The sequence below is a fragment of the Macrotis lagotis genome, chromosome 2 (assembly GCF_037893015.1).
Source record: "Macrotis lagotis isolate mMagLag1 chromosome 2, bilby.v1.9.chrom.fasta, whole genome shotgun sequence".
NCBI classification, from domain to species: Eukaryota; Metazoa; Chordata; class Mammalia; order Peramelemorphia; family Peramelidae; genus Macrotis; species Macrotis lagotis.
In genome coordinates, this window is record NC_133659.1 from 90168508 (window position 1) to 90240596 (window position 72089).

Consider the following 72089-nt stretch of genomic DNA (forward strand, 5'->3'; position numbering starts at 1 on the left):
TCAGATTTGAACCCAGGTACACCTGACCCCAAGGCCGGTGCTCTATCCACTGCGCCACCTAGCCGCCCCTAAATTTGTGAGCTTTTAATACACTTTTAAAATTGTCTTGCTTCCCTTTATCCTACCAACTCAAATGTACAAATACACAGTCACACACACACACACACACACACACACACACACACACGCATACAGGCATGCAAGCAAATACATAGCCACATATGAGTTCCACTTTACTTGCCTTTTACCTTCCAGAAAGTTGACTTAAATGCAACACTTCCATTCTCAATCTTTCTATAGAGCTAAATTCTGGGAATTCTAGTCACTTACCAGTCATTCTCATCATTACTAAATCATTTGCTTTCCAGTTTTTTTAGGTTTTTTTAAGTTCTCAAGTGTGAATAAGAAAGTTCAAATATGATTTGGTCACATAAGAATTAGGAATTTTTCATTTCAGAGCATTCACTACTAAATGAACTAATAGAAATTAAATGGGAGAGGGATATTTGTGCATAAAATTTAGCATCTTAGAGAAAAAATAAGGAAATGATTAATAAACTAATAACTTTAATAAATGTTTTATTGTTTTGATAGATTATAATCTATTTAGATTAAAAACAAACAAAAACCCAGAAAATATGACAGTTTTTCTAAGCTGTTATACAGTAAAGTTATAGTTTAGAAACTTAAACTGGAGAAAATACTTTTTAAGATATCACAGAAAAAAAGTGTTAATCTATTCCAATTTTCTCTTTTTAGTCAGTTAGCCATGGAATGACATGACTTTTACAAAGATAAAGGAGGGAAATCCTGTTTAGTTTCAGGGGAAGACAAATTCTCCCTCTCTATATGAATAGGGGAATTCACTTAAATTATTTTCACCTAGAGGCTTTTGTAAAGAAAACCATATTGTATTTTAAAATGCATGTTTTATTATTTATAAGCTTAATTTAAGTATGTATACAAGAGATTAGAGCTGTCCTCAATCAAGGGAAAGGAGTTCAGTCATGTGGAGGCCTAAAAACTGTAATATTCAAAGAGTTAAGGAGTATTTTTGTGAAGAGTGATGGGATTAAAGGTGTACCTTGGTTTATTGAAGGACAAGAGTCACTAACCAGGTCTTTTTTAAAGGATGTGTCTACATTGCCATTACTCCTTTTATGTTAAGCATTACACAAATAAAATTTTTACTAGTTTTCACTATTGAAGGAATAGATGAAAATTAAATACTTTGACCTTTTCATTGATTAGATTTTCACATTTTTTCTCTTGTTAAAATAAATGTTATTTGATAATTGCTTCAGGCAAACTCCCTTGGCTTCTGAGGAAACATAGTCAATGGTTTTTCCTATCGATGCAGGGAATTATGAGCACAGAGAAATATTATAATTCAAAATAAACTTTTGTAATCTTTTTCTTCATTAAGTATTTAAATCCTGTAAACATACATACATATATATATATATATATATATATATATATATCTTTATATCTTAAAATATTTCCTTGTGACCTCTTCTTTCATCCTGGTCACCCTTTCACCTGTTGGCTAAACTAAATTATACAGTTGTCTGTCACCTTAAACCAGGTAGGAGACCCTCCTACAGTTACTCCTACAGCAACTTCTCCATTACAAGACAGCGACCACTCCCACCAAACCCCACAAAGCTTCCCCTTCCACTCACCCTGGAGGGGTATTTAAGGAGAATCTTGACTTTCTCTCACTTCACCCTCTTACCTTATACTCCTTACTTTTTCTGTGTGAGTTAATCAGTAACTGACAACTGTTTAAACAGCATTGCCTATGTGATCTTTAAAGCATTCTTAACTTCCCCTCTTTTTCCTCTATTTTGGGTTGTAACAACATTTTAATAAATTTGTGTTTTCCTTTTTACAGCTACACTCTGAGGTCAGATGGTTTGTGAGTTTTTCACATAAGAACTAAACCAATCACCCCTCAACACTGTGTTTGCTTGAAATATCAATTTACATGACACTGAAAGAATTTACCTTAAAACATAGTGAAGCTGGTTCCTTTGTGTCAATAAGGAAATCTATGGACTTGAATAAAACCTAAAAGTTGCCGGCTGGAGGCAGGAAATTAAAACAATAATAATCCAAACTTCCCTGTTGAAGCTTGAGATAGTTACCTTACTAAAACTAAAGAAAAGCAGCTGTTAGGGTGATTGAGGTAAACAATACCTTTTCCCAGCCTTCTATTCCCATAATAAAAACTGGGACTGTGGTTAGCAAAAGAAATATTAATATTATGCCTAGGGTATTTTGAATTAATTTTTCTGCTAGATGGATTGATCTAGGGTCCATTGAGGGGCCCTTTTGAGTAAGGAAGGTAAAAAATTTGCTCTAAAGTCTTAGGGAATTATCTCTCTCTCTCTCTCTCTCTCTCTCTATATATATATATATATATATATTATATGGCAGGGAATTATTGAAACCCTAGAGAACGTCTTTTAAAGTTCTTGCTGATGACTTTTAATTTTATTTATATTTTAAATCTTTCTTCTGAACTGCTTTTAACTAGTTTGGAAACTGCTTTTACCTGGGGATCTATGAAGATTTTATAAGAATACTTTGTCAAATTGATTTTTTTTTGAATCCACAGACTCTGAGTTATCCATTGCACCAGAAGAGGAACTATGACCAGGTCAAGCATGTTATTGATAGATTGGAAAGAAATTGCCACAAGGGAAAATACTTTAATGCAAGGAGACATTGGGTTTTTCCTCATATATCTTTCTTGTTAGAAATGAGAATTGGGCCTGCTTTTTCTTTCTTATTGATATTTTATTTTTCCAGATATATGTTATGACAGTTTTCCAACATACATCCATATGCATGTGTATATTTTTAAGTTACATAATTTCCTTTCAACCTCTGTTCCCTCACCCCTCCCCTCAGTAGTGAATAGTCCAATGAATATTGGACATTTGTGTTAAACAAGGTTATGAATTAGGCATTTTCAGTGTGAGGAATTAGGATTAAAAGAAAAGAACAAAAATCATGGGATGGGAAAGAAAAACGTAAGAGAATTTTTTTAAAATAGTGAATGTAGTATTCATTAGATTTTGAAGGGTTCTTTTTTTTTTGTTTTGTTTTATTTTGTTTTTCTTCCTCTGGATGGAGAGAGTATTCTCCATAGCCAGTTTAATAGTATTGTCCTGGCTCTCTGAATTATTGAGAAGAGCTGCATCCATCAAGGTTGATCAACTCACAGTGTTGCACATTGTTCTCTTGGTTCTGCTCCCTTCACTCAGCCTCAGATCCCATAAGTCATTTCATGCATTTCTAGAGTCAAACTATTTATGGTTTCTTATAGAAAAATAATATTCCATAGTATTCATGTACCATGACTTGCTCAGTCATTCCCCAGTTTATGGACATCCCTTCAATTTCCAATTCATTACACTACAAAAACAGAAGCTATAGATCTTTTGGAACATATGGGACTTTTCCCATTTTTTGTGATTTCTTATGAATATAGGCCTAGAATTGGAATTCCTGGGTCAAAGGGAATGAACACTTTTAATTGCTTTTTGGGCATAGTTCCATATTGCTCTACTGAATGGTTATTTAGTTCACAGCTCCACCAGCAATGTATCAGTGCTCCAGTCCTCCCACAACCTCTCCAACATTCATCACTTTCCCTTTATCTAATCTTAGCCAATCTGATGGGTGTGAGGTGATATCTCAGAGTTGTTTTAATTTGCATTTCTCTAATAAATAATGATTTGGAGCATTTTTTTTCATATGATTATATATAGCTTTAATTTCTTTCATTGAAATCTGTCTGCTCATGTCCTTTAACCATTTATCAATTAAGAAATGGCTTGTAACCTCTTAAACTTGATGCAATTCTCTATATATTTTATAAAGGAGACCTTTATTATAAACACTAACTGTAAAAATTGTTTCCCAGCTTTCTGTTTTCCTTATAATTTTGGCAGCAATGATTTTATTAGTGCAAAAACTTTTTAATTTAATATAATCAAAAACATTCATTTTGCATTTTATAGTGTATTCTATTTCTTGTTTGGTTATAAATTAGTCCCCTTTCCCCAGATCTGATAGGTAAAATATTTCTTGGTCTATTAATTTATCTATAGTGTCTCCCTTTATGTCTAAATCCTGTACACATTTAAATCTTATTTTGGTATAGGTTGTGAGATATGGGTCTATGCCTAGTTTTTGTCATACTCTTTTCCAGTTTTCCCAACAATTTTTGTCAAATAGTGTGTTCTTATCCCCTCTGTCTTTGGGATTGTCAAACAGTAGAATATTGTAGTTATTTACTACTGTTTCTTCTTAATCTATCCTAATCCACTGATCTATTACCTTATTTTTTAACCAGAAGAAGGCAGTTGTGATGACTGCTGTTTTACAGTATAGCTTTAGATCTGGTAGAGCTAGATCACCTTGCTTTAGATTTTTTTCATTGATTCTCTTGATATTAGTGGTTTTTTTTGTTGCTCCAGATGAATTTTGCTCATTAAAATAGTGATTTGGTAGTTTGATTGGTATGGCACCAAATAAGTAATTTAATTTGAGGTAGAATTTTCATTTTATTAGCTTGAACTAACCATGATCAATTGCATTTTTCCATTTTTTTTTTAGATCTGACTTTATTTGTGTGAGAAGTGATTTGTAATTGTGTTCATATAGTTTCTGGAATTACTTTGGGAGGTAGATTCCCAAGTATTTAATGTTGTCTGATGTTTCTTTAAATGGAATTTCTCTTGATCTTGGACTTTATTATTTATGTGTAGAAATACTGATGATTTATGTGCATGGACCTTCTTTTTAATTGATGTTGAGAGCTATCTGAAGATGGAACTCCTTATACTGAGTCAGCAAGAATAAATTAAGTGACTATCATATGCCAGGCACCCTACTAAGTGTAGAGATACAAAGGACAAGAGTCCCTACTCTAAAGATATTCAAAGTTGCAGGATAAAACTGATGAAGTTTAAAATTGTTTGGAGTGTAGTCTAGTTTCAGGGTTGAATGTGTGACTGGGCTCTGACCTAGAAGTATTTAGGGATAAAAATGTTTTCCTATTACTGGAATTAGCAGAAACTAAGAAAGAGCAGTTGCAGCATTAACAGCAGCAGCTGCAGCTGCAGTTGCCATCAAGAAATAAATAATAAAGAAGGATATAGGGGCATGAGAGTTTATGTGGGGGATCATATTCCTCAAGAGTAGGTTGACTCCTTAAAAGGAGTAAAGATGGTGGATAGGGGCATAGGAGGTTATTTGGAGAGCACTTTCCCCAAGAGTAGGCTGATCTTCCAAAGAAAGACCCCCCTCAACTGAATAGAGGGTGAGCTTTGAAAGGAGCAGGACATGTAGATAAGGGACAGTGGCTCAAAGACTTAATCCTTTCAGACTAGGGCAAGGATTCATTGTTTTGGTGATAAGGACTTGTCTTGTGCTTGGGGGCATGGTACTTTTTAGAGAAGCTCATTGACTCAGCTCTATAACTTGGATAATGGATTGGAATTCAGTGTCAATGTAAAGTCAGAGGCTGTTTGACTTGTTCAGTGCAGAGGGAACAGATTAATTATAGAACACACTTCTTCATCTAACATTTCCTCTACTACAAGATAATATGTAAATAAATATACCCAGACCAGATATTCACAGGAGAAATTGGAGATAATTCCAGAGGGAAGGTACTAGAATTAAGGTGGGTCAGGAAAGGTTTCTTTCTGAAATCTGGGATTTGAAATCAATTAGGAAATAGAGATAAGGAAGGAAGGAATTTTAGACATAACTAGCATTGGAATTGCAAGTCAACCAGGATCAGTGGATTGTTAAATATATGAAGAGGAGTAAGGTATCAGAAAACTGGCAAGGTAGGAAAAAAAAGACAAGTTTTTCAAAGGGTTTTTCAAATCTAGAGAAATGTAATAAAGAGTCAAAGAAAGATAAACTAAATATTTATTGGCAACTAGATAATCTAATTTTAAGGAATGAGTGGATCAAACAACAAATCATAGAAACAATCATAATTTCATCGAAGACAGTAATAAGACACATTATTTCATTGTTGTTTGTTTATTCGCTAGCCTTTCTTTGTTTTCCCAGCACAGTATTGGCACATAATGAGTGTTTAATATATGCTTGTTTTGTTATTATAAACAAAATGGATAGAGACTATCATATATATGCCATAAGTAAAAGTATGCTCCTGGATTTTCACATAGGCACCTAATTAAATATTTGATCATTGACTACATATATGCTTGGTCTATGTGAATAAAGTAAAATTGAATAGAGAATACCATAGATATGCCACAAATAAAAATATATTCCTGGATTTTTACATAGGCATCTAATTAAATATTTGATGATAGAAAGGGAGCAAGATAGGAGAGGATTACTAGGGTTTTTCAAGTAATAAAGAAGACTGCTTTTTGTAGGTAAGTTCTGTATTAAAAAATTATGGAATGTTGGAGGGTGTGGAGAAAAGGAAAAAGTCAGATTTTCTCATCTTTATCATATGGGTATTGCAGAATGATGTGGAGATAAGAATGAAGGAGAGTTGTAGTCATGTGGAGGTTGTTATTTTTCCTCTAGGTATTTGTGTCCTAGATTAAGTCAGGACTTTTAGGCTGTGAAAGGCAGTTGAATTTGGAAATAATCTATTATTTGATTGTAAAAAAGTAAATGTAGCTGGGGTATCTTTTTATTTGGTATAGAGAGAATGTTTGAGAATTCAAATAATATCTGTAAGGAAAGAGAATGCTAAAATCTGGAAGAAAAGGTTTTGTGGTACCAGTTGTCATAAGTTATCAATCCCAGGGTACCTTATTTTTTGTCAGTATTGTGCTATAAAGAAATGTTTGCATATGTTTATCCAGGTTGTGTCACAAAATAAAAATATATACAAATGGTAAATTAAAATATTTTATTTGGAAAAACTAAATATGCAAATAATAAAGTTTCTTTGATTTCAAGTAAAAAGTTTAAATTATTTAGCATGATGGTTCATTATCTATGAATCATTTATAACCTATAACCTATTATAACCTAGAGAAGGAGGATCTTAGTCTAAGAATTCTAAACCGGAAGTGGCTCAAGCAAATTAGAGGGTTATCATGTTTATTGATGAAAAAGCCTTGACATAAAACATAAACATATGTAGCCATTGGGTAAACTACAGGACTTGCCTGAATTCATTTTACATCATCATTAAAGTGAATCTTTCAACAGACTTTTTTTTTAGTTTTTTTTTTTTTTTTTGCAAGGCAAATGGGATTAAGTGGTTTTCCCAAGGCCACACAGCTAGGTAATTATTTGAACCCAGGTACTCCTGACTCCAAGGGTGGTGCTTTATCCACTACGCCACCTAGCCACCCCTCAACAGTCTTTCAACAAATATTTTATTAAATAATTTATAGAAGCTAAGTGTTGGGCATACAAAGAAAGGCCAAAAAAAAAAAATGATCTTTTCCCTCAAAGAACTCTTAGTCTGATGGGAAAAAATATCCAAACAGGCATATATATGAATTTTATTATAAGTAGATAGATGCATTGATAGATAGACAGACAGACAGACAGATAGATGGATAAATGGAAAGAGAGAAAGACAGACATACAGCTGGACAGACAGACAGACAGAGAAACAGATAGATGGATTAATGGAGAGAAAGACAGACAGATAGTAGGCAGCAAGGTAGGAAAGGCTTCTTAAAGAAGAATTAGAGTTTGATCTTGAAGGAAGTCAAAAAAAAGCTAAAAAATGAGAAAGGGAGAACATTTTAGATATGCAGATAGCTAGAGAAAATTCAGTGAGCAGGGAAATGGAATTTCAAATAAGAGGAATTTCAGGTAGGTAATATTACTTTAATTTACAGTATGTGGAAGGGAGTGAAGTATAGGATGGAGCTAAGTGTTGGCTTTAAAAACAAAACAGAACACTTCTAGGTCATTTGAAGATTAGATCTTTTCACCAATTATCACTACCTCTCAAACTTCTTCAATATAGGATTATAAATCAGAGATGAATCAGTTTCCATTGTCTCCATAGCCTAGGAGATTAAGAAAACAAAGTAGAAATCCATAGAAATATCATCAGAGAAGTCATCCCTTAATCCCAACCATCCTTCAAGGTGCCCAAAACAAGGCCAAATATACCTAGCCATACTGCTTTAAAATATCATTCAGTTCTACATTGTGACCCATTGTTCCCTCTTCCCAGTGCTACAGAGATAAAAAGACAGAAATTTACTCAGGTTGCCATAGTAATGTGTTAGTGGTTTGTACCCCAGGGGTACCAAGCTAGAGAATGCAGGTAGAGAAGGAAAAGAGAGGTAGGACATCTGTGTGGCATGGCAATGAGCCTGAGAGAAACTGGTTAACATGCAGCTGGGGAAAACTCTGTTCTTCCAGAAATCACTTGGGGAAGCAGAATAGGTGAAGTGTGAATTCATCTGCATGAAAGGTAGCTTAGATGCTTTGAAATCTAGACAACCAGGAAACTACCATTGGAGGGGTGGGAGTCAGAAATAGAGCAACAGGAGAAAATAAAGAACAAAATAAAGAAATTATTGAAAATTTCACAAGGAAGAAAACACAAAGAACATACACATAAGCAAAAAAAAAAAAAGCAAAAATCTATCAGGAAAGGTACTAATGACAATGGTGAATATGGTTTCCAGATCAGGGAAAAGGGTTAAGACATAAAAGACAAAAGAAACTGAATCAATAAATGATGAAGCAGAGAACTCTGTGAATTCCTAAAAGACTTTGGTACAAGGGCAAGATGTTCTTGAATGATTTGAGCGAGAAATATAGTTTGTTGAAGCAGAATGTATAGCCTGTAAATTCTAAGAAATTTGAAAAATAGAAAAAAAATTTAAAGTAGCGATTTTCACCAAAGAAATAAAAGAGAGGATTATTGATTGGGAATGAATGCAAATAAGAGGAAATAAATATCAATCAGGAATAAGAGAAGTAAAAAGCAATAATATTAATAAAACAATATTAAAGTGATATTTTTGTATTAGATATTAAATATTATAATATTATATAAACAAATTATATTGATCTCAAAGACAGGATGTATAGAGGCAATGCAAGGATTATAGGCCTTCCAGAAGGACACAAAACAAGCTTGAATATATAAAACAAAATTTTAGTTGAAATAATTTACAGATTGCTTCAGAAACAAGAACAAAATAATAACTCAAAGAAGGCCAAAAAATTATATTACAAATTCCAAGATTTACAAGGGTCAACAATAATTCCATTAAGAAAAAATGAAATTCTGCAATAAATCAAGATCAAAAGATTCAAATATAAAGGGGGGAAAAATACAAATTATTAAAGACATTTTTGCATCCACCAGAAAATAGAAGACGAAATGGAATAATGTTTTCTAAAGAGCAAAAGAGCCTAAAATCTTACCCAAGATAAGAGCCTAACCATAAGAGTAAAAAGAGTTAATATTCAATTAAAAATGTTTAGCCTTTATTAGAAAAAATCCATATATTACTAACCTTCTTAAAAGATGAGGGACAGGTTGGATCAAAAATAACATATGGAAGTTTGAATCAAGATGATGGAGTAAATGCAGCAACACAGCAAACTCCCACCATTCCTCTCCAAACAACTTTAATATTATAGCTCAAATTAAATTTTGGAGCAACGCTACTAACACAGGTTAGAGTGAGACAGTTTTCCATCCTAAAATAATTTAAGAGGTCAGCAGGAGAGATGGCAACACCAAAATGGGATTTGCCAGAAAATGCATGGTGGCAACACCAACAGTGGGCATTGGGTCTTGTAGGTGACTGTGAGTGCCAAAGCAGCAGCTTTGGGAGATCTTAGCCAAGAGAGATTAAGGGAGTTAGACAATTAGTCAGAAAGAGATTATAAAGGATTACATGAGATTATACAGGAAATTTTATATATATATATATATATATATATATATATATATATATAGAGAGAGAGAGAGAGAGAGAGAGAGAGAGAGAGAGAGAGAGGAGAAAGGGGTGGATGATAAAAGGTAAGCAAAAAATCCACTTTTGAGGAGGGACAGAATAAAATGATACAAGGGTGAATAAACAGAAAATAGGATGGAATGGGAAAATGAATAGTCAATAATCACAGTTGTAAATGTGAATGGAGTGACCTCACCCATAAATCAGAAGCAGATAACAATATGAATTAGAAACCAGACACCAACAAGATACATAATTGAAGTAGAAAAAACACATATAAAATAAGAGTTCAAATAGGAGACTGGACCAGAATCTATTATGCTTCAACTGAATTGAAATAGGCAGGGATTAAAAGAGATGATCAGAGTAACTGCATTTTGCTAAAAGATACCTTATTCAATGAAATATTTTTACAGCAAGTTTCCTCTGATAAAGTCCCCATTTTTCATCCATATAGGGAACTAAATCAGCATAAAAATAATCCATTCCCAAATGATATATGGTCAGAGATGTGAATTTTCAGTTTTCAGAAGAAGAAATCAATGCTAGCAAATTAAAACAACTCTAAAGTACCACATAATATCAGAAATGACAAATAGTGAGGGGGATGAGGCAAAAATAAGTACACTAAGAATGTTGGTGGAGGTATGAACTAGGGTGGAGGGGCACATTTGAAAACATGCTAATTAGTTGGGGGATGGCTGAACAAGTAGTAACAGGATTATGATGGAGGATTGTTGTACCATTAGAAATGACAAAGCGAATAGTTTAAAAAAAAAACAAACAAGGGAAGGCATATATGAACTGATGCAAAGTGAAGTGAACAGAACCAGAGAATCGCTGTCCATGTTGTATACATTGATGATCAACATTGAAAGACTCAGTTATTCTGATTAGGAAAATGATCCCAGATTATTCCAAAAGACTCATAATGAATTTTAGAGAGAATTGATGAATTCTGAGTGCAAATTGAAGTATAATTTCCTCACTTTATTTTTCTTGCATTTGTTGCTTATGTATAACATGGAAATATGTTATCTTGATTTCCCATGCATAATTGATATAATTTTGCTTGCCTTCTAGGTAAGGGAGAGAAAATATGGAGCTCACAATTTTTTTTTAAATTACATATACATACATGAGAGAAAAGAAAAGAAATTGAAAGAAAACAGAGCTGAGGAAATTTTATGCTTCTTAAACATCCTAGATAAAAGAAATATGATTTATAGTCCTCTTACCTATGGTTCTTCCTCAAATAAGTTTTGGGGAAAAGAGAACTGATTCCCTATGGATGTTGGAATCTCTCTTTTTAAAAAGTTTAGTGGAAAATCAAATAGCCCCCATACCAAAAAGTATCCTGACACATTTTCTCTCTTCCTCCCAATCTCTGGCTCAGTAGTACAAGGGTTTGTTGAACCAGAGGTATTGTATTGATGCCTTGACTCATTATTGTAATTTGGAGTTTAGATTTCTAGGGCAGTGGACCATCTGGGTATGGGTTAAATTCTATTTCAAACACAAATATATTTCCTGCCCCTTTGCCTATGTTCTTCTCTCCTGAAGAAATCTTTTTTTTTTAATTACTGAATGCAAGTCTTAATTCTGGCTATGGAGGGTTCAATAAATTGTTATAGTTTGGAGCTTGGATCTCCATAGCATAAGAGAATTGGAGGAGAGACAAGGTTGTAAGAGTGAATTTTGTTCTAAACCAGTATAGTTTTGTTGCTGGTTGAGTAGTGTCTTCATGTTTTTATTTTATTCTGGGTATCTAGTTTCCTAGATGATAGAGACAACTGAAGCTATCTTTGGTGCTATAATTAATTTTTGAGAGCTCTGAGAGAATTTGATGAGCAGGAAAATAAATTCTAATCCTTTTCTCGTTGATCATGTCACCCTTTACCTCTTAATTTATATTCTGGCATTCTTTGCATAATTTTAACTCCCTTATACTTATAGGGTTGCTTCATACTGTCACTGATTGTCCTATGAATTCACCAAACTTCTTGGATTTTTCCTTCACCAGAATAGTCTTCTATTTCTTTGAATATATCCTAAAAACCTGCAAAATTAGCAATAAACTTTGGATTCTTTTTCTGATGTTCTATATGACATAACTACACTAAGAAGATAGTCCTGAAATTTCTTGCTTTAACCATGTGGAATATTGTAATGTCTGTTTCAGGTCAATATAGTGTTAAATGTTATTCTTATGCTTCAGAAAATAAAGACTATAGTTTGTGCAAGGTAATGCCATAGCAGGTCATAAGATAAAATTGTATAGGACTTGATACCTTTCAGCATTAGGCTGTTATTTGGTAGTTACTTCCTAAAGGAAGAATGATTTATGTAGTTGTTTAATTTTACAATAATCGGTGTAGTAAACCCATGCCCAGCACATACTTCTTTGGCTCTAATTGAACACAATTAATGGCATCTGTAAAAAAAAAACCGCTTGTAGAAGATTTAAGAGGCATTAAACATTAGTAGGTGTCTTTGTAGAGTTATGTGGTATGCTCAGAATTTATCTAAAACTGGCTTTTTTAAACCAGTAGCTTTTTGAAACAAGGTTCCATATCTGTTTCTAAATTTGTTCAAAATATGAACTGTGAATGTAATTTATTATGTTTATATTTTTGAAAAACCCTATTAAAAGAAACCATATTTATTAATTCATAACTAGTGGTAATAGATTACTAAGTAATCTGTTTGCATCTATACTCTTGTATTTCTAATATGCCCTGCTCACAGATGCTGAAGTGACATTCCTATCATGTCTCCATTCAAGAAAGTCCAATGATTACCTCTTGCTCAGAAGATAAACTACAAATTTCTTTTTTTTAAAGCTAGTCAATTTCCCAACTACCTTTTCCAGCTTATCGAACATTTTTCTGCACTCTAAGTCTAGTAAAATGGTCTTTCATAAAAGTCATTCCAAATGGAGTTTCTGGATCTTTGTACAGACTATACCCAAGAATGCATTCTTTCCTTTCCCCAAATTCATTTAATACCTGCTTTCAAGGTTCTCTTCAGGTATATGCCCTCTCCCCTATTGCTGATAAAAGTTATATTGATTTTTTTGTATGAAGTTTGTTTTCCTTCAAGAGAATGTAAATTCCTTAAAGTTCAGAGATGACTTCATTTTTTTTTCTCTTTGTAATTTTGATACCTAGCATAGTATCTGGTATTTAATAGGTAATTTTTATTGAATGAATGAACCCCCAAATTGGAAGAAGTAATGTTATGATTAATTGAATTAAACAGATGAACTCTGTTAAAAACTTTGGCATATGTAAAGCATTGTTCTAGGCATTGCAGTGCAAAGATGAGTAGTGGACAATATTTTCTATTAAGAAACTTAAAATATGATAAGATGTATAAACAAATATGCATAACACTACCCATAACAAATGCAGGATGAGAAATATATGATTATTGCATATTTGAGAAATGAAATGTTATAGAATTGAGAAAGGAAATTCAATTTTCCTCTAAGTAAAAGAATATGAAATATCTCAGGAAGAATGGGTAGTAATTTTATAAGTGAAAATAGGAGACAAAGCATTCAAGTCACAGAGGATAAGCTCTATACACAAAGATGTCTCCCTTATTTAAAAACAAAGTGACATAACAGTCACTTGATCCATCCATGATAGTCATTATCCTGCATCTTTCCTCTCTTTTGTAGCTAAAGTCATGGAAAAAGACATTCACACTATTATGCCTCTCTTCCTTCTCCTCTTCCTTCTGATTCCTTTACAACTTGTCTTCTAAAGTCATCAATCACCTGCAACAACCCTTTACAAAGTTATCAGTGATTTTGTTATTGCAAAATAGATTGAAATTTTCCCTATCCTTATCGTCCTTGACTTCTAAATAGAATCTGAAATTGCTGCTCAACTTTCTCCTTCTAGATTTGCTCTTTATCTATACATATTTTTGTGACGTTGTTCCTTAGTTCACCTCCTTTTCTGTCTAATCACTTCAGTTTCCTGTACTTTGTCTACACCACAGCTGTTAAACAGGTAATTTCTCCCAAAAGTCTGTCTTTGGTCTCTTTTTTCACTTTTCTTTTTAATAATTTTTTTTCCAATTACATGTAGAGATAGCTTTCAATATTCATTTTTGTAAAATTTTCTTCCTCCCTCATTTTCCTTTCCCTAAGGCAGAAGAAATCTGATATGGATTATATAGAAATATATATGTCTATATGATCATGTTAAAATATTTCCATATTAGTCATGTTGTTGAGAAGAATCAGAAGAAAAGGGGGAAAAATCCAAGAAAGATTAAATAGAAGCAATTAAAAAGAAGCAGTAAAATGCTTTGATCTGTTTTCTGACTCCATAGTTCTTTCTCTGGATTTGGATAGTATATTCCATCACAAGTCTTTTAAAATTATCTTTGATCACTTTGTTTCTGAGAAGAGCTAAGTCTATCGTATAATATTTGAATTAATGTGTATAATATTCTCTTGGTTCTGTTAACTTCACTCAGAATCGGTTCAAGTAAGTCTTTCCAAGTTTCTTGAAATCTTCATGTTAATGATTCCTTATAGAACAATAGTATTCCAATGCATTCAAATACCACAACCTGTTCACCCATTCTTCAAATGATGGACATCCTCTCATTTTCCAATTCTTTGTCACCTCAAAAAAAAGAGCTACTATAAATATTTTAATACAGTTAGATCCTTTTCCCTTTTAATCAAAAGTGTTGATTTGATCCTTTTCTCAACGAGCTCCATCAGATACCTATCACCTTTGCTACATAAAGAATTTAGAGAAGAGGTATTGCATAATTTGAACAGGATATTAAAAAATTTTTTTTGACAGATTATTCAGGAGTAAGCAATGACCTGAGATAAGGTCATCAAGATGGAAAGGATCTTACTATTAAGTTCAGGTTGCGGGAGGTGGGAAGGAGAAGCTAGGCAATTATAGCAAATATAGAGACTATGTCTATAATCTGGAAGACCTGAGTTCAAATCTATCCTCAGATACTTACTAGCTGTTTCACCCTGAATAAATCACTTAATGGACATTCTTTTATTTTTAAATTCATGCAATTGTGAATTAAAAAATTCATATCATGAAAAATTTTCATTAATTTTCTTTTAAATTTGTGCAACAACATTCATTTCAGTTAGCTAGGACTTTTAGCTTTCCCTTCTTGTTTAAAATAATAAATAGTGACCAGGGCAACCAAATATCAGATTTTTATCTTCTCAAATTGAATCTTAATTATCTTATAAGATTAAATCTTTTCAATTTTTTTTATATTTTTTTGCAAGGCAAATGAGGTTAAGTGGCTTGACCAAGGCCACACAGCTAAGTAATTATTAAGTGTCTGAGGCCGGATTTGAACTCAGGTACTCCTAACTCCAGGGCCAGTACTCTATCCACTGTGCCACCTAGCTGCCTCTAAATCTTTTAATTTTTAATGAAATTTATACCCAGAATTCTAGAAAGTCTTGGAGCTTTCTAGATCAAATTTTGATTTTTATCATGCTATAGTGCTTTAAGGGTGATTTATATTAAATAGCTAGAAGAAAAAAATCTAATTCACCATTTAGACCTCTGATGAGAAAATTACAATCATAAAATGCTATTTGATATCTGATTTATAATTTGATTTCTTGCTGTTCAGTCATTTTTAGTCATCTCTGACTATTTTGAGGTTTTCTTTGCCAAAATTCAGGAATGATTTGCCAATTTTTTCTACAGCTCATTTATTGATGAGGAAAGCTGAAGAACACATGGTAAGGTGACTCTCAGGTTTACATACCTGGTAAGTGTCTAAGGACAGATTTGAATTCAGGTTTCCTCATCACAGACTTGACACTGTCCACTGTTCTGCTTAACTGCCCAAGGATTTTATTAAATTGTGTAATTACTTGAACTATGACATAATTAATATTAAAATAGTATAAAAATAGCCTGTTTCCTCAAATGCAAAATTAGAGATAACACCTACTTACTAGAATTGTTATAAAGAATAAATGAGATATTTTAAAAAATTCATCATACAGTGACTGATATATAGTAAGTATTAAATGTGTTCTTTTCTTTCTTCTTTCTTTCCTTCCTTCCTAGTTTAATCATCTAACTTGTGATTGATTCAGTGTACTTTAAAACTATAAATTATTATATATTATATTAATCAGGTTTAACTTCTTAATCAGAAGTTACTTATATAGGAAAAAAATATCACAGGTTTGGTCCACTACTTGTCTGTGTATATATGTATATATCCAAATAGAACAACCCAGACCTGACGAGAATCCCACCATAATCTGTGAAACATGTCTATCTACTTTCAAATCTATGTAAAATAGTCATTTATTTATGTATACATAATATACTTAAATATATATATACATATAAACATATATGTATATGCATTTATATGTATATTTACTTTTTCATGATTGGATGCACTTTTTAGTTTCCTCTTCTAATAATCTTAGCTAATAAGAAAATTCAGTTTACTAAATATTTTCTTAAACTCTGTCTAATAAGCAAATTAGAAAATATTTTATCGTGTACATAATGCTCAGTGTACTGCTAAAAGCACAATGGAAGACCAAAAGAAAATATAGCTTTTTGAAGACTGCTTAGAGAAATTAGGCATGTACTTAATAGAAAGTTATGATAAAAAGAGACAAAGAATGATGATATTTCAAAATCTATTGGATAGATGAATTTAGGACAGAGGAGTTAAGGAGATATGTTGAGGAGGTCAAATTTGATTTTGGCCTTGGGTAATGGATATTTATCTGTAAAATAAATAGAAGAATGAGAAAAGCATTTTAAGTTAGTGAGTGGTATTGACAAAAGTGATGTAAAATATATTCAACTGGATAAACATTCAAAAAATATCAGCTTGACTAAAGCAGAGTATATATATATATATATATATATATATATATGTATGTATATACGAAAAGATGTCAGATAATCAAATCTTAAGTTAAATGAAAAATCATTAGCTAAACCGACTAATCCTTTCATGAGGTATGAATTAGTTTCTTGAATGAATCAGTTAGTAATGCTGAAAGGATGAAAAATGGTAGATCACATTTCTCAAGAACCTTTACAAATCTGATTATAAGTCCAGGAAACAGAGTTGACAAGGAATCCAATTTCTATATAGATATGTAAAGGATAAGTAGGATTAGGAGAGAAACCTTTTTGTTAGATCATCTACTGGTTCTTAATTATCCTTCTAATGATATCTCTTCTAATTTGTCAACCACATTCACCTCTCCTTTTCTAACCATAGCTTTTTTTATTTTAATTTTTTTCCACTTACATGTAAAAATAGTGTTCAACATTCATTTTTGTAAGATTTTGAGTACCACATTTCTCTCCCTCCCTCCATTCCTTCCCCATGTCCATGTCAGTGAATAACCTGATATACTTACTCATATGCAATCACATCTAAATAATGATTTTGACATTTAGTCATGACCTGATTGTTATTTTATTAATTTTTTTAACATGAATTCATTTGCAGACTGTTAAAACCTATGATACCTTTTCAGAATATTCTTTAAATTCATATAGAAAAATCTATACAATGATGGAGGAAACTAGTTATATTGAAATATGGCTGTCTATCACTACATATATAGTTTTGTATATAAATGTACTTTTGTATTTACTTACACACAAACACATGCATATACAATTCACAAGGCAAGTATACATTTATAACAAGGTAAATTCCCACATGTAGGTAAGAAGAAGCTATAGAAGGGCATTCGAATTTTCTCTGAATAACTTCTGAATCGATTGTGAGAAAAAGAAGACACTGGTACAGGACTTCCCATCATGGAATGAAAGAGGGAACTGTGCTCCCTGAGGAAAGCAGAATTGTGGTAATTCAAAAGAAAGGTGAAATGCACAAATTTAAAGGCATCTTCACTCCAAATTATCATATGGACTATTTGTGTCCAATCTGTAATAGAGCCTTCTGAACTTGCATTGGTCTGATTAGACACACTATACTTGATCCAATCAGAGAAATGTTATTTTAGTCCTCTTCAAGCACAAAAGGGCAACAGCCAACTAATATGTATACATGCATATGTATAAAAATACGAACATATATATATATGCTTGTATCTATATATGCTTCTGTTCACAAACAAGATCTAGATCCTCTAAACTAATTATTAGAAAATTGTAGAGGTTTTGAGATTTATTGGTTAAAGCAATGATTTAGATAATCTTTTATTTTCCTTTTTTAATTTTAAGGTTTTTTTGCAAGGCAAATGGAGTTAAGTGGCTTGCCCAAGGCCACACAGCTAGGTAATTATTAAGTGTCTGAGACGGGATTTGAACCTAGGTACTCTTGACTCCAGGGCCAGTGCTTTATCCACTGCGCCACCTAGCCACCCCACATTTAGATAATCTGATAGCAATGTGCAAGATGGTTAGAGGGTCAAGTCTCTAGGAGAAATCTCCCTTAAGAGATTGGGATAGTAATATAAACCAGATACAATGATATTAAAGTGACAATGGAAAGAAATTATTTGCAAAAGAACATGGAAATGTTCAAAGTTTGTTGAATACTTCACAAATTATTATCTTTATAAGTATCATTTTTGTAAAATTTTGACAGAAATGTGGCACGTTTGAGAAATGTAAAGTAACTGCTAACATGAGTGGGTGACTTTATACAATAAAAAAATGAAAAACTGTTGTTTTAATGTCTTACATTATTTCACTTACTATTGAAATAAAAATCATTACTTTTAGGAAAATGCATTTCTGATGCCTAAAGTGTTTTTTTAGCAGTCATATTACTGATACTAAAGAGGTACAATTTTCCTTGGAAATTGTGTAAATCTATTCTCTCAATATTAGTGAAAGACACATGTCAATGAGCATCTGCAATTTTTATAAAATATCATTATTTCATCTGTTGTTTTTGTTTAGAGTGGGAATGTTAGGATTGATGTTAGTTTCTCCAGTAGAAAGAAGGCTTGTCAGTCATTGGATGAGGATCTCACATTTAAAGCATCAACTATAAGTTTATAGACAGACAAACAACAATATACTTTCTGGCACTCTCTTTCCCTTTTCCCCACAACTCTGTCACTGAATAATAATAAGAGAGCCACAGAGGACTATAACATTTTTAAATTTTATTTGTTTATTGCTTACTGTGGGTGAAAATTTAATGACCAAGTGATAAGTAACCATGACTTTCTCTATGCTAACTATGCTCAACTAGCTGTCATAGTCACAATCTTGTTTCCAAGACCTTATTGAAACTTTTCCAGCAGATTTTTTTTGTTTCTTGAGTTCTTTAGAACCCAAGGTCACCTTCACATTACAAAAAAATTATTGAAGTAGGCAATTTCTGGAGACATCAAAATATAAAACTTTAAATATAAAACTTTAAATAAGAGATTAAAAAGAAACATAATTTATGATCATTTTTCCTGGAAAAAGTTTGATGTGCTTTAATTTATTTCTTTGCATTATTCATGTAGTTCCTCCATTTTCCAATATTTTTCTAACAATATAGCAAGCCTAAATGAATTACTTTTCATAACTTTTGTGTGAATGGCATTGTATAGATTGGCCAACTATCAGGACTTCAACAGTCTGAACAAATGGTAATGGACCAATGTCAAAGCTTTAGTTTAAGGAAGAATCCCAAGTCTTCTGCGAACTTTTGATTTAGATAACATTTCTGTGCTTGTATTGTTCTAAGTTAAAATGATTTTAAGGTTTTCAGTATCTGAGCTTTTGACCTTCTCTGAAGTATTCTTTACCATATTCATTATCTCTTATACAAGCAGAATACACAATGATATTAAAAAAGACTTTAAAAGCTCAAGAATCAAATATTTTAGTCTTCAACATATTTGAGGCTTTGGCCCCAACCCAAGAAAGAATAGTGATTAATGGGTAATGAGTTCTCTGAATTTCTGAACATTATAAATATTCTGGTTTGAGCTTCAGTCCTTTAAAGGTTTGTATGAACTTTATTTCATTTTATATCCTTTGGACATTTCTTTTAGGATATTTTTTAACTTTTCTGAGATTGTACTAATCCAATTGAACATTTAGAAAGCAGTGTAGCATTATTTTAAATCATTTTTTAAATTTCTCTGTAAAGTGATTATTGTATCCAACTATCAGATATATATATATATATATATATATATATATATATATATATATATATATATCAAAACTTTGATACCATCACTTATAAGCACCTAATTCAAACTTATAAACAAATTCATTTAAAGTTATTTATATTAGTTTTCTGGATATTCTTTTGCTTACAGCAATATAGATCACTATTTCAATTTTAGACCTTCTATATTGTGATTTATGTTTACTAGTTCTCACAAAAGGTTTTTTTCAATGTTCTTTATACACCTGACCCAAAATGGCATTATTGTGTTAATTTCAAGTTAAGTTAGCAGCAGATTTTGTGAACAGACATATGTATTGGATTGGAATCTTAGATTATTTTTGTTTTTTGAGGAGGAATATTTTTTCAAGATATAATTGAGCTTTTAAAAATTGTATTTATTTAATATCTAGAGAAGATCTTCATAGAAGTTATGAACTTATTTTGGACTCATAATTTAAAGTTATAGAAATCAACAGAAAGACCATTTTGTGAGTAAAATATAATTTTCAAATAATTATGTTGAAAACAAAGGAATTTTGTCCATTCTAGTCATCAACAAATATTCCAGTCAAAGTTACAATTAAGGTGATTATAGGACATTCCATAAAGCTTACTTTCTATTACAGAAAAACATAGGATAAATATTTCTAATTTGTACCCAGCAGGTAATGAAAGCATGAAATTATCAAATCTTTTCATTTTCAAAATTTCATAATACTACTCATGAAAAAAATTATCGATTGGAGGCTTTTAGACTTTTTCAATAATATATTTTAATTTATGTAAAATTGTTAAATATGTATTTAGACTTTTTTTTAAAATATTGGTAATTGCTTGGTAAACTACTTGAAGTTAGGGATTGCTTTGCTTTTTTATCATATCTCTAGAGTCTCTCCCAGCACTTTGCAAAAAGTAGCCAATTAATAAGTGATCCCTGAATTAAATTAGATGGGATTATCATACTTATTTTGCATAATATAAAAAATACTTTGTATATCATTATATGTATATAGATGAATTGCTTTGTTGCTATTAGCTATTAAAGAATCAAGTCAAGGGATGTGTTATACCAACTGGTTGAAATATCAATCCTTCAAATATAACTGACTATTTTTTAATAACAAATGATTGATGCTTGCCTCTTCCTTAGAAATAAGAACAAAGTTTCAATCACTGATTTATTTGTTCTTGCATAATTTTCATTTAATTTACAAGGATGTTTAAACAAACTAAATTGTTGCTAACACATTGCTGCTTTTCAGCACCAGATTCAGAGTTGAGTTTTTCAAAGTATCTTATTATATATTTAAGAACATTTATAGTTTAGTAACTGGGAAATATTTATGTTCATTTATACATATAATATATATATATATACATACATATATATATATACTAATATAAGTGTATATATATTTATCTATGTGCATTCGTATATAAATACTTTAATATTCCAAAAGATTTATTCACTCCCTGAGGGAAAGATTTTTCAAAACTTTTAATTCTTGCTCATCATTGTTAATACTATTCAAATATTCCTTAAGTAGTACCCCAGTGACCTAAAAGAGAGAACAATATCTCAAAATAACTTTCTTCGTGGTAAAAATCTGCTTTCTGAAAAATATATAAACTATTTTGATAAATTTTAGTAGTAAGTGGAGAAAAAGTCAAACAGTGTAGATCAGTTATCATACAACTGAGTTTTTCCACCACAATCTTGTAAAAGATGTTTTGTCTTTAAAGCAAGTGAATTATTTGTGACTTGTTACCAAATGTTGCTGATGGTTTTGATTGTTACAGATATGAGAGGGGAGAAGAATTCTTGGAAGTTTATAGCTATTCCCACAGAAAAAGTAAATTGAGTTAATTGAATTAATATAAAAAGATGACATGAATTACATTCCCCTACTCTTACCCAGCGACAATCTACTCTCCCCTAAAATATCTGAAAATTACATGTTATTATGTAGCTTATTATAATTAATCTGTATTAGCGTTCTCCTTAATTATTCAAATTTAAAAGTTAGTTTGCGAATATGTGACTATGGCAAAGTTTCAAAATAAAAACTATCTTTTTGAATCTTTGATACTTGTATAAAAGGTTAAATTTATTAAATCCAATCCCACATTTTGTAGGGAAGAAACTGAAGCCCATAAAGCTAAAGCAAATTGTCTAAGGGCATCCTGATTATAAATATCAGTTGTAAGAGTTGAACCCAGTTCTAAGACCTGGTACAAATTCAGTCACCTTTGCACTGTAATATACTTTGTATTATTGTCACTGAGATAATTATCCAAATCAATTGTAGAATTCATTTTTGTTCGAAACCTTTCCTGAAATATATATGTGTGTGCTTAAGTGATGGAGAAAGATGAAGGAGTGCATTCAAAAGTTATGTGAATTGAAATCAAAGTTACAATTGGCTACAACCAGATCTGTATATCACAGTAATCAAAGAAAATTAAAAAAAATTCTGTCAAATTTCATACTTTGACCTCTAATAGAGGCAAATTAAAACAAACAAATTAAATGGCTCCTTTAATAAGGGTCAGCAGAAGATAGTCTTTTAAAACTTTGAAAAATTTCATGACCCCATGAATAGCATTCCAGGGTCATCTATTTTCATTTTAGAAACTTTTCCCAAATTCATGGTCATTGCTTCCATGACACTGTCTGACCATCTTATCTTACACCATGACCTTTTCCTTTTGCCTTCCATTTTTCCCAATAGCATGCTTATGTAAGCTAGTATATTTTCTGACTTGAAAAATACCAAGCTCGAATTTAGCAAAAATAGCTTATTGTGCCTAGTTTATGCCCTTACTTATCATGGTCTTGGATACCCATTCCTGTATCACTCATTTAGCTTTTACAATGATTAATTCTATTTTTCCTTTTTGATTTTCAAATATCCACCTATTGTATGACATGGACACTACCAGGTTCAGTTGAGAAAATATGCAACAAAATCGTGTTAGAAACATGCATAGTCAATCTAAGTAAATTACTCCATTATCCATGCCCCCAAACTATATCTCAATCTCCATTCTGAGTACAAAACATCTCTATCAAGTGAGATACAGGTATTATATAAATTCCTCTAGAATTATAGTTTATTATTGTATTCATCAGAGTTGCCGAGTATTTCAAAAATGTTTATCTTTATGTTGTTATTGTATATATATTTTTTCTCTTGTTAACTTCACTCTTAAAACACATAAAACATCCCATGTTTCTCTGGAACTGTCTCCCTTATCAATTCTTACAACACAAACATATTCATATATCTTATTCAGTCATTCTTCAATTAAAGCAGACCTCCTCAGTTTCCAATTTTCTGACACTACAAAAAGAAATGTTATTCAATATTTAATATACTATTTATATATTTATATGTATATTCATATTTGTATTTGAATCAATCTCACCACATATATATATTTATATTTATATATATATATATGTTTAATCATGATATTGTTAGATCAAAAATATGCCCAATTTAAATGTTTCTTGTTTTTAAAAATAGTTCCAAATTTTTTTCCAATACGGCTGGACCAGATTGCAGCTCCACCAATATTTATATGCATTATTATATCTGTATTCACACAGCCTGTCTAAAACTTGTAATTTCCTTTTATTTATCACTTTTCAATCTGATGGGTATGAGATGGAATCTCTATTGTTCAGCATTAGTTTTCATACATACCATTAGTATTAAGAAGCATCAGTGAAGACTGAGTACATAGCTCAATATAAATATCCACACTTAGAAATAACTATTTGGGGGTGGCTAGGTGGTGTAGTGGATAAAGCACCAGCCTTGGAGTCAGGAGTACCTGGGTTCAAATCCGGTCTCAGACGCTTAATAATTACCTAGCTGTGTGGCCTTGGGCAAGCCACTTAACCCCATTTGCCTTGCAAAAAACCTAAAAAAAAAAAAAGAAATAACTACTTGCCCCAATGATGATACATTAACAGTCAATTTGGTTTTTTTTTAGTTTTTGCAAGGCAATGGGGTTAAGTGACTTACCGAAGGTCACACAGCTAGGTAGGCAATTGTTAAGTGTCTGAGGTTGGATTTGAACTCAGGTCCTCCTGACTCCAGTGCTGGTGCTCTATCCACTGTACCACCTAGTTTCCCCAATAGTCACTTTTATAGATAGATAGATTATAGCACTGTAGTTAATATGATGAACCCAGATTCTGAAATATGATTTGATGAGCTCAGTAAGAGTCTTGATTAAATTTTTGTCACCATCAATTATAATTCATACTAAATGAGTACACTGAACAAGACCCCTTTTCACATACTCTTTATATATGTTCATTAGAATACAAAAGGTAAAAGGAATCTGTGAACTGGTAAATGAGTTCAAATCCAGTTTCAGACAGTAGCAGACTGTTTGATCCTAGGCAAGTCAATTAATCTCTTAGCCTCAGTTTCTTATCTGTAAAATGGGACTTATAATAACATCTACCTTGCAGAATTTGAAGGTCAAATGAGATACTATTTTTAAAATTGTATAGTATACAAAAATACTATATTATAAAATTTCTTTGTGAATATTAGAGGATCATATAAAAGTCAGCTATTATTATTGTTTGTTGTTGTCATTATTAATTTCAATTTTCCCCTTTCCAGACGAACTGAAATTTGAATCCAAGATTCATTGTTCTCAACTTATTATTCATATATTCATATAGTGGATTACAATACGCTAGATTGTCCCAAGAATGTAGATAGAGATAGTGACTATCTAGAGTTTCCTATAATATTAGCTAAAATTAGCAAACTCAAGGGTATATGAAATAGAATCCAAATATGAGTGTGTTTTAGACTACAGCAAAAACAAAATCATTTAAGAAGGTAGAAAAAAAGAGTTCTTCTGAAATTCCTTTTTATAAATGTCTTTCAAAAATAATTCAGGCATTGTTTTCTTTCACAAAATGATTATTATAGAAATGTTTTTCATGACTGCACAAGCATAACCTATATTGAATTGCTAACCTTCTCAATGAAAGGAGGACTGGAGGGAAGAAAGGAGAGAATTTGGAACTCAAAGTGTTTAATATTAGTATTAAAAGTGTTTTTATGTGAAACTGGGAAAAATAAAATAGCAAAATGAAAAAAAATTCAGACAGTGCTTTATAGCAGTTTATGATTGGATAATTTAACTCCAATTTCACATACACACAAAAATAATTATTAACAATTATATTAATTACCAAAATGTAGTTGAGGTCAGAGTTCATTAAAAAAAAAACCCAAACCCAGCATTTTGTGAAGTCTGTTTAAGAATATTTTCATTTCATTATTTTGGAGCTTAGTGTTATAAAGATTATACTAATTTTGGTGAGGTTTTCCTCAACTCTAATAGACTATGGTGTATTCTGCTCATATCTCCCTTTATCAAATCACAGGTACAGGTAATGGTAAGAAAAATTTTAAACTACACTGTATATTGCTTTTTGATTGAAGGCAGATGGATTTTCAGAAACCTGAATATTATGCTCTTTATGTGATATTGTTTAACAACATATGGGTAATATTCTTAAATTATCCCATAATTCATCCAGAAATATGTTTTACATTTTACATCACTAGAACAGCAAGTTGCCAAAAATTGTTCTTATTTTTCCCTCAATAAAAAAGATCTAATTAAGTATACAAATTGATCTGAAAAGCAATGAAATGAGTTCTTTTTATAGTTTTTCATCAATTATTAACCATAACACTTAGGAAGAGAAAGAAAGGTTATGTACTTTTGCTTTATAACCAAAAATAAAGTACAATAGTGAGCAAATATAATCAGGGTTTAACATTTATTAGACCTTTTTTTCGCAATACATTACACTGGTAAAATTCAGTTAGGTAAAAACTGCCAAAAAGAAATCAAAATCCTCTTACATTGAATATCAAAAGATTTGATCTACTTGCTTATAGGAACAAAAAGGATCTGACATTGGCAGAACTTCACAAAACTGCTTCTTTCCTTCATTGCTTTTCAAAAGATGAAATAGTGAGGAACATAAACCCAAAGTCTTGACATATATTGAAAACAAAAGGCTTTCAAGAAGTTTTAAAATTGCTACTACTTGTCTGTTACCATTCATTCAGCACTAATTTCAAATATCTTTGAGTGTGTGTGGGTAATTTAAATGCTAACCCAAAATGACTACTGGGAGTACTCTCAAAGTGGCAGCAAAGAGTTAAAATTTAATTCGGTTATTGCAAGAAGCATGGCAGTTCCTAACTCTCTGTGAAAGAGAGAGCAGGAAAAGCTGAATTACAGAAGCTGAAGCAGGGTTAAAAAAAACCCCACAAAACCCACAACCCATTCCCCTTCCTCTTTTCTGCCGATCCTTACAACAATTAGGCAAACTTGATAGTCTGAAGAGGAGGGAGGTGTACCTAAGCTTTCCCAGGAGAGTCTGTCTTTGTTTACATTTTGTAAAGTTAGGGTGACATAATTTTTCTAGCCAAAGATCTGGGTTCTCACACTCACCTGATTCTTGAGAAATAGAAACTGAGGCCTATAGCTTAGACTAATTTAGCACTATGTTCCTGAAAAGTCAACACTTTTGCCCCTTGTCACAAGTGGAATAAAGTCTGAGATTTCTTCAATAGAATATTACAGATTGGAAAATAGTTAACTATGTGCCCCTCATCCCTGACAAACAATTCTGGGATATTGGTGAAGAGTCAACTGATCCCACCTTATCTGTTGAAGGCCAGATGTCCATTCAATTCCTGGGGTTAAAGGGATATTCTGGTTATAGTTTGAATTATATGCTCTTTGCCTTAGATTAATTTACATTCTAGACTGTGAAGACCACATTCTTCATTAATGAGGGTGGGTCTGTGTGTGGGGGGGTGGAATCTTGTTAGGATAAATGTTATTCTTGACTCTTTTGCTTTTGCCTCAATCTCTCTAATTGATTGGGGTCCATTTTACAAGAAACGAATAAAACATTCTCTTCATACCTTGAGAGATCTCTGAAATTTATTTAAGTGGTATTTGTCCCACACATCTTCAACATATGTATATGAAAACTGTTGCATATAAGGTAGAGTGTTACCAAGAAATATAAAACTTTCATTGTCATCAAAGTTCATAATATTGGAAGAATTAATGTAGTACTGTGGAAAGGACACTGGAATTGTAGTAAGAGGGTCTAGGTTTAAATCCTTTCTCTATCATTATGTATATGACCCTAAGCAAATCAGGTGACAGATTCCTGACCTGAAAAACAAGGAAATTGAAAACATTGACCTCTAGGGTCATTTAGAATTATTAATTTATTTTTCTTGCTCTTATGATACTAGTGAGGGTAAGAAGGATATCTATGAACTAAAAAAAGTATGATTCACCAATAAGATGGGAATCACTATTGAGTAATCTGGCAATGAGGGATGTCTGATAGAGGAATTAGAATTTAATGATGATGCTGAAGGAATGACAATTTTGACTTCTCCTAACTTTTTTTGTTACCACTTTAAGTACTGCATTCTTTTCCATTTTATTTTTTAAAGTATCTTGATACTTGGTGGAATCATAAATGGTTAAATGTGTAACTCACATTTTGAAAAGAAAATGTTGTTTCCATACTTCTGAAGCTGGGAGAAATGGGTTTTAGGGTAGGTACTTAAGATCCTTAAGGATCATTATGGGTTCATTTTGGGTGATGAAATCACCAATTCCTCTGACTCAGGAGGAAAAGCAACGGTATAGACTTTAATTCACAAGTTACAACAAAAGTTCATAAGTTATAAAAAAAATTCACAAGTTAAGTTCTTAAGGTAAAGAAAGTTAATTTTCTTTTAAGAAGACAGTAAGTTTAAGCAAAGAAGAGACAGCTACAAGTTGGGCTGGGGAGAAGGAAAGAAAGGGAAACAAGGAAAACAGACAGTGGCTGGACTTAGATTGTCATGGATACAACCACATGGAGCTGGGACCACATGGATCTAGCAGCATAGAGAAGAGAGTGGGAGATAAAACTACCCAGAGTAGGATGTAGAAAGCAAGTCAGTCAGGGTAAGAGTAGTAAGGGAGGGTAAAAAGGGCAGGAGAGTTTATTAGACACCCCCAGAGTGGGTTGCCCTCTAAAGGAAGGCAAGCCATCAGGGATAAGTACTAAAAAAAAGGCATAGGGGTGAGAGATCACACTCCCCCAGAGTGAGTTAGTTTCACAGAAGACTGGTAACTCATCTGAGAAGTAAGAGAGTTTTTAAGGAGGAAAGAGGAAGATATAATGCGGAGGATTGTAGCCAGAGAACAGAGAAGAGGTAATGAGAGATATGTGACTGAGAGGTAGTAGCTCAGAAAGCAGAAATGAAATAATGTGGTATGTGTAGATGGGGGTGGGTAGGTCAAAGACTCAATTCTTTCTGGCTAAGAAAGGGTTATATTGTTTTGTTGATAGGGACTTTTGCCATCATAGGGCAAGGATTTACCAGCAGTCCTTGTCAAGGAGGGGTAAGGTACTTTACTAAAAGTTCTTTGACCTTATATCTTGGACAATGGGATGGGGTGGGAGGAGTTGAGGGTCAGTGACAATGTAAGGTATGTGTTCAGTGTAAAAGGAGTAGTTTAATTATGGAACATATTTCTCTTAATATTTTCCCTACTTTACTATGAGCTTGCTTGAGATGTGTCACATCTGGTAGAATTTGTAGGAGTCACAATGTTACCCTGAAAGAGAAAATACTTATAGCTGTATACTTGATACTCCAGTACTCTTCTTTCATCCATCTCCTAATAGTTCAACAATGCTAAACCAAATCCACTTGCTTAATGTTTGGGACTTTATTGTTTCAGAGTGAATGTAAATAGCAGATCTTTGTTTTGGCCAGAAACCCTGAGAGCCTCTCCTCACAGATAAAAAAAGGGGCTCTTCTTTGTTTCAGTTTTTTACTTGCTTTTTTTTCAGAGTGATTAAAATTGTTTTTATTAAGATATCTTAACAAAATGGTACACCTTTCTCATGGTGGGAGAGAGGGGCTACTTACTTACTTTAATCACTGTGAAGTTCTGATTACCTTGCACTTTCAGTTTATTTATTTAGACCATGAAAAAGAAGTTTTTCTTTGCTTTCTTTTACTTTACCTCACTTAATCATTGAGGACCCCTGGGGGTCTTGCCTTACCAGTTTATATTTATTTTTGGACTAAGCAAAACTGTCCATTCTTGACCTCTTTGTCTCATTTTTCTCTCTTACCTAGCCTTAATCATTGAATTGGCTTTGCCTCAGTCAAACTGTGACTTGGGAAAGAGCTTAACTTTAAAAGTTCAAGGTCTCCCATTGAATCCAAGACTATCTTCAATTGTGCTGACCCACAACCTCTGAAAACAGCTGACTCTGGAGGAGAAAGTAACTTTGCACAGCACTCCTTTAAATCCAATTCAATTGCATTTCTTGACATTACCTTCCTGAAGTCTTGGTCTTCAAGAAAAAAATTCACAAACAACAAATCATTATGCCAAGAACTCCTCGCAGTACAGGTAAGTTGAAGTTAAATTTTATCTTATTTTTGTGTAATTAATTATGTAAAGGATTTTTATTCATGTATATTTAGCTTTAAAGTTCTGTATTACAAAACAATTCGTTAATTTAACTAATATTAAGCCAGTAAAATGTGAAGGTTCTGAAAACTTTCTAATCATTTCAAATTACTATATATATATATATATATATATATGTATATATATATATATATATATATATATATTTAGGTTTTTGCAAGGCAAACAGGGTTAAGTGGCTTGCCCAAGGCCACACCCATAGGTAATTATTAAATGTCTGAGACCAGATCTGAACCCAGGTACTCCTGACTCCAGGGCAGGTGCTTTATCCACTACACCACCTAGCTGCCCCAAAATTACAATATATTTTATGGAAAAAATTCATTCCTTACTTGTTGGTTTCATCTTCTGGAACAAATTAGTAATGAGTATGCAGGTGCCACTGTCGATGTAATAATTTTTAATATTTACTTTTTAAACTCCTTAGTTCCAAATTACATGTGCAGTCATGTAAAGCATACTTACATATTAGTCAAGTTGCAATAATCTACAATGCTATTTTCCCTGAAAGAGATAACATTATTTGAGTTTAAGTATCAGGAAGGCTGCGTGAGTACTTGTTTTTGAAGTCTAAAGAAAGACCAAATTCTTTCTTGATTTAAGGAGGGCAGGACAGGATTTTCCTTTCAAATTATAAAGGAGTTAAAGAGGACTGGATAAGTTTTTCTTTCAAAGTTTAATATGGACACATTATATTCCTCACAATAGCCAAGAAACATCAACCTTCGACCAGAAATTCTTATAAAAACATAGATAATTATTATAATTTCTCAGTTACTAAGGTCATTTACTACCTTGTATTGTGTACTTAATTTTTCCATTCAACTAGTACTTTATTTCTTATAAGCATGGAATGTCTTGATGATTACTGCTTTGAAATACAGTTTGAAATTTGGTAAAATTAAGCCATCTTCCTTCACATTTCTTGTTATTCTCAACATTTATTAAAAATAGCTCACAATGTACACATTTTGGAATTAATATAATGATTGAATAAAATAATATCACTTCCCTCAGGTTCTATAAAATCCCATGGGGTTTTACATATTCATAATTTTAAATACAAATTTATGAAATAATGGATAAGCTCCATGAGAGATTATTGACCTCCATTAAAATACTTCTATTGATGGGGGAACTATATGTCTCTAATAGGTAACCTATTCCAAATTTTAGCAATTATAACTTTTAATGTAAGGGATAGGATTTGTTTTATTTGCTGAAATAGATACACTAACATGGTGAGGCAAATTTTTTTACTATAAAATGGGGCTAGTTCTACAAATTTGATAAATATGCCATTTATTCCTCAAACCACTTTGTGGATAATAACATAGAAAAATTAGCCAATTACAGAATTCCCAATATTCTGATTGGATAGCTTTTGTTATTTGACATGTATTGATTGATTTCTATTTCTTAGGTTTGTTTGTTAAATTATTTCATATTTAAGCATACTGTTATGCAGTGCAAATGTTTTTATGTTGCCTATGATATTATCTTAACTTTGACAAATAATTTACATTTCAAGTAGAACGTATTTATGACATTCTTTTTTTGCTGCAAGTCTAGTGAGAACTATGTTATAATTCAATTTTATTCAAATTTTAAATGTGATAAACATCTAAAATATATAATCATCTGGTTTAGGGAAATAACCACCCCCAAAAGAAAGAGACTTTACCCTCTTGAAACTTAAAGTTCAATGGGGAAAGAAACTTCTAAACAGGAATATAAAAAAGTAATTTTCATGTGGGAGGTGGGCTCTAATGAATGGGAAAAAGAAAGGAAGCTTCAGGGAAGAGTTGTTCTTTGAAGTAAACTAAAAAGGGAAATAAAATAGATTTAGATGGTGAAATAAATACTTTAAAAGCACTGTGATGGCTTGGTTAAATGGAGAAGGAGAAGAGAAAGAGGAAGAAGCCATGAGGCCCAGTGAAATCTGAATTTAGAAGCTGAATGATGTCCTTTCAAACCCTGCCTCTAAAGTTTGCAAACTGTATGCCCATGGGTATTTATTGTGCCTCCTCTATATCTAATTTTTGTCATATATAAAACAAAGATATTGGACTCTTTGGTTTCCAAGGTTCATTGCAGCTCTAAAACTATGAGGCAGAATGACATTTCAAACCAGGAAACAACCAGCAGTACATTTAGCTGGAATGTGTAAAGAGGTATCATATTAAATAAGGTCAGAAAACAGAAGGTTGATACCATATTATGATTGACTTAAATGTCACACTGAGAAGCTGAAATTTTTTCTTAGAAGTAATGAGGAACTTCTTAAAGTGTTTAAGCATTAGAATGACCAAGTGAGATCATAGGAATTCAATTCAAGTATTTGTGTGTGTGTGTGTGTGTGTGTGTGTGTGTGTGTGTGTGTGTGTGTGTGTATACACATGAAGATTCTATTTGGTCAGGGTAAGAGTTTGTCCAACATTTATACAATATTTATACAAGAAGTATAGTAGAGACAGCTTGTAGAAATAGAGCACTAATACAAAGGAGGATTAGGAAAGGATTGGTGAGGGAATATAAATGATAGCCGGGTTGAAGTTCAAAAGAAGATAAAGATTCTAAGAGAAGGATTTAGGATGGAATAAATGTATTCTAGAAATTAGAGCCTAAGCCTATAAAAACTCTGAGAGGAGTAATATAAAATCATGAGTTCAGGGAACTGGGAATAGGTTAATTCTGGTAAGGTATAGAGTTCACAAAGGTAAGCTGTATGAAATAAAGCTGACCAGGTAGGGAAGAGCCAGATCATAGAGAATCTTAAATGCTAGTCTGAGTTTTATAAGGAATTTGCAGATACAGTCATTTTTGAAAAATATTTTTTGGTGATGTTAGGAAAGGTAGTGTAAGGAAAATGCTTAGTGTGAGGATTTTTTCTCCAATATATTCTAATAAATTATATGGAGAAGTAATATTAATACATTAAGGAAAATAAACAAGAAAAAGAAATATCACAAAAGACACAAGTGAAGGGATAGTCAGTAATGATGAATGTTTCCAGAAGGCAGAGTAGTATAGAAAGATCTTTGAATTTAACAGTTAAAAGATCACTTATGCTGGAGAAAGTGAATTCAATGAAGTAGTGGGATTAAAAAGTCAGATTAAAATGGATTGAGTGAAGAGTTGGAGGAATGAAAATGGAGGAAGGATGACAGTAGTACTTTGTCATTAAAAGATAGGAAAAAAAGATGCTGATGGCTTGATGTAAGTAAGGTACAATCTTGGATGTGTGTGTGTTTGTGTGTGTGTGTGTGTGAGTGTGTGTGTGTGAGTGTGTGTGTGTATGTGTGTGTATGTTTGTGTGTATTGATTGATTCTTGACCTTCATTATCAAAGACGATTAAAATGACATCGCTATGTTTAAGACAAATTACAATGTTTCTGACTGATTGATCAAAGCTCAGTATGCTCTACCATAGTTTGAAGCCTCCTGGTGCAGCTAGTTAGTGCAGTGGATGGAATACTGGTCCTAGAGTCAGGAGGACCTGAATTCAACTACAATCTCAGACATTCAGTACTTACTTAACTGTGTGAATTTGGGCAAGTAACTGAACCCCACCACCTTGGAAAAACAACAACAAAAAAATTAGAATGGAAACTTCTGGAGGCCAGACTATTTCAGAACTTGTGCCTGCAGCCAAAGGCTCCAGCAGAGTGGTTGCTATACAGTAGGAGCTCAAAAAATGCTCCCTCCTTCCACAGCTAGCTCTGATGTATGTATATCCATATATCTATATCTATATCTATATATATATTTATGTATATTATGCATAGACATATGATTGTCTTTACATGTATATGTTTGAGTATAGCTACATCTAACTCTGTGCAAATGTATATATTCTTTAGAGTTTAAGTCCACTGTGAAATAGGAAATCAAATATGGAATGATGATGAAAATCATCTGTGCAGGTGCATTTTGGATTAAGTTTATAGTTTGATTAATTTTAGTGTAATTGGGTCTAATAACTTTGAATTTCCATTTAGTGATCATTAGTTATTGGACACTGTAAAGCAAGTTCATAAAGGCTCTTCAAGTTACAATAAGTGTTCAGATATGTTTCATATTGGAGAAGATGCATATTTTGAGTTATTTAGAAGACTTTAAATTAATTCTTGATGGCTAATAATCAAATTTCATCTCATAAGGGATACAAAGGCCAGGGATAAAAATCAATAAATTTAAACTGAAAAAGAATATGCTTAGTTTAAACATAAATAAAATTTTTTATAAAAGATATTAGCAATAGTTTGCTTAGAAAAGTGAGGAAATATCTCTTATGAGACACTTTCAAGAAAAAAAAAGTTTGATAATAATTTGAATGAACTGGTTTTTGTGTATTTGAAATATTTATGCCCTGAAGTGAGAGGTCAAAGCCAATGACTTTGAAGACTTCCTTCTAGTTCTATTTCTTATGATTTTATGAAAACTAAATTATAGGGCAATGTAATTTCCCTACTTTGGAGTTCATTATTTTCAGAAATAATCTGAGCTTTCTCAAACTGGATGTTTTTTCTTCTTCTTAAAACAAAATGAATATGTCAGCAGCTTGATCAGTTTTCATAATGAACTACAATTATCATGCTCCTTTAGAAGTGGAAGATTTTTACTTTCTGATGTCAGATTATTTTAAAAAATAGAATGATTCCCAACTGAACACAAGGCTGTAATTTAATTTCTGCTGACATCATAAACTCCATGAGTTCAGCATAAGTAGTTTATGAATGACAGTAGAACAATTAGCCTGAATTATATCCTAAAGTCTCAGTTCTAATGCAATGAAATACAAAGCTTATGCTTTTGAAATTCAAATAATGTTCTTTTTCCCCAAAAAGGACAGAGAATCTTCCTTATAGAAACATTATTCTGTAACTAAGATTTAGATAGTGTGAAGATATGTACAGTATAATAAGCAAAATTCATAATACACACTTACTGAAGATATATTTACTGAAGATATATTTTTTATCATTTGCATTGCCTAGTTTCTTTGAACACTCAACTATAAAAAAATGCACCTTTTGGAAACAGACTATGCCTTATTGCAGTTTGTGTCATTAGTAAGAGTTCAAAAATATCATAAAACTTATACTCAGTAACCTTGAAGGTTCACTGAATCACAATGAATTAGATAATGTTAAAGTCCAAATGGTAAAGTCCATACTAATTGCACTTATGTATTTATGTTTGAAAGTAAGATACTTAGAGATATCATTTCATGTTAGAAAAATTGAGCATGAAATTCAAAAGATACTAATTGAGCTAACATGGTTTTTTGTCAATATCACTGGTTTGTATATCTGGAACTAAGATTGTTAAGAAAATAAACATGAGGGGCAGCTAGGTGGCGCAGTAGATAGAGCACCGGCTCTGGAGTCAGGAGTACCTGAGTTCAAACCCGGCCTCAGACACTTAGTAATTACCTAGCTGTGTGGCCTTGGGCAAGCCGCTTAACCCCATTACTTTGCCAAAAAACCTAAAAAAAAAAAAAAAAGAAAACAGACATGAAAATAAAATATAATTTCATTCATTTGATTAGCAATATTCTTGTTCATCCACTGATACATAATGATTTACCCAGTTTGGTATTATTGAAACTCTGTTATTGCTGGAATGAGACACATTGATAAAGATTCAGGAAACAACTAAACAACTATAAACAACTATTATCAATATAAAGTGAAACTTAATTAAATTTTTTGTGGAAGTTTCCCAAGTTCCTGGACCTAGCTTATTTTAGAATCATAGCATCAACATGTAAGAACTGAGAGTGCAGTATTAGATAGGATTATAAAATCAAAGATTTTGAAGTGAAAGGGACCTTTGAAATGTAACCACCTCATTTACCTTTATGCTAAGGTAGAGAGAGAGAAAGATTCAATAATTTGGCTAAAGCCACCAAAATAAAGTTGGGTGCTAAACTAGAATTTAAAAGAATTTAAAAGCTTTTCTGACAATTTTGAAGATTTGTGTAAATTAATGATAAATGAAATGGATACAATCAGAAGAACAATAGATGAGAACAACCCTAAAAATTAACAGATTTTAAAACTGTAAGAATTCTGATGAATCCAATGATTATCATATATGATGCCAAAGGATAGAGGAGGAAACACTTTATGTCCACCTACCCCCTAACTTAGATGATGAACTCTGGGTGTGGAAATAGACACCCACAAATAGATATAGAATTATACAGATACAAAAGTGCATGCCTGAAAACATTTAATCTGGAAATTTGCTTTGTTTGACTATGAATATTTGTTATAATGATTTCCCTCTGCCCCCCTCCAAGGTGGCATGAAAAGAAAATTTATTTCTGTAAATTAAAAAAATGACTATATCAAGTATACAAAAGTTGCTATGATCTATAAGCAAGCTTCTTGTAAAGATTGTTTAATTAAATGTACTTGCATTCCCAATATTTTTCACATAGTAGATAGAAAATAAAATATTGTTAATTGATTGAGGAGACTGACTCATCTAACATCTTGGAAATCTGTGGATAGAGCAAAAGATTAAAATTCATGACCTGTTACAGATAATGTTCTGCTACTGCTGTAATGGTTCTGACATGACAGTACTCATTTAATGGTAACACATATATATTAACTTTTAAGACTTGCAAAATAGTTTGTGTCTACGTCTTGAATGAGCTTCACAGCCTTTAAAGAAAAGGATGGCAGTTATTATTTTCTGCATTTTATACATAAGGGTGTTGAAGGATAGAGAAATTGAAAGGGTCAAAAATCAAGTAAATATTAAAAGAAAAAGCCAGGTTTTACTTCTTCCCAGTCTAATCCTCTAGTCATTTATTCCATCATGCTCCCTCCATAGAAGAAACAGAAGGAAATAAAAGGTGACAGAGGCAAACATAGTATAAAAGAACTATAAAATACTGAGCATGCCAAATTGTTGACAAATCAGCAAGTATTTGATAAGTGTATACTATATAGCAAGCATTGTGCTAAATGCTGAAAATACAAATAGAAACAAAGAGGTAACCTCTGTCTTCAAGGAACTTTCATTGGACTGGAGGAAACCATCACCCAAAATGATGCTATAAAATGGAAAGGGTGAAAGAGAAAGAAAAATTCTTGAGGGGGTATGGTAGAGGAAGTTCAGAATGCAACCCAGAGAGAAATTATAGTAATTATAACTAATTTTTATATAACACCTACTATGTGCTAGAAACTAAGCTATGTCTGAGTCTAGATGTGAATACTGGTCTTACTGATCCATAACTCTATCCACTGGGTCCCTCAAGTTGTCTTGAATGAAGACAACGTTGACCTTGTAGCCCTCTTTAAATGGATGGAGGGGTCATCCAACCAGATAGACAGGTTACAAGAATAAGAGAGTGCTTCACTTTGTGAATACCAGAGCTAAATAGCTGGAACATGGCAAAGAAACTCTGAAGTGAAGCCTATCATTTACTCTGCTTCCCTTGACCCCATTCCCTCAACCCCCAACTTATCACCACTATCTTGATTTGTTTCAACAGACTTCACTCAGTCTGTTCAATCAATTAGATTTAATTGGTCTATCTTGATGTTTCTTTATTTGACTTCTGCTCCTGATCCCTATTTTTTGAATACAAATAGAACCAACTCTCTCAGCATTACTTTTTTTGTGCACAAGTCAAATCTTAATCTTTGGTATTGTATCCATTATTGCTCCTTGATCAAGATTCTGTCTCCTCTAGTATCTGATTCAGAATCCTCCTATTCCTATCTCCATGGCACTGGAAGATAATCTGGCATCACCATACAGCATTAGTGATTTTCTTTTCTTTTTTTTATATTTTATGTGTTTTATTTTTTTTTTGCTTTTCTTAGCAATTCATGAAAAAAATGATATCAAGGAAATTGTGCTGTCACAGAATTGATAATCTTTTTTAAATTTTATTTTTATTGAATTTTACAATTTTCCCCTAATCTTGCTTCCCTCCCCCCAAATCCCCACAGAAGGCAGTCTGATAGTCTTTACATTGTTTCCAAGCTAATCATTGATCAAAATTGAATGTGTTGAGAGAAAATCATATCCTAAAAGAAAAAATAAAATATGAGATAGTAAAACTACGTAATAAGATAACTTTTTTTAAAAAGGATTTTGGTCTTTGTTTAAACTCCACAGTTCTTTCTTTGGATATTGATGATATTCTCCATCACAGATACCCTAAAATTGTCCCTGATTGTTGCACTGATGAAATGAGCAAGTTCATTAAGGTTGTTCATCACCCCTATGTTGCTGTTAGGGTGTACAACATTCTTCTAGTTCTGCTCATCTCAGTCAGCATCAGTTCATGCAAATCCTTCCAGGCTTCTCTGAATTCCCATCCCCCCCCCATTTCTAACAGTACAATAGTGTTCCATAACATACATATATCACATTTTGTTTACTCTTTCCCCAATTGATGGACATTCACTAAATTTCCAATTCTTTGCCAAGTGGTGAACAATATAAACAATAAAAAAGGAAATCAAAAAGGGAAAAAAATCTGAACATTTAGTATTGAGATTATTTGACTCAATATATATGCTACATCTGACCAAATCACTGTTTTCATATAAAATTAAGCTATGCAGTTATCTTTTATAATAAACTATTGGTGAGCTAAGAAATGGCCCAAACCTTTTTGAAGTCATTTTGGAATTACAGTAATAAAATCATGAAACAATTCCCATTTTTTGACCAAACATCCCATCAACATTGGAGTTCATTCCCCAGAGAATATTGACAGAAAAGTAGGTAATATATAGATATATATTTACATAGACACATATACATATTGCCATTTTTCAGTCATGTTTGACTCTTGTGGCCCCATTTCAGGCGAATAGTTTGTAGTTTTTTTCTCCAGTTTATTTTACAGATATGGAAACTTAAATGATTTTTGCAAGGTCACACATATAGAAAGAGTCTAAAGCTAGATTTGAATTAACAAAGATGAAGACTTAGACCCAGAACACTATGCCACTTAACTGCTCCATAGATGGAAACACACACACACACACACACACACACACACACACACACACACAGTGATCTTGCATATGTGTGCATATATTTAAATGTGCATATATATATATGTTATATGTATATAGTTTAGCAAAATGCTCATAGCAATATTCATTATGATAGGAAAACTGGAGAAAAATGAACAATCTGATTGGGTCCTACCTGAGTAAAATGTGGTCTCCTAATTTAATGGAATATACTTATTTTGTAAGGAATGACAAATGTAAAGAATTCACGAGAGAGTTGCTATGAAGTGATACTGAATAAAGAAAGAAGAAGCAGTAGCATATATGACTATAACAATTTTTAAGCTTAAAAATAGTCAAATGATAATGAATCAAACTAATTTCACTCAATAATTTTATAACTTAAAACTAGATTTAAGGTTATAAATAAATAGTTCATTTGTCATGCTATAAAACATTTCTGATTAGAAAAAGGAAGTAATTTGATCTTTCAGAAAATTAAAGAAAAACCAAATATTCTTTGTTTTTACTTATACTGTTAAAGATTTTTTACATTAAATTGATAGGTTCTTAAGGAATAAGGAAGAAAAGTAGTTAGATGGGAGCTTCCCAAATTAGTGATAAAGGGTAGTGGTGTGGGGAGACAAATGAGCTATTGGTGGGATTCACTTTCATCAGTTCTATATTTGCTGGTATCCAGTTAGCTCTATTTAGGAGAGGGAAACTTGTTTTTCTGCTGAGGGCTTTTTGAATATTTAAACATTATTAGCATGCTATATTTGGTCAAATATTTAATTAATTCACTCCCCAAAAACTCCTAAATTTACTTAATTTTGAGTTCAGCCTTCAGTTGCTTGTCATTGCAAGACCACTATGACCCACAGGTTCCCTAGCAATCCCCCCAAGCCACCCCCTGGGCTATATGTACCTCTGGTTTGCTCAACCTACATCTACTCCCAGTTTTGCTCTGGTCTCATCAGTACCTATCTTACATTCCCTTCTAAGCACTCATCTTTCTTTAATTGTTCCATGATTTCATAGGAAGAGAGCCAACATACCTGTTCTAATCTTTCTGCCAGACTTGGCAGGAGAAATATGAAACCATATGTGGTTATACTTTATTCTTCTCTAAGCATGATCTTAGGATAATCACTTGATAGATTTTTGAAAAACAATTCTTTTCAAGGTTCAAAGACCCAGAAATAGGAAAGGAAAAGGGGAGGATAGAGGAAAAAATCATTTGTATAGCACCTACCTATGTTCTAAGCTTTGTAATAAATACTTTTGCAAATATTATTTCAATGAGTCCCTCAACAATCCTGCCAGGAAAATGCTATCCCCTACTGAATAGGTAATGCAATGGAGGCAAAAAGAAACTCGGTGACTTGCACAGGGTCACATAACTAGTCAGTGTTTGAGGCTGAATTTGAACTCATGACTAACTGCATGTCAACATTCTAACTACTATGCTCCATAGCTGCCAGTTAGCCTAAGGTCTTAGGCTCTTTTCTCTCATGGTCATTTGCAATCTTGCTGTGTTCCTCCTACAATCCAGAGGCAGTGTCCATGGCAGAGATATTCCCTAAAACAGATTGAGTCTCCATTTTTACAATCCTAAATTAGACTACTGAAAATGTACCATTACTTTTAATAGCTCACTGTAAAAGAATCAGTATATAGAAGTTGATAAAATTGGAAATTGTTTTCTGAACAGAATCTTTTCCCCCTTCTCTTTAGTCCAGAGCAAAGTGTTGCAATGATGAATGACTTTCAGTTCTTTCACTTTCCACTTCTTAGCATTAACAAATTTTCATTCAAGGCCCAAGTTTCATGTCAGATAGATTGTACTTCTCGGTCTGAAAAGTCCCATTATGGGAGCATTTGAAACTTGGCTGTCAGTAGTAAATCTGAACAAGTTCATTCTGTTGGTAATTTCTGTCATTTTCCACCTTGTAGAGTGTGGTATAGTAACTAATGCTATGACATAACTAAATAATACTCATACTATCCTGATGGAAAAATGATGATTCACATCAAATAACTAATCTTTTGAAATATCTTGAGAAGAATTGCCTTCTTTTTGTAAGGGCATGAGCCCTCAAGGACTAGTCTTATTGCAGAAAGAAAGAAAATGAGAATCTGAAATCTTAAAGTATCATTCCCTGAGCTTTAATTTAAATTTGCAATGGCTTTCTGTCAACTGATAATATAAAAGCAATCCTGGGGGAAGCAAAGTCCATCATCCCAAGGTTGTGTACAGGAAGAATTCCTTCTTCAAAAGACACATTAAAAAAGGTGTTATGATTCCTCCCATTTTGTGCAAAATCAACTCTTGTGGAAGTACTGATGGAACCATTTTAATTTGACAAAACTAGATGGAATAGCTAAGAGCAGTATTGATAATGGTGGCAAAGTAATATTTTTAAGTATGGAAAAATGCAATTGATTTCATATATTTCCAACTCAAACTCTGTGTCAAACTTCTAATAAAGGAAGTTTAAATTTTCTATAAGGAAAAAGTGGTATCAATATGCAAATTTCATTTGTTGAGATTTTCTTTTGTTTTTCATTCCTAAGTAATAATAGCCTTTTTTGCAATATAACAAATACAAATTTTCCTGCTTTCCTGTGTCATTTAAATTCTGAAAGATTGTCATATTATTATAAAATGATTTACCTCATAAGGGGTTATTCTTTATACTTGCTTTCTACTTTGTCAGGCTATTGCTGTATGATCTCAATAAACTGTCTGATCTCTCATTTTCTAGTTCATGAATATTTTTGACTATCAATACAGTGCAACTGAAAAACCATTGAATTTGGAGATGGGTCTGAGTTTAAATTCTGACTCTATTAATTGTTACCTGAATGAATATCAGCAATTTATTTAATTTCTATGGTTCTGGGATACTTCATCTGTAAAAGAAATCAGCACATGTATAGGGGAATGTGGTAGATGGCAGTGTTAGATTAGATGACAACTAAATTCTGCTATCTTTAGAAATAAAATTCCTCATACACACATACACACACACACAAACACACACACACAAAGTGGTTTATTTATGGTTTGAATCAAATAATTTAATGAAAACATTATAGTCTCCAATGTTGTGATTATATCAATGATAGCTATTCTAAATGATATGAAGAAAATTAATTTATCACTGTGTAGACCTGATCTTGGTTAACATAAAGATAGTGTTTCAGTATTCTTTTGGGGTTCTAAGTTTGGAAGGAATTTTGGCAATGAAAGCTTCTGATTCAGTTATTGTACTCATATATATAGTCTAATTCTAGATAGAATTCCAGAAATTTAGTGCTAGAAAGAATCTTTGTGTCTATTGCAGCCCATATTTAAATTGAACACCTGCTTTAGTATACCTAATGCACATTTTAGCTTCTTCTTAAAAAAATCTCCAAGTAGATTATTCTACTTTTGCATAGCAAAATTATCTAAAAAGTCTAAATAGTTAATATTGAATACTTAATTGAATAGTTAATATTCAATTTTAAAGCATGTACTTTAAAAATAAATATTTCCTTGCCACTTATTATTCTTAGGAGCTTCATCATGGACATGATTTCATGGGAGTAAAAACCATATATTCCTTGGAGAACATTCTATGAGCTTAAAAGAAATAGAAATTTGAAGTTTCAAAGGACTTGGAATTGCAGAATGACACGAATAAACTTTTCTAAAGTTTAGTTTTCCTCTGACATCAACAACTTTTGCCCTATGCTACTTTCATTCATTTTTCTTTTTTCTGCACACTGGAGACAAACTTGAAGATGCAAATTCCTCTTCTATACTGACAGTTCCCTCAAAGAGTTGAAGACGCACTGTCATGACCACTGTTAGTTTTCACTTATTCAGGTTAAACACACCCATGCCCTGCAATCGATCCTTCTGTGGCACAGAATCAAAGCCTTATGCCCTTCTGGTTTTCCTCTTCTGATGTATTTCAACTAAACAAAGTCTTTAAATTGTTATGCCCAGAACTGAACACTTCAGATGTAGTCTGATCAGGGTAGAATATAGAAGACCTATTTCAAAGGGAATATTCTTGGAATGTAAGACTCTTTCAATGTAGTCCAATTTTATATTAGATTTTTTAAACTTGAAAATATACTGTCAACCTGCATTGACCTTGCAGTTCACTAAAAATTTTTAGTTTCCTTTTCTTTTTTTGTCAAACTGAGGCATCACCATGTCTCTCCTATTCTTGATTTGTGGAGATCTCTATTATATTTCAACATATTAGATTCTGCCCAGCGTTACAGCCTAGCAGCATATTTTTCATTTCTGGGTATTATTAAAATGTTATTTATTTTCTTAGTTTGTCTAATCTATAAATTTGAGGAGCACACCATCTTTGACTTTTTCCAAGTTTTTTATTAAATGGTTAAACATCAAAAGACCAAGGATAAAGTGTTAAGGCATGCTACCTAGAGATGTCCTGACAACTTGACATTGAACTGTTAATAACTATTCTGGAGTTCTAATATTTAACTAGTTAGGATTAAAGGAAGTCAGGGAAGTCAGCATGTGGAGATTGGGAGGGAGAGTATTTCAGACATGGGGAAAAAAACAGAGAAAATAACCAGAGCTGAGAAATGGAATTCTAACCCATTTAAGATGGGAAACTCTACAAGAAAATCCTAAAGAAAGAAAGAAAATGATTCCAGTGAGAAGGGGGAAAAATGTGGTCTAAAGAGAATCATGAGACTAGGTTAAGACACCCCACCTGTCTAAAACAGAATAGTCCTTTCAGTAGGAAGAGGAATAGGAAGAAGAGTAGATGAATAATACCTCTTCTTGGTAGAGAATCTTGATTGTTGGTGCCAGGTATCTTTATGTATTCTCTCTTTGGCTCTCTTGGTGTAATGATTGTTATGATTATTTCTTTTGCTGAGAAGTGGATGATCTTTTAAATTGCATTTGTCTTACCTGTTACATTGTCAGTATGTTAGGTCATGGTCTCAAGAGTGATAAAAATTCTTTTCCAGAATTAAACTATCACAAGGTTAACAAAGGGTATATATTTTAAAATATTTATAGACTATTCTTTCTTTCTTATATTATTGTTATTCAGTATTGAGATTTTTTTTGACTTGTCACATTCTTTGGGGAAAATTATAACCCTTAGTAATATGTTGTGCTTATGTAGAGATAATATTTTCATTGCTTTTTGCTTCTCTTTTATATCCTCCTTCACATGCATGTATTGGCATTCTCAATTAGTTTTTTATCATTTGTTTTGCTTTGTGTTTTGTGAGATTTGACATTATAGATCCATGTCATTCTATTAAGCCGATAATTTTGTTGTGCAGGTACAAATCAAGATTCTTATTTTGTTCTTGAACCATTAAGAACTTCCCACTATTGTTTCATGTTTTCTTGGAAATCTATGAGATCTTTTGCCTTATCAAGCATTAATTCATTTTCCTTTTTCTTGAATTTTTTCCCAGATGGCTGGATTCAGATGAGCTGTAAGTGATATCCCTTTCTGTTATAAAAATATTTCCTATTTATTTATTATTTTGTGTTCACTTTCTTTAACTGAGTCTTCTTTCTCCTGAGATCTTTGGCAACAAATATTTTTCTGCATACTCCTCCATTGTTCCTTTTCTTATTACTTTACCTTGATAGCAATTTCCTCAGAAGTTAGACTTCAAAGCTGTCTTAGACTACTCTCACAATATGAATTTCACTTTTTTTTAACAGCTTAGTCTGTGCATCAGATGAGTACCTTGGGGAATAGAAATGGACCTTTTTGAATGCAGTCTCTTTTCCTTCAGATATAGTGTTAAGTTCCCTCCATGCTTCTTACATTCACACCCAGTCCTTCCTGTTCCTTATTTCTTTAAGTTTACAGCACACTGTTAGGCAGGACAAAAATCCTACTTTTGGCACAGGGTTGGAAGGCATAGAGTCCAATTTTGTAACAAGGCTGTGAATCTGATTGAGCTATGACAGAAGAACTATATAAACAATCTGAACAACACAATTGTAAATATCAAGATTGCAGGCAGTTAAAATGTCCCAATGTTGATGGAAGAAGAACAGTTCAAAAACTGCTTGAAATGGGCATGGAAACTTTCTTTTATCTCTATTTTAAATTCAAAAAGTTATAAAGCATTTGGGAATTCAAAGGGACAATCATCAAATGAAAAATGAAATAAAATAGAAAGACTATTAATTTTTAAAACATACTATAAAAAATAAATATTTCCCAGAAATTTATGAGGCATTACAAAAAGTGCTCTTAGGAGCTTCATCATGGAGATGACTTCACAGGAGTTAAGACTATAAATTCCTTGGAGAACATTTATGTCTAAAAGAAATAAAAATGTGAAATTTCAAAGATCTAGAAATTATAGTATGATGAGAATTCCTTATCTTCTTTCAATCTTTAGTGAAGTGTTATGATGTTTAATAAATTTCTATCTAATTATTCTTTGTTTTTGCTTTTGACATAGCAATGCTTTCTGTCAGTACCAAAATCTGAATATCAAAGATGACTAATTTTTACTTTAAGGGGCTCCAATGGATTCCTAAGGAAAAAAATATAGTTTGATTAGATAAAATTAAAATAAGAAATGATGGATAGAGTATGGGGTCTGGAGTCAGTAAAACTCCTATTCCTGAATTTAAGTAGGCCCTTAGACACTAGCTGTGTCATTCTGGCAAGTCACCCCTATTTAAAGCAGTTTCCTCATCTGTAAAATGAGCAGAAGAAAAAATTCCAAATCACTTCAGTCTCTTTGCCAAAATGGGTCATGAAGACTTGGACATGACAGAAAAAAATGACTGAATAGCAACAATAGCAACAATGACAAAATTGTTTTATTGGTCTCAACTGTCTCTAGTAATCTTGGTCAAAAAATCAGTACAACCCCAATCAAGATTCTTCCCCCTCCCCATTAGCCTTTCCCTTGGAGATAAATAACTCCTAACTTTGATAAGGAAAGGGAAAAGGAAAATAATCTTCTAGAGTAGGGCCCAGCCCAGGTTGGGCTCCCATTTTAAACCAGTTAACTAACATTAAAATAAATATTATATTTTTTTTTTGTGTATATATATATATATATATAAATGTATCTTGTATGCAAATATACATACATATATGTATATATATATATGCACATACATCTTAACTTTTTATTGTGAGCCCATTTACTTTACTGTAATAGTTAGAATTTCAAAGCATCTTCAGGTATATCTCTTCTTTTACAGTCACTAATTAAATAGTCTCAGTCTTTTAGAACTTAAGCCAAAAGTTAGAGTAATATGCTTCAGGATACTTATACCTATTATACAATTGCCAATTAAGCCATTGAGAGTTTCAATTCTTTAGCAGACATTATTACGACTAGTAACTGCACAGTTATGTTTCTTATATAGCATAGAGGGTTGTGCTATGAAAAGCATCCTTATCACTTGCCTTCACTAGAATCTTTTCATCACAGGATCTGTTTTGTAGGAAACAGGATTATTGGAGATGGTCTGGCTACCATAGGAGTGTTTTGATATTAAATGATTTCATTTTCTCCCACATTAGTGAAGCAACGATGGTAGTAAACTGTGCTACGTGATGATTTGATGGGCTCACTGCCAGTAAGGTATTTCTTCTTAGACTTTCCATCTTTGAGGTGTGATGGCCAGAATTATGATGGTGACTGATTGCATGTTGTCCTTTGATGACCATGTATATTATATCACTAGATGGACCAAGCATTAAAAAAAAACATCTTTCAATATATTTCCAGATGACTAGAAGCACAGGCTACTCTCTTACTCCTATACATATCTGTCTATCTCATTATCATTCTCTTTCTTATAATCTGAATATTCCTTTTTTTAATTCCTTCTTTGTGGTTCTTATACTCTTTTCAGAGTAGATTCTTGAGCAGATCCTGTAATATTCTAGAGCCTGTTACAATCACCACTGTGTTCCACAAACAGAAGCCTTTGAAGGACTTCCCCATCTATAGTATGGATAGATTTCTTTGTTTTTATTCATATTTGTGTACTTTATATAGGAAAGGAAGATAAGGTTGATTCAATTATTCACCCCAACTTCATTTTGCGAATGCCATTTCTAATCCTTACATGACACATTTTGGACAGAAAAATTAAAGGTCAAATATAGGGAGTCTACTGTTATCCATGATGACAATGTAGTAGAGTAAATATTGAATGGAGAAATATGTTCTGTAGCTCATCTGTCTGCATCTCCATCCAAGCAAAGGTGATGAGATCAATGAACTTTTTAGCAAAGTATCTTGCCCCTCCCTGGCAAGGACTCAGTAAATCTCTGCCCCCACTTTTAATGTACACCTCTGTTCAGTTGATTTGCTATCTTCCTTTGGAAGGCCAGCCTGCTCTGGGGGAGCATGATCCCCAATATAGCCTTTCACCTCCCTATACCTTTGTTATTATTCATCCCTAATGGCTCATCTTCTTTTGGGATGCCAGTCTGCTCTTTGGGAATGAAATGACTCAGGTGATCCTTCATGCTCCTCTATTTTTCCTTACTGCTTATCCTCTTCTATCAGTTGCTGCTGCTAATTCCCCTATTTTTTTCTCTCCCTTAGTTTCTGCTGATCACAGCAATACTCAAATATACCTTTTTTGTCTCTGACTCCATGTGGGTCACAGCTGGTACTTTTGGGAATTTGTCACATTAGAACCTAAAACATTTTCCAAAAACATTTTCAAACCTCATTAAACCTTATTATTTTGTTGCCCTTTGTCTTCTTTTGATGATCAATGCTCTTGGGATAATATGATTGAGTTGGGCTTCACATCAGAATTTCTTAAGCCTAATTCTTCCTTCTGCTAGTTTTCATTTTATACTCATCATTTTCTGTCATTCTCTTTTGATAACAAGGATGGTATTTCTTTCTTTTATATCCTTTCTCAAACTTTATTAGGAAAAAACAGGAAGATCAAAGAATGGGAAGAATTGCTGTAGTTCAATTGGGTGTTTTGATTGTAACTCTTTGTGTGTATGTGTGTTTTCAGTCATATGAGTAATGTCTGTCTCTTTGTGATAACATTTGTCATTTTCTTGGCAAAGACACTGGAGTGATTTGTCATTTCCTCCTCCACCTCATTTTAAAGGTGGGGAAACTGAGACAACCAGGTTAGGTTCTTGTCCAGGGTCAGAAAACTTGTATATACCTGAGTCTGGATTTGAACTCATTATCACTGACTTGCCATTCTGTCCTCTGTACTACCTAGTTGTTCCATGACCATAACCATGGAAAAAAGATAATTAAATATAACTATCTAAAATATCGTTATGCTTTCATTTTCTTTTTCAATAACAATCATCTTTGAATTAGAAAAAACAAGTCAGATTGATTAAAGAAATATGATTCCTAACATATTATGGAGATAATATGAATGGAGGCAATACTCTCTGATGACTCTGAAGATAAATTCAAGTTCTCTAACTCCAATGAATTAAGTCTCTTGATCCAAGGATGATTTCTTTGATCTGATTATTAAACCAATCTTAGTTTCCTTGGAATGATTTCAGAGAAGAGGAGAAGGACTCACAAATTTGGAAATAGTTATTCTATTTTTCATAAAGGAATCTTCTAACTAGAGCTCAATGAACATTATTTCAATTCCTAAGAAAACAATACTAAGAATAAGAACAATAAGAGAAAGAATAAAAATACGAATGATCACTAGTGTTTATATAGCTTCCATTAAGTGATAGGCACTGAGTTGTTTTACAAAGATTATCTTATTTATTCCTCACAACAATATTGGTAATTATTATTATTATTATTATATAATAATTATAATTATTATCCAATTTTACAGTTAATAAAAAAGAGGGAAATACATGTCAAATGACTTAAACAATATCTCACTGCTAAGTGTCTGGGGCCAGATTTAAACTCACTTCTTCTTGGGGTCAGCATTCTACCCACTGTTACCCAAGGAAGTATTCTCCTTAGAATGCCCTATTATAGAATATGTTCTTAAAATTGTGGTTAGTCAGTACAAAAGGAAGTATGGATGCCAAAGAACCAGCTATGGTTGCTGTTCATTCTTTGTTCTCAAAGAAAAAAAAGGATCAATGACATCAAGAGGGTGATGTCCCTACTTATAAGTGAATTGGATTCAAATGAGGCAGAACTGGACAAAGTCATCAGCCTCACTGTCTTCTCAAGTGTCATTATAATTCAATTGGTCAAGATGCATGGCAATGTCCCAGATGCACTGGGAGACCATGGCCTTTTTAATTTAAGGTATTTCTCTGGTCTCAGTCAATGTCTATTCAGTAATTAAACATTAGAAAAGAATTGAGGCAAAAAGAAGACCCTCTGGGATTTTGGCCAGCATAGAAATAATTTCTATTTACATTCACTCTAAAGTCATCAAAACACCAAAATAAGTAAATAAATATGGAATGGGACTTATTACTGGTCAATTATTGAAAGCCAGAGTTTAGATTTAGGTTTAAAGGCATAGTCAAGTAACTCCTTTTGAATCATAATGGGTTTTAGCAAAGCCTGGTTTTCTAGAACTATGTTTAAAGAAATCATAAATGAAAGCTTAATGAGACAAAATAGTTAATTGTCCCAATTTTAGTTTTAGTTTTTTTGGGAAAGGAAACAAATGATAGAATAAATAAATAGGGAAAGAAAAAATATAATCTCTAAACCCTAAGGTAGCTTGTAAAATATGAATGATAAAAATTTGTTCATTTGAACAGAGTACTCACATGTAAGTATATGACTCCGCACAAGAATGAAAGGAAGAGAGGAAGAGGAAGAGAAAGACAAGGAGAAAAAGTAGAGGAAAAGAGAGCCAATAGGTTTTCATCAAAGATAGATCTGAGAAGACTAATGCCATTTTTTAACTGGGATTTCTTTATCTGATAATAAGCATAACACTATGGATGTAGTTCACCTAAATTTTAAACAACATCTGATACACAAATTTCTATTAATCTTATGGAAAAGATGGAAAGATTTGGTCTAATACAATATCTTGTGTCACCCATGGTCAAACACTACCCAAGGTCTTTTATATTGTTGTTATTGTTACTATTTTTTCAATGGCTCCTGATTTAGAATAGCTTTTACCCATTTAAATACAGCAAATTGGTGACTTTTAGCCTCAAGCCTACAGTGGGCTAAATACAGTCTTCTTTGACCAAATGTACAGGGGACAGTGTGTTGTCCTCTATTCCCAGTCAAGTTGATATAAAAATTTGGTAGATGTGAAAATGAATGAATAGCTGAATTCAAAGAGTATGTTTGAATGGTTTAATACCAATTGGCAGGTGACCTCCAGTAGAGCTCCCCAAGTATGTTTGGTCCTTTTCTGTACTTTGGTCTTTCAACAAGACAAGTGAAAAAAGAATGTCAAGTAGCACATTTCTTAGAAAAAGCACCCTGGGTGCCTCCACTAAATATCCTATATACTGTAAAGAGTTTGCTTCCCAAACTCCATATTATGCAATTCAAAATTGATTTAGGTCTTAGGAATTATCAGTTTGCTGAGCAGATTGGAACTAAATAGATTCCTGAAAATTAAATTTGAATTTGGTAGTTATACCACCTAGTTTTATCAACATCTAGGAAAAATAGAAACTGATTAGGATAATTAAGTCATAAAATGTACAAAAGCATTTCATATGAACTCATGCATTTCATACTAGCTATTCAATTAAAGGGTGTTATTAGGACACTTTATGTTTATAGTTATACAATATACTCCAAGTAGATATTATGCCCTTTAATATTTTTTTCAACTCAAGTAAAAGAACAATTTTAACCATGTTCTTTTATTTTAAGTGTGTCTCTATTAACCATTCTTATATTACTATTAAATTTTACAATCTCCTTACTAAAATACCCAATTTTGTTTTTTTGAGTATATACAATCATTTACCCTTGTCATCTTCAGAGTTTTGTGACTCTGGGGTTGGAAGAAGGTAATTAAATATAAATCATAAAGAGATTTTGGTGGTCAAAGCACCTAATGAAAGAAGTCAATTTGCAAGCTGAATAAAAATAGAACTTTAAAGTAAAACCACTAAGGACTTTATAAACAATTAGGTACAATGCAAATACATTAGAATTTTAATTTTATTCATATTAAGTAAATGTTTTTCTGGAATTAAAATAATTTTCCCTTAAAATTTAGTAGGTAATGTCATTTAAAAATTATACTACTTATCCATTACATCTCATTCTAGAGTTCTGTTGTGTGCTTTAATTATCATGCATGTACTTCATTTATGCAGAGCACTACCAAGAGGGTTTGTTAAAATTATGATGAAAAGAGAGATGAAAACATGGTAGCAGTTTAGAAATTCACTACTACATTTTTTCTTTACTTGTCATAATTAGAAACTTCCCCCTACCCTTTATATGGGTAGAAACACAACAGTGGCACATTTCAGGAATAAAAAAAAGATATAGCAGTATTTGAATTTATCTATTTCTGTATATATTTATGTATGTGAATATATGTGTGCATCTCAAAATGTATCTATTTATATATATATATATATATATATATATATATATATATATATATATATATATCATCTAAGGATTAGGAGATCTATGTTGATAAATTGATAAATTTCCTCAATAAAGAAACTCCCTCAACCAGTTCAGGTTATTACTTTCTTAACAATTTATAATAGTCATATACAACTATCTCTGGCACTGTCAGCTTATCACTTATCCAAGATGACACAGCCTATTTGTGTTAAAGGTAGGACCTGTATCCAGGTCTTTCCTCTCTTATCCATTATGCTAAGCTTTCTATACAAATATCAACAAACTAAATTTGCTAACACATTGTGGATAGATATGTGTATATATTTCTTATTTTTGTTGTTTGATTTCAATTTTTTTCCAATCGGCCTGATTCCAGGTACAATGCATTATCCTCTATGCCATCTAGCTGCCCTTGTGTTTACATATATGTAAATATATGCAAATATATGTATATACATAAATAAATCATAGTGGATAAAGAACTGACCTTGAAGTCAGAATCACATTGGTAAGCCTGTATACCAATGAAATTGTGGTCTGCAACAAAATGAATTATGCTGCAAAAAAAATACACATTATTTCCTCAACAAAATATCTAGAGTATTATTTTTTATTACATTGATAGCACTCATATTTTGAAATGAACTTTGCTTGAATTAACCCATTACTTATTGTTTAGATTGCACCTGCTTACAGATGAAGAGTGGGAGAGTAAATAGAGCAATGAGCCCTAAGTGAGGAAAACTTATCTTCCTACCTTTAAATCTGGCTCAGATACTTATTAGTTTTGTGATGGTGGGTAAGTCACTTATCCCTGTTTGCTTCAGTTCTCTCATCTTTAAAATGAGATAGAGAATGAAATGGCAAACCATTCCAATATCGTTGTCAAGAAAATCATACAGATAAAAATCCATAGTTGGGGAAAAAATACGAATGCCAAAGACAGACTGTTTAATTCAAACAATTCATTCCATTGGATGTGGAGACTACAAGTGATATCATATCTTATCATGGAGCATCAGTGCCAGTTTCATATGTTAATTATAGGTTAAAATTTAAATCTAGTGGAGGTGTGGATTTGGGTACGGTAGACCATTCTCATTGGTTGAGGATAGAGTGAAGAGGTTGTGTTACACATGTTAGCAAGTAAATCTTTGAAAGAATGAGAAAGGAACTACTAGACACAAATGAAAAAGTAGGAGATTTGGTTAGGTAAAGGATAATCTTGACTTCTGGCATCAGGTTAGAGGACAAAAGAATGTGCCATAGAAAAGGAATAAGAAAAAATTAGGGAGAAGGGAGAAGAAAGGAGAACAAAATTTCTTAGATTGAAATGACTTTGGAGACAAACAATTACAAATGCATCATTATACACATGAGGAACTTGGAAACCCAAGCAGAAGAACAGACTTTTATTAGAATAATAATGATAATAATCATGATAATAATAATAATAATAATAATAATTATTATTATTATTATTATTGTTATTGTTATAGAGCCAAGCCTAACACCTAAGTCCCCTGATTCTTAGAACAGTGCTCTTTCTATTTATTATACTATGCAGTTTATTCATAAGTAGCCACTATTTTTCTTTAATCTTAATTGAGCACCAATACTACATAGCTAATGATCTTCATCACAATATAAACTTTGATCTTTAGAATGTTTACAATATAACAATAATTCTTAATATTTTTCAGATTAACTTCTACCTTTTTAACAGGATGCTTTTTCTTGAAGAACATTATAGACACATATATGTATTACATTTGTTTGCACACATGCACAAAATATGTGCATATATATATACACATATAATATCACAAATATTTTAGCTTGCTTTAAATTTTGAGGCAGAGAGAATAGGTTGAAGGATAGATTGTCCAATACCCTCTTGACTCTTTGAGGAAAACTTAGTCTGCATCACATATTTAGCTCTTGAAAATTGTTATTATTGCCTTACATTTCCAGCACTGTAGAAAATCAATTCATTAATGAAACAAAATGCATTAAATGTGCACTGAAGTAGCACAGTTCTAGAGGGAAGAAGACAATTTAAATAACAATTGAAGAAAAATTCTTTTCCTCCAAATACCTGTATCTCTTCTTAGACATACATACACAGACACACACACACACACACACACACACACACACACACACACACACATTCACACAGACATACAAGCTTCCATCCTCAAATTGATAAGAAAGAAATGTTTAAAGTATTATGATTTTTAAGAATGAATAATAATGATAAATGATGAAAATCTTACAGCTCTAAAGAGATTTTATTCGCTCAAAATAACTTATTAAAATTAGGTGAGGGATGGCTAGGTGGCACAGTGGATAGAGCACAGTGGATGGAGCGCTGGCCCTGGAGTCAGGAGTACTTGAGTTCAAATCAGGCCTCAGACACTTAATAAGTACCTATCTGTGTGGCCTTGGACAAGCCACTTAACCCCATTTGCCTTGCAAAAACCTAGAAAAAAAAAACTAGGTGAAAAGATTAACATGAAACTATAATATTAGTTTATGGAAATATGCAAAGGAAAACATTTAATCCTTACTCCTCATCGACACTCAAGTGCAAGACTAAGATGTTTTCTAAGAAATAGATCCATTCATCATTTGATATATATATCACATACATACAGTCATATGTATACATGTGTGTACGTACTTATGATTAGATACATATGTGTACATTATTTTTGGAATTTAAACAGTCATTGTCCTGAGGCATAATCTCCTCATTGACAATCCAAGGTAGTTTTGAAAGACTATGTTATGGTAGATAAAACTAAATATAAATTAGAACTTTTTTATTCTTGGGAAAAACTAGAGGAAAAAATGCACAGAATGGGAAAAATCTGAATTTATCTGAAATCATTATATTTAAATATATTTTAGCTTTATTCTGCTATCTTAATTTTTATGTGGAATATAGTGAAATTGAATTAATTAAATTTTCTGATAAAATCATCTGCTTAACTTCAGCAGTAAAAGGTCTGAAAGACTGGGAAATTGTTTATTGGCTAAATTTGTACATTTTATATTCATTATTGTCTATTCAAATTAGCTAAAAAATGAGATTTAAAAGTACTGTCAAATGAGATATTAGTTTCTGAATGAGACAAACTAGATGGAGTTTCCTTTGTCAACGTTTAGAGATATTTTTGCCCTTCTAACTCTCAATATTGCTTTGAAACTTTTTCTTTAATATGACCCTGTGGAAGCCAGTAAGTTAAGAATCGATGACAGCTTCTCTTTTATATTTTATTATTTTTTATATTTTGTTATATTTATATAATGATTATATATATTATTATAATGGTGCAGTTTCTTATGTTCTGAGTTTTATAAGTATCTTATATCTTGCCATGAACTCCTATACTCCTTAAAATTTAACATTTTATATTTCCACTTTAAAAAATTAAAACCAAAGCAAATTAGGTTCAAATTATTATATGAAACCATACTTTAAATGTTCAAATATTAAAATTAAGTGAGAAAATTTGGATTGATCAACATCTAAATTTAACTTTTGTCAGGTATTCATTATCACATAGTCAAAGAAGTGCATTGAAAATGTAAAACAATTGATTGAAACTGAAATGAATAGAAATGTATAAATCAAGCAATATCTAATCCATTCTGGAAGTATGACCTTTGTGCTCCTGTGTTTAAACTAAATAGTAAATAAAATAATCGGTGTTCAAGGCAACTAGATAATGCAAAGGACAGAATGTTGGATCTGTAGTCATGAATATTTATTTTTCTTAATTCAAGCCTGTTCTTAGATGCTTACTATCTGTGTGACCCTAGTCAAGTCACTTACCCTGTTTGTCTGTTTCCTTATCTGTAAGATGAGTTGGAGAAGAAAATTCCTCCAGTATCTTTGCCAAAAAACAAACCAACAGCAACAGCAACAGCAACAGCAACAGCAACAGCAACAAAACAAATGGAAGAGTTGGACAAGACTTAAACAAAGTGATTGAGCCATCTTTAGATGGAATCCTTCTTTAGTGAGTATTCTAGGATTATAAATTGATATATTGTTAATCAGGAAATCAATAAACATTTTTCACCAGTCAGGGTTTTGTGGGTACAAAGGCAAAAACAAAACAACTCTTTTACTTCATTGATGGAATGAACATTCTATCCATGGAAAAAAATAAACACATAACACATTACCTAGTAGGCACTTACTAAGTTCCTGTTGACTGATTAGCAAATAAAGCATTCACAAAATATGTTCAAAACTAGGCAAAGTAAAGATATCATAATTTGAGATGGGAAATGTGCCAGCACCTGGGAGAATTCATTCATTAATTCAATAACGTTTATATTAAGAAGTTTACATTTATTAAGTAGAGTAATTGCAATAGGTATTGAAGGAAATGTAAAATTTATACAAGACTCATGTTCTTCCATAGTTGGAACAGCTTCCATACTTTAGAGAGAATCCTTTATTGGGAAATATAGGGGGCTTCTATTGGCCTTTGATTCCCAGCACTTGCTGGGTGCTGTAACATGAATTGTTCTGGTGATTTTATACAGAGTGTAATACAAAGTAAGAGTCAGCTAGCCAAATCCTTAAATAACTGCTGACATTTCTTATCCTAATGATCTCCAGGGAGTTCATGGCAGGTTATTGCAAGTTTCCTTTTTTACTTTTGCTATTTATCAACTTCATGCTTATTGGTCAGATAATCAGGAGACTGAAATATCATAGTTCCTCAAAAAATACTGATAATTGTCGGCAAAACATTAGGCACATCTTCAGTTCATGATGATTTGCTGAAATACTTTATTCTTTTCAAATTCTTAATTATCTCCTTCTGACATACTATGTAACCAACTGTGAAATTTTTACTTGTTGCCTGAAAGCTTTAGGCCAGTTGCTTCCTATCAATTTTAACACCTTCAGATATCTTCAGTTAGCTTGTTTCATTTTTCTAAAAAAAATGATAATTCAAATACACCAAACACTTTTTTTCCATGAAAAAATAACAAATATCTCAGTCCTTAGGCATATTCTCAGTGTGGCAGAATCCTACTAGATAGGTTAAAGTCATATTTTCCTGACTTCTTTTACTATGGGACTCTGAAGGGAGGTTGTAAAGGGTCTAGAATTCCAAATACGGGATTTTAGATTTAATCTGAAAGGCAATATTGAGGCATTAGAGCTTATCCAATAGAAGGAAATGATTTCAAATATGTGTTTTTGAAAGACAGGAGATGAAGCAGGCGTCTGTTAAAATAAAAAAAAAAAAAAAAAAAAAACAACTGAATGTTACCTGTGCTGGAGGAGAGAAAAGAACATATACCAGAAGCATTTCTAAAGTAAAATCAATTGAATTAGGCAACACATTGGACTTAGCGAATGAGGAAGCATAAAGGGCTGAGAATGACACATAAAACACGAGCCTGGGTAAATGGGAAGATAATGGTGTCCTCAACAGTAAGGTTGTAAAAGTTGCAATGAATTCAGGTTTGGACATATTGAATTTATAGGATATTTATTTTAAGGCTTATAATGGGAAGATAGAATTTCAAATCTGGAGAGGAGAGATTTAAGAAATTTAGGAAAGATATACACAAATTTCCAGATTATCAAGCTAGAGATGATAATTGAATACATGGTAGATGACTAGATCATCAAATGAAATATAGAGGAAGAAGAGCCTAGGACAGAGCCCTGGGTCATATATTAGTGAATGTGCCTTATGCTTTCTGACTCATTTTATTTTTATTTTATTTTTGTTTTTTTACAAGGTATTGAGTAAAAGTGACTTGCCCAAGGTCACACAGCTAGGTAATTATTAAGTGTCTGAGGCTATAATTGAACTCAGGTCTTCCTGACTCTGGAGTTGGTGCTCTATCCACTGCACCACCTAACTGACCTTTTATGCCTCATTTTAATTTCACAATGACTAAAAATGGCACTATGGCCTCATTATCTAGTCTATCTTTAACTCATTTCTTCTTATTCTCATTTCTTTCTATCATACTTTTGTCACTTGGCTAACTCTCATCACCAGGTTTATTATTCAGACTGGTCATGCCCAACAAATTCATCCTAATCAGTCCAATATCTGAAAATATAGAAGGTTATTGGATAGCCAGCTAATATCTTTTTCTTGACAGGCAGATAGATCTAATATAAGAAGTAAAAGTGAAAATGCAGAAGTAATTGGTCCTTTCTTTGGAATTTGGCTCAAGGGTAATTTTTTGTGAGCAAGTCTCTTGACTTCCAAAGGGCAGAGCTACTTCTTAGTCTTCATATTTTTTCCACTGGTCATGTACTACTATTCTAAAAGAAAAAGATAATGTTACATGGGCCTATCCTCCCATTTGACTATCTTGATTACCTGGCATTTTGTCTTATCATGAGGGCTAGAAATAAAGCAATTTTGAATCTAATTTAAGCACTCTTTTTTGAAGGCTAATAAAATTATAAATAATAAAAAAATCACAAAATTATTTATCATGATCATTGTTCAAATCCTTCATACTAGGACAGCAAAATAAAAAAAACTTTTTTGGACTAAAATTCAACCCAGTTCTTTTTATTATATATCAACAAGTCATTCACTGATTTAGTTCATTCCAGCACCTTGTCTATGATTAAGAATTAAAAAAAAATAAATAATTCACATAGAAGTTATGATCGCTCACTTTTTTTTAATCAAAGGCAAGATAACTTTTAAGTTACTGCAAAAATCATACATTATTATCAGCTCAAAGGAATGGAGAAATCTCATAGAAAATTTCCATTGGTTTCAGTCAGGGAACTACCCCTTCACCTTTCTAATCTCATCTCTAGCCAGTCTCAGCCACACCACTGTGCAGCAGGTTTGAATGGCAAGTAACAAAAACTAATTAAATTAATACCTCAAATTGAGTCTCCTCTTAAAGTAAACTGAATAACCTTGGTCTCTTAGAGCTCTTGATCCCTTCCTGCCATTACACTGCCATTGTACTTTTCTTCCCAACTCTTCCTTTCCAGTAGGTAGATACCTTTAGAACTCTCTCAGAGGCTTAGGATTCATCTAAAAGGTTCTTTTCCAATTGCTCATTTTTTATATACCAAAAACACTTTTTCTTACACTCACATTACATGATATTGAACTTTATGATCATTTTATAAGGTTCTATATGATGCAGAACTTGATAAACTGTGCTTTTGAAAACAAGCAACATTTTTATCTATGCCAAATGACAATATTTGGTCATATTTCACTTACCTATACTATTAAACATAGAGTGACTCACCTTAGAGTTGGGACCCTGACTGCTATTTAACATTAACCCTATTCAGTAGAAATTCTCTCAGATATATGTTGTATCTATGGAGGCTTTATGAGCTTTTGAAGCAACTCCTTCAGAGACTATTATTGATTTTCATGTCAGTAGTTTTCTTACTTGCTTGCTTATAAGAATTGCATTTTCTAAGTATTTTCTATCACCTGAGGCTATCTGAGAAGATAAAGTAAGCCATATATAATCTCCAAGGTCTCTTCCAAATCAAAAAAATCCTTTGATGTTTTGCTAAACACATAACCAAAAACACATAGACCTATACTATAATATATTTAATGTGAAACGCTTCTTTAAAAATGCATTTAAATTTAACTAGCTAATTCAAAATCTAGTGAATATTTTTTTTCTCACACATTACTAATTAAAAGTAAAATCTCATGTAGTATTCCCTTTGCTGTATTTTACCCTGATATCAATCTCAGCACAAACAATGACTCACCTTAAAACTGGATATAATCATACATTCCTGAGATACTCGGCTCAAATATGAGGTTTGCCTAGGTTTACCAAATTTCTGATTTATTTGACCTTGCTCAATCCAGTTGCAGATATTCCAAGGAGTGTTGCCTTGACTTAAACAACACTATCTGTACTCCTATTTCCTCTTCTGATGCAACTGGGTGAAGTTTTTCAATCTCAGTCATCTCAGTTAATTGCTGATTTAGATAGAATCTATGTCTTTAAGAGTTTCTAAAACATAAATTCCATTACCATTTATCTAAAAACAGCTGAAACTAGAAGACAAGAAAAGGGCCATTTTGGTATGGAATAAAGATGGAAAAATCTATTTCCAAGAAGTATATACACTTTTTTTTAAATTTATTTTTTTAAGTACATATACTTTTAATTATTATAGTTAGGTATAAGCAGGAGTGTTTCAAGACTCAAGTGAAATAGTGTGTGTAGGGTACATAGTTAATTCTTAAAAAAAACTATATAAAGATTATTATATAAAGATACCTTTACTGCTGAGAAAAATAATATAAGGATCATTTTGCCACCAATGCAGAATAGAACCTATTGATTAATTAATAAATTATAAAAAGTTGTGTTAATGGAATTATGCCCAAAAAGCAACAAAAATGTGCATACCCTTTGATCCAACAATACCACTACTGGGTCTATACTCTGAAGAGATTATTTAAAAGGGTAAAAACATCACCTGTACAAAAATGTTCATAGCAACCCTGTTTGTGGTGGCAAAGAATTGGAAATTGAGTGAATGGCCTTCAATTGTGGGAATGGTTTAACAAACTGTGGCATATGTATTTCATGGAACACTATTGTTCTATTAGAAACCAGGAGGGAATGGGAATTCAGGGAAGCCTGGAAGGATTTGCATCAACTGGTGCTGAGTGAGATAAGCAGAACCAGAAGAACATTGTACAACCTAACAACAACATGGGGATGATGATCAACCTTAATGGACTTTCTCTTAGCAACAGGGCAATAATCAAGCACAATTTTAGGATATCTGTGATGGAGAATGTCATCTGTATCCTGAGAAAGAATTGTGGCATTTGAACAAAGACCAAAGACTTTCTATGTACCTTTAATTTAATTTTTTTAAAAAAATATCTTATTATGTAATTCTGCTATATTTCATATGGTATGTTTCTTCCTTAAGGGTATGATTTCTCTCTCATCACATTCAACTTAGATCAATGCATACTATGGGAATGATGTAAAGACTAACAAACTGCCTTCTGTGGGGGGTGAGGGAAGGAAGATAGATTGGGGCAAAAACTGTAAAACTGAAAATAAATCAAACCTTTCTAAAAGTTTTTTTTTTAACAAAAAGGGTTGTGTTAGGCCCTTTTGGTTGAGGTCATAAAGTAATACTGGACCTCTTTGTCATAGAAATCTGCTATTTTCAAGAAATAAATAGTGATAGGGAGAAGGAACTTTGAGAGCAATAGTATATAAGTGGCAAAAAAGCAAACTAACTACTTACCAGACAGTGAATCTGAAAGAGGATATTAAAAAGAAAAGAAGGGGAATGAGAAAAACAATGATTAGGGTCTAGAGTATGTGAAGTTAGGAGAAGAGAACTGGCATCAAACTAATTCAATTAAATATAATACTAGAGTTTATCTTTCTATTGTTTGTGTGTGTGTGTGTGTGAGTCAGAAGGAGTAGTATTTATTAGCTGTACTTGCCACATTTAAAAAAAATGGATACAATATAGCCATTAAAACAAAAACAATAAAAAATTTCTAAGAATAATCTTCCCCCCCTCTCCTATCCTGTTTATATTTTCTTTCTTTTTTATTTATTTAAGCCAATGGAGTTAAGTGACTTGCCCAAGGTCACACAGCTAGGCAGTTATAAAGTGTGTGAGACCAGATTTGAACCCAGGTCCTCCTGACTCCAGGGCCAGTGCACTACCACTGCACCATCTAGCTGCCCCTAAATATATTTTCATTAAATTAGCAAGATATCAGACAAACATTTTCAGACCAGTTTTGATTGCGCTCTATCCAGACCCAGAAGACTATCATTACTCTATTTACAGTCATAGCCCCCAAATAAAATTCCATCTTGAAACCATCTTCATAGATAGATATTAATTTCCCAAATAAATTAAAATTTCCCTTTCATGTATCCATTACCTTCAATGGGCAGCAGAGAAAAAAAAAAGATTCTCTATCCCTTATGGCCCACAGATTTTTGTACAATATTTTATATTTTTCTCCATGATTTCTTTGGCAGTATCATTTGTCCTTTTGTGAATCATGAACAATGTATATTAGTCATTTGTTTTGACAAGTTTGGATATGTTTTCAGTTATGTATTGTGTATATACCTGATGAAGATAACAGCTTTCTATTTTTATGATGTCTGATGAATAGTTACCTCACTACTCCTAAGTAGGATATCACCAATCATTGCCACTCTCTCCACTGTTTTTATCCCCTTTTGACTCTTATTGGATGATTTAACACTTGATTTTTTTGTGTGACTACAATTTATCATTATTCATTTAGAGAATGGTTCATTTTTAATAGCATCCAAATCCTGCTTCATTAGAAATATTTTTTTAATTCGAAGTATACAGATAGATTTTTTTCTCCTTTCCTTCTTTGTGTGATACAATTTCACACTACAGACTCATGAGTGATAGGTTTCCTCCTGCCACTTCACATATTTTGCTGCTTTTAGACATGTTTCTTGGTGTGTCTATGAGTGTGTGTGTTTGTGTGTGTGTGATACCCTTGATATCCTGGAGCATGGAGAAGCATTTCTTAAACCCTAGCCTGGCAGGAAAAGCAGTCTATATTTAGAACACAAAGAACACTCACTTGGCTTTATCAGAAATACAAATAGCATAAGCACTGCAGAACTTCCATAATGGTTCAAATTCTCAATCTTACTTTTTGAATGTTTGTTCGTGATTATATCTTACCTGTAGCGAAGACTATTAAATATCATTAAGACTTTTATCTTAGCAACTTGACTGACATGCCAAAATTCTTTTCATTTTTTTTCACTAACCCCTTATAGATTTTAACAGGTTGCTTTATTTACCATTTCTTATTTGCCTTGTCAGATACCTATTCCTTAAGCTCTTTCTTTAGATATTTATTTCTTAATTCATTTCATCCATCATGTCTTCCTTCAGCCCAAGTTTGTCTTTAATTTATCCTTAACTTCCCTAAATTTCTTCCTCCTCAAATTCAATCTCGTTTTCTTTACAAGAGTAAATAACTTAAAAATCACTTTCACAAGTTCCTTTTCCTTCTTATTAAGTGTAAGGTTTTATCTCTTTTCATGCTTCTTATATTTTAGCTTTCTCACAAAGAAGCCAAAAGTAGAATCCAAACTTCAGCATTATTTTTCCTCATGCTTTACTTAATTTTTTCCATTTTTTTCTTCTTCACATTCAATTTGCATCCTTCAAAGTTCACAGACCTCCATATTACCTTCATAAATTTCTTTTTCTCCTTATGCAACTCCAGTCTTTCTCTCTTCTCCTGCTCTCTCATTCAATTTTTTTCACACAGAAAATAGCCTTGAAAAGAAAAGAATGACTAAGGCAGGATTCAAACTAAGTTTCTCTGATTATGAATCCAGGACTCATTCCATTGTACTTCTTTGCCAAGTAACTATATGTTACAGATGCCTTCCAGATAAGAACTATTATAGAGAGCTCCCATATTGAGCCTTCCATTTATTAATCAAGCCACAGATCCTGAAACTCATTCTCCCCTCCCAAAGAAATAGCTTTAAAATAATTGAAAATAGGCCCCCAAATTCTGTATTTATGTTATTCATTTTGCAGGCGAAGGATGTCATTGAAAGAAAAACTGCATCCAGATTTTCTTTATCCTCTAACATTTTTGGTAAAGGGATGCTTTGAATAATGTATGGCCTGGATTCCAAATGTATCAGAAAAGAGACTATATAATACTGAGTGAGAGATGCTAATATGATTCATATTCCTGATGCTTATAATAGCATTATGAACCAATAGAAGACTCTTCAGCTCAAATAATATATTCAAAAAAGATGTAAATAAAAAATAATATTTTAAAAAATTAAAAGTCAACATTATAAACTTACAATAGAGTCCTCTAAGTGAGATAAGTTAATTTGATGATTCAAAGTATAGTATTCTTTTTACCATTTCAATCAAATTTTATAACACCATCCTTGCTGTTGGGAAATTTGAAAATCAGTCTAATTATTAGCACAGGAAATTCATAGGTGAGTGTACAATAAAGTTACTATAAATAGTAATCTATCCAAGTCTCCATTAGCTACAGGAAAAGGCTTCTGAGTGATGACAATTGAATTTTACAGTTCTTTCAGAATCCCCTCTTGACGTGATTGAATATTTAGTCTTTGATTTGCCTCTACAAGCACAAGTAGACCTAGTGATTATTGCACACTCCATTTTTGACCCTTTATAAACATGACTTTTCAATCCTATCAACCTTTGTATGCCTGGGCACACAAACTAAAGACAAGCAAATGTGATTCTACATAAAAGCAGGATTATATTTTGAATTAAAATTTTGTTTTGACTTTTTTCATTTAAAGATTGATATTGGAGGCTAAAAGACTGAGAAACAGCATATCATTTCCACCCAAATCCATCCACTTACAAAACAGAAATATTTAAGGCAAATCCTAATAATTACCATTCAATAATATTAACTGTGCAGTCAACTGGGTGATAGGTATTATGGTTAATATGAAGATTGAAGATAATATTCATTCATCTGGAATTTAAATTCTAATTGGGCTGATTGGGAAGATAGAGACAGAAAATGTGAACACTGAGTGCTACAGAGGGGAAATTGTTGTAGATTAAATGACAGAAAAAGGTCTTATGAAAAAGGTAGGACTTGACTTTTGTCAAATCAGTAAGACAGAGAAGTAAAAATAATTAAAAGAAATTAAATATAATAATTAATTTACAAAGTGACTACTATGTACCAGTCACTGGGCTAGGCATTGGAGATTTGAAAGGTAAAAATTTAAAAGTTCCTATCTTCAAACTCCAGTGAAAATTCAACTGATAAGAAGCTGAAAAAGGCAACATTTACCACTAGATTGCAAAGTATGGGAAGTGGAGACAACTTGGAGGAGAATGGGAAACCCCTCCAAATACCTGTAAATAATTTTAAATAATGACTTTAAATAAATTCTAGAGTGCTAAAACACACAAAACAATTTTTCTAGTCCAAGACAATTAAGAAGGTTGTCAGGAAAGGTCTGTTGTGAGAGAGTGAGAGAGGTTCATGATGCAACAGAGTGAAGCATAGTCATGTTGACACAACTCTCCTCCCAGACCCCTTTCCAGGTCTTGGGGCCCACTGAATCTGCAGGATCAGCAGCTTTTTCCATAGTTCTCAACCCACAGATAGCAAGGAGTTGAGCAACTGGTCAGATGGAGATTACAGGGGTCTCTTTGCTAGCACTAAGATTCTGTTGCTTAGCCCATAAATAGATCCAGTCTAAGTTCTGGGTGATAGTCCCAAGGCAAGCAGGGGCACTAGTACATAAGAGCTTGTGATTGCAGGTATCAGAGACCATCTTTACAATTTCAGGACAGAAGAGAGGGCTTCTGGTCATTCATAGACCAGTGTGCAAGCTAGGAAACATATCCCTTCTTAGATTGTACCTTCCTGGAAGAACTGAAAACTTCAAGATCCTTTGAAGTTTCTCTGGAAATGGCTTTATAAATTGAAGTTTGGGACAGTATGTCCTCTAACCTGAAATGATACCCTTAGTTAACAAAGAGGTAAAAATCAAGCAATAGGCTGGGAAAATGAACAAACAATGGGGAAAAATCTGATCATCAGAAGTTACTATGGTGAAAAGACAGATGAACTCATACTCAAAAGAAGATAAACTTTTAAGGGAAAAATATGAATTGATCATAGAAGAGCTCAAAAAAGGATTTTGAAAATCAAATAAAAGAGGTAGATGAAAACATGAAAAGAGAAATTAGAGTAGTACAAGAAAATCATGAGAAACAAACTAACAGCTTGTTAAAAAGAGACACAAAAAAACCCCAAAGAAAATAACACCTTAAAAAATATCCTAGATTAATGAGAAAAGAGATACAAAAAGTCAAACAGTAGGATTGGACCACTGAAAAAGGAGGAACAAAAGGTCACTAAAAATTTCTTAAAAATTAGGATTGAGTAAGTGGAAACCAAAGATTGAGACAAAAATAAAACAAAAGCAAAAGAATGGGAAAAAAGATAATATGAGATATCTCACTGGAAAATGGAACTGATTAAAAGATAGATTATTTAAAAATTATTGGACTATCTGAAAGTCATCATTTAAAAAAAGAGCCTAGATATCACCTATCAAGAAATTATCAGGGAAAACTACTTTATTATTCCAGAATCAGAGGGGAAAATAGAAAATTATGAATCCATCAGTTACCTCCTGAAATAGATCCCAAAATGAAAATTTCTAGGAATCTTATAGTCCAAATTCCAGAGCTCCCAGTCAAGGAGAAAATATTGTGAACAGTCAGAAAGAAACAATTCAAGTATTGTGGAGCCACAGTCATAATAGCACAAGATTTAGCAGCTTCCATATTAAAGGATTTAAAGACTTGGAATGTGATATTCCAGAGACAAAAGAACTTGGATTATAACCAAGAATCAACTATCTAGCAAAATTAAGCATACCCTTTCAGAGGAAAAAAAAGATGTGCATTCAATAAAATAAGGGACTTCAATACTTTTCAGATGAAATGACGAGTGCTGAAGAGACAATTTGATGTTCAAATATTGAGAGGCATAAAAAAGTCAACAGGAAAGGAAAACCATAAAAGAATTATGTCCTTAGAAATACTTGGGCTAAGAAGTCTGGAAACCAACACCTCTGTCACTGACCAGTCTCTGAAGTTTCTTGTTCCTAGATGACTTGGGAACAGGTTGGCTCCCACACAATCTGCTCTGTACTCCTCTCTCTTTCCAGACCTTTCCTGCTGATCTTCCAACCAAGTTGTCTTGTGTGGGAAAATTGCTTCACTTGGTCTTTTTGTGGATTCTGCCATTTTTAGATTTTTTGTTTCGAGTCATAATTTAAAGATATTTGGAGTAGTTTGAAGGAAAGCTAGGGTGAGTATTATGGTAAACTATGTACATTTTTACATAGGAAGATTATTCTGGTAACATTAGAAACTTCTCATTTTTAGAAAAGTTAATATATCTACAAACAGAAAATTAAGAAATTAGAGAGAAATATAGTGGGATAAAGTGAAAGGGAGAGGTTGAATGGATAAATTATCTCACATAAAAGAAGCAAGAAATAGTTTTTTTTACAGTGAAGAGTAAGAAAGGAAAGGTGAGGGGAAGTAAATAAACCTTGAATCTTACTCATCAGAATTGACTCAAAGAGGAAATAACATATCTACTCAATTGGATTTAAAAGTGAGAGTGGAAGGGAGGAAAAAGGACATGCAGGAAAGGAGGAAAGAGTGGGGAAAGGGGTAGTTAGAAGAAAAATACTTTTGAAGAGTTACAGGGTGAAAGAAATTTGAAAATAGAATAAATGAGGAGAAATGAGTCAAATTTGTAAAAAATAAGTCATTCTTCAATTGATAAAGGGTCAAAAGATATTAATAGCTTTTAGATAAGGTAATTAAAACTATTCATAGCCATCTAAAATGCTGTAACTCACTAACTAATTGGAGAAATTCAATTTAAAACAATTCTGCAGTACTACCTCATCATACCTTTCAGATTGACTAATAAGACAGAAAAAAAGTAACAAGTGTTGGCAGTTAGGTGGGAAAAATGAGATATTAATGTACTGTTGGTGGCATTGTGAATTGATTCAACTATTCTGAAAAACAATTAGAATTATGTCCAAAGAGCTATAAAAAAATGCATGGAGGAATGAAGAGGGGGAAGTCAAGATAGAGGAGCAGGGACAGGGACTCACCCTAGCTTTTCCCCAAACTACTCCAAATATCTTTAAATTATGACTTGAAGCAAAATCTAAAATGGCACACAAAAAGACCCAGTGAAGCAATTTTCCTACACAAGACAACTTGGAAGGTCAGCAGGAAAGGTCTGGAGAGAGAGAAAGAGAGAGAGAGAGAGAGAGAGAGAGAGAGAGAGAGAGAGAGAGAGAGAGAGAGAGGAGTACAGAGCATCATGGGTTGTGTGGGAGCCAACCTGGCCCCAGTCATCTAGGAACAAGAAAATTCAGACTGGTCAGTGGCAGAGGTGTTGGTTTCCAGACTTCTTAGCCCAAGTATTGCTAAAGACAACTTCAAAAGTCAGAAGGAAAAGTCTGCCTCACCAGGATCAGAGTGGATCTTAGTCCACCACAGACCCCGCTGGAGAAGACCAGGAGCAGTATTTGGGGGCCACTGGATCAGCAGCAGCAGCAACAACTGCTTCTGGAATTCTTATCCCAGGAATGGTAAGGGGGGGGATCAGAAGCAGATTATATGGATCTCTTTGCTAATCCTGAGGCAGGACTCTGTTGCTTTGGCCTTACTCAAATCTGTCTCAGTCTGAGACAATCCCAGGAAAAGGAGGTGGAGCAAAACAGAGCTTACTGTCGCAGTGGAGTAGGGACTCTTCTCACAGTTCTAGAGCAGGTTGTGGTCACTCTCAGACCAGAGAACAAGCCAGGAGAGTAATCATAAACTGTCATTAGACCTTGGAAGAATTGGTCTAATCTAAGTTTCTTCCATTCTAACTTCCAATTTTCCCAACAGTTTTTTTATCAAAGAGAGAGTTTTTATCCCAATAGCTGGACTCATTGTGTTTACCAAACAGCAGATTGCTATAATCATTAACTACTATTGCACTTAGTATTCCACTGATCCACCACTCTATTTTTTTTTAGATTTTTCAAGGCAATGGGGTTAAGTGGCTTGCTCAAGGCCACATGGCTAGGTAATTATTAAGTGCCTGAGGTCAGATTTGAGCCCAGGTACACCTGACTCCACTGTGTCACCTAGCCACCCCACCACTCTATGCTTTAGCCAATACTAGACAATTTTGATGACTGATGCTTTATAATTTTAGATATGGTAAGGCTAAGCCACCATTTTTTTCTACTTTTTTCATTGAATCCCTGGAAATTCCTGACTTTTTATTTCTCCATTTGAATTTACAAACAACTTTTTCTAACTCATTAAAATAAGTTTTTGGAATTTTGATTAGTAGGGCACTAAACAGCTATTTTAGTTTTGGTAGAATTGTCATATTTATTATATGAGCTAGGCCTATGCATGAGCAGTTGATGTTTGCCCAGTTATTTAAATCTGATTTTATTTGTGTGAGATTTATAATTTATAATTGTTTTCAAAAAGTTTTTGAGTCTTCTTTGGCAGAAAGACTCCCAAGTATTTTATATGGTCTGAGGTTATTTTGAATGGGATTTCTTTTTCTAGCTCTTTTTACTGTATCTTACTAGTCATATATAGAAATGTTGAGGATTTATGAGGGTTTATTTTAAATCCTGCTACTTTGCTCAAGTTGCTAATTATTTCTAGCAGCTTTTTAGATGATTTTTTTGGATTCTCTAGGTATATCATCATGTCACCTGCAAAGACTGAGAGTTTTGTCTCTTCCTTCCTAATTCTAATTCCTTTAAATTCTTTTTATTCTCTTATTGCTGAAGCTAATATTTCTAACACAATATTGAACAGTAGTAGTGATAATGGGCATCCTTGTTGCACCTCTAATCTTACTGGGAATGCCTCTAGCCTTTCTTCATTGCATATAATGTTTGTTGATGGTTTCAGATTGATACTGCCTAGTATTCTAAGGAACAATGTACTTATTCCTACACTCTTGTGTTTTTAGTAGGAATGGGTGCTGCATTTTGTCAAAAGCTTTTTCAGTGTCTATTCATGTAATCATATGATTTCTGATAGGTTTGCTATTGATATAATTAATTATACTAACAGTTTTCCTAATATTGAACCATCCCTGCATTCCTGGGACAAATCCTACTTGGTCATAGTGATAACTTCCTGTAATCATTTGGCTGAGTTTTTATTTAATCTTTTTGCTTCTATATTCATCAGGGAGATAGGCCTATAATTTTCCTTCTCTGTTTTAACTCTTCCTGGTTTAGGTATTAGCACTTTATTGGTGTCATAGAAAGAGTCAGATAGAGTTCCGCCTTCACCTATTTTGCCAAAGATTTTATATAGAATTGGAACCAATTGTTCCTTAAATGTTTGATAGAATTAACTTGTGAATTAATCTGGCCCTGGAGATTTTTCTTAGGGAGGTCAATAATAGCTTGTTGAATTTCTTTGTCTGATATAGGGTTATTTATCCATTTAATTTCCTCTTCATTTAACTTGGCAACTTATATTTTTGTAAATATTCGTACATTTCATTTAGCTTTTCAAATTTATTGGCATAGAGTTGGGCAAAATAATTTCAAATTATTACTTTAATTTCCTCCTTATTGGTGGTGAGTTCATCTTTTTCATTTATGATACTAGCAATTTGGTTTCCTTCTATCTTTTTTTTTAAATCAAATTGACTAGAGGTTTTACAATTTTATTTGTTTTTTTTACAACCAACTCTTGGTTTTATTTATTAGTTCAATAGCTCTCTTGTTTTTGATTTTATTAATTTCTCCTTTAATTTTTAGAATTTCTAATTTGGTATTATTTGGTTTTTTAATTTGTTCTTTAATATTTTTAGTTGCATATTTAGTTCATTATTTCTCTTTCACTAATTTATTTGTGTAAGATTTAATGATATAATATATCCACTGACACCTTCCTGGAGTGAATCCCATAGGTTTTGGTATGTTGGTTCATTATGGCCATTATCTAAGATTAAATAATTAATTCTTTCTATAATTTGTTATTTGATCCACTCATTTTTTAAAATGAGGTTATTTAGTTTCCAATTAATTTTGGGTCTCTATCTTCCTGGCCAAATATTGTATATAATTTTTATTGCATTATGATCTGAGAAGGATGTATTCACTGTTTCTACCTTTCTACAATTGATCATTAGATTTTTATGCCCTAGTACATGGTCAGATTTTGTGTAAGTGCCATGTACTATAGAAAAAAAAGTATCTTCCTTTCTATCTCAATTCAATTTCCTCCATAAATCTATGATGTCTAGGTTTTCTAACAATCTATTTACCTCTTTATCTTCCTTCTCATTTATTTTTTGATTAGATTTATCTAAATCTGAGAATGGGAGATTGAGATCTTCCACTAGTAGAGTTTTGCTTTCTATGTCTTCCTGTAGTTCTTTCAACATCTCTTCTAAGAATTTGGATGCTATACCATTGGATGCATTACATATTTAGAATAGAAATTACTTTATTGTCTTTGGTACCTTTAAGGAGGATATAGTTTCCTTCCTTATCTCTTTTAACATTATTTATTTTTTCAGTTGCTTTCTCTGAGATAAGGATTGCTATGCCTGCTTTTTTCACTTCAGCTGAAGCAAAATATATTTTGCTCCAATCTTTTACCATTACTTTATATGTATCTCTTTGCTTCCATTGAGTTTCTTGTAAGCAGTGTATTGTAGGATTCTGGTTATTAATCCACTCTGCTGTCTACATATGTTTTACGGGAGAATTCAACTCATTCACATTCAGAGATATAATTATTAACTCTTTATTGCCCTCCATGCTTTCTTTCCTCTGTTTGTATTTTCCCTTTTCACTTTATCCATTTCCCCCATTATTTTGTTGCTGAATACCACTGCCTTCAGTGTGTTTTCCCTCCTATTTTAACAAACCTCCCCTATCTTTCCTCTTTCCATTTTCCCCTTTTCCTAGTTCCCCCCTTTTCTCCCCCTCCCCATCCCCACCTCCCCTTTTTACCTTTTAATACTTGAAAGGTAAGATCATTTTCTTAACTTATCTGAGTGTGTGTGTGTAAGTTAACTTTAAGCCAAGTCTGATAAGAGGAAAATTCAGATAGTTCTCAGCTACTCCCTTCTTCCCCTCTATTACTATAGGTCTTTTGTACCTCTTAATGTAATGAGATTTACCCCCATTCAATCTCCTCCATCCCTCCCTGTCTCCTTACTGTCCTATTTTTTAAGGAGGTATTGTTTTTACATTATTCTGTCTGAGTCACAGAAAAGTCATGAGTGTCCATCACTTCTCTTTAATACAGTTACAATTCTTGAGAGTCATTAGAGTCTTTCTCCCATGTAGGGATGTAGCCAGTTTCATCTTATTTGATAGCAGTCTCATGGATAAGTCATTAGGGTCCATCACTTCTGGCTAAGTATATTCTTTCTAATAGAGTTACAATTCTCAAGAGTTATGAGAATCTTTTTCCCAGATAGGGATATAACCAGTTACATCTTATTGGATAGCAGTTTTTTTCTTTACTCTTTGGTTTTTTAACCTTTTCATGTGCCTTCTGTGCTTCCTGTTTGATGTCCAAATTTTCTATATAGCCTTGGTCTTTTCATCAGGGCTCACCCACTTATCCCAGAACATAAACCTTGAGGTAGATGTTCTTCTCCTAGCTTCTCTTTCTAGGTTTTGTAGATCAGATTTTTGTTAAGAGGCTTATTTCATATTATATTTGAGGGATGATCAGGGGATTTTAATGCTGTACCTATCTTCTCTCTGTCATCTTTATTGGAAGTCACATACCTTTTAAAAAAAAAAACCTTTGTTTTTCTTCAGCTTTTTCTTTCTTGGAGGAGGAGGTTATGTTTATGTTTACAACATGGCTATTGTGGTAATATTTTTAATGACCTCCCAGTTTAACCTATATCAAATAACTTTCTTTCTCAATGAGGGGAATTTAATAGAGAGGAAGGCATAGCATTTGGAATTCAAGGTTTAAAAGTGAATGTTGAATCTTGTTTTTGTATGCATGGATAAAATAAAATAAAATAAAATAGAAAAACAAAGAAACAAAAGTTCAAACATACCCTTTGACCTAGCAATACCATTATTAGAGAAAAAAAATGACACAGGAAGAGACTGTAAATATACAAAAATATTTATAGCATCTCTTTTCTGGTGACAAAGAATTAGAAA